The sequence below is a fragment of the Onychomys torridus genome, chromosome 14 (assembly GCF_903995425.1).
Source record: "Onychomys torridus chromosome 14, mOncTor1.1, whole genome shotgun sequence".
Taxonomy (NCBI): domain Eukaryota; kingdom Metazoa; phylum Chordata; class Mammalia; order Rodentia; family Cricetidae; genus Onychomys; species Onychomys torridus.
In genome coordinates, this window is record NC_050456.1 from 34,799,853 (window position 1) to 34,871,941 (window position 72,089).

Genomic DNA, 72,089 nt, shown 5'->3' on the forward strand with positions numbered 1-72,089 from the left:
ATTCTGTCCATATGGAGATTAAAGTCAAATCAATGATGTAATGTGTGACATACATGATAGCAGTGGGAATGTTCCATGAGTGGGGTGCTTTTCAAATAGGGGTTCTTCACCAGCTGCTTTGTATTAAATCTCTGACCCTATCCAAAAGAGACTAGATCTTCTTTTTAAAAAATTTAGAAATGCCTTTATTAATGAGTGCAGTACTGAAAAAAAATAAAGATGTTTCTACATATCTTTTAGACTTAGAAATAACAGAATTTGATCACTCCGGGTGGCAAGATATGAAGCAAGACACAGCTTTCTTTCCTTGTGCGCATTCTGTACTGTGAGGAATGTGGCCAAAAGCAGCAAGACACTAAACAACCAGGCATAAGTTCTTGGATATGTGCAAACTGATGGTGCAGGTGTCTTACCCATTTCTGTTTTCATGGAATGGTGATACAGACAGAAGCTGGAAGAAATGTTCTCCATTTCTCCACATGTTTCCTTTCTCAGACAGAAGCTCTGAATTCTAAGTTCAGCTTAGAAATAGACAAACTGTTTTCCTACTATAAAAGTTAACAGCAAGTATCTAAGAGATGGACTAGAATGAGTTCTGTAAATCCCATTGTGACAATTCTAGAGTTCTAAGATGTCAGGAAAATGTACAAAGAGAAGCTTTTTAAACCAACAATAAATTATTAAGGCAAGTAAGTAGATTCAATTCATTTTAGACACAGGACATCTTAAGAATTCTGATCATTCACACACCTTTCCAAATTAATTACCTGCAAATATCACATATCACAGTAAACAGTATATAGAGAAAAGAAAATGATTTAGAATACAGTGTATTCTTACTAAAAGTCTAGTTAAAAAAAAATCAATCTCCAGAACCAGTTAGTGAATAATTTGATCTTTCTTCAATCTCATTATTATTAATGATCATCATTGAGAAATTGTGTAAGTTACTTTTCTGTTACTGTGATTTTAAAAAAAAAAAAAAAATCCAGCAAACAAAGAACATGGCCACAAGCAACTTGTGGAAGAAAGGCGTTATTTGGCTTATACATGCAGGTCACACTCCATCACTGAGCACAAGAACTAAAAGCAGAGTCCTGGTGCAGAAACCATGGAGTGTGCTGTTTACTGTCTAACTCCCTCTGAATCATGCTCAGGCAGCTTTCTTATACAACCCAAGGCTTCCTACCCAAATGTGTCACTGCCAATAGTGGACTAGGCCTGCCCATATCAATACATTATCAAAACAATTACCCACAGATAGGACCATAGGCCAATCTGATATGGACAATCCCTTACCTGAGATTCCCTCTTTCCAGGTAACTCTTGATGTAACATATTGACAATAAAAACTAACTAAGAAAAAATGGTTGTGAACATTTATTGCCTATTTACTATATTCAAGGCATAGTTTTTCATATGCTAATCCATTAAACACATGCTTTCCTATGAAGGAAGTACAGTTGAATGTAATTCCCAAATACATTTTCTTTTTCAATTCTTATCTCAGACTCTTCTTTTAAAGGAACTGAAGCTGAGCCGGGCGTTGGTGGCATGCCTTTAATCCCAGCACTCAGGAGGCAGAGGCAGGCAGATCTCTATGAGTTCGAGGCCAGCCTGGTCTACAGAGTGAGTTCCAGAAAAGGCACTAAACTACACAGAGAAACCCTGTCTCCAAAAAACAAAAAACAAAAAGGAACTGAAGCTAACATGCCTGCTCGTAAGCAATCAATTTTTCCTGAACATTCATTTTTTTTCTTACTTCCTCTCTGAGTTAACATTGTCATTTTTTTAAAGCAGTACTGGCTCCACTCAGTCTTTAAGCTTTGGTACAACTATCATTCATGCTCTGCCTATGACTGTTAGTTATTTCATGCAGTCTGGGTCTTTAAAAATTCATCTGTACCTTGGCAGATACAAAATCACATTTCCACTGTAAACTTGTTTCTTGTAGCCCATTCATCCTTTCCGAATTAGTTACATAGTATAATATGTAACTCCCTAAATACAAGGAGAAGGGGGGGTACTGGAGAGATGGCTCAGAGGTTAAGAGCACTGGCTGCTCTTCCAGAGATCCTGAGTTCAATTCCCAGCAACCACATGGTGGCTCACAACCATCTGTAAAGAGATCTGGTGCCCTCTTCTGGCCGGCAGTCATACATGCTGTATACATAATAAATAAATAAATCTTTAAAAAAAGACAAGGAGAAGGGGAAAATTAGAAACAGTACATTTCTGCTACAGGTCTAATGAATAAAAGTTTTTAACTCAAATCTCTTTTGAAATCCCCTAGAGGTTTAATAGACACCATGTCCAAAGAAAACCTCACAGTGCCCTTCCCAAATCTGTCTTGTCATTTTCTAGCAAACTCCAGCAGTTCAGCAGCTGATCCTTCAAAGCTGGTGCCATCACAGGGATATTTTTCCCATTCCACATCTGATCAGTCAACAAAGTTCCAAAATATATTCAAGATCCAACCATATTTTATCACCTTCACATCTACCAATCCAGACAATTCTATCAGTATGCTAGCTGACCTCCAACCTTAAGCCTTGAATTTCTTTCTATTTATTTATTTACTTAAATTTATTTATTATGTTTTATTTTCTTGAGACAGAATCTCACTCTGTAGCCAGAGTCAACCTACAACCCCCAGAGCAACTCAGGCTGGCCTTTAAATTACAACAGTTGTTTTGTTTTTTTGTTTTTTGTTTTTTCCTTCAACCTCTAAAGTACTGGGATCGTAAGCCATAATGCTGGAATTAGGCCAGTGCTTTATTTCTTTTTCACTATTTAAGAAAATTTTATTAAAGCAAGAATTTTATAAGCCAAATTACAGAACCTCGACCAGTTGTTACATAAAACCAAACTGACATCCCAGTACAATTTTCACAATTTTAAGTTTTTCTATGTTCAGATGTATTTTTCCCTCAATGAAGCACAAGGTTCTTATCTTGGTCCCTGATCAATCTGAAACAATTAGAACACAAGAGGTACTGCTCAGTGCTTTCTAGGCTGCCTCTTCAGCTTGGAGGATTTATAGTATGGTTACAGGTTTATCAACTTTTGACCAGAATCTCTGGAGACTCAAGTATGTGAAATAATTTTGTGTTATCAGTCTTCAACAACATGCCAGTGATTTTACTAGCAAGATTAGAGTGCATGGGTACTTTTTATAAACAACACAGGAGATTAAACCCAGAGCCTTTCACATGAAAGGCAAGTACACTGTCACTGAGCTGTATCCCTGATGCCCACCTTTGTACTTGTGAAGTGTCTTTCCCAAACACCACTTCAAACCATCATTAGAAATACACACTAAATATTAACACTGCTGCTCAATGCTCTCCCTCAGAGTGTGACTGACTGTACTCAGAGGAAAAGCCCAGCTGTGGAATTATAATCAGAAGCTCTATGGTTTACAACTATTAGCTGCTTCATCTAGCCATACTGATCTCATAAGGAAGGTATTGTGCCCCAGCAATAGATACTGTTTAAGCCTTCACTTTATACTAGTCATCACTCAAATCATTTTTCAAGAGATCTTTCTTTAACATCGTGTGTGACCATCTCTCCTAATCCTTTAGTCTCACTGTATTTACTAGCATATAACATGTACATTCACGCATTTGTTTATTTTTCTTTCTATTATCCCAAAATGAAGACTGTATGAGTAGAAGTTTAAAGTTCAAGTTCTACACCAGGAGCCTCCCATGTGCTACCTTTCTACTTATCTGTCCAGTGAGTAAGTGCAGACAAGAGGAAGTTTTACTAACATCGAAGCATGAGTACAGGCAGCCAGTTGAATGCATTAAGACCAGATCATTGTCTCAAACTAAGATCATTGTCTCAAACTAAAGTGCGCGGCAATCCGCTGCTCTTCCCAGAAGAAAGCTGAAAATACAAATTTATAATTTTTGTGACATACTTATATCTCCACCCACAGTTCAAAATGCCAATGACAGAAAAATGAGCCTTGTGGAAGCAGGCTCTAAATTTTGCCTGAAAATGGGGGTGTTTTGCTCTGGGCTTGAATAAACAGAGCAGCACAATGAAGAGCATTCTCAAAAATAGAATTATAGTAAAAGAACAATATTTTATGTATTGAGTGTGCCTGTAGGTGTACACATAGCAGGAATGTGATGTTTTCATGTAATTTATTTCTGATAGATTTTGAAGAATTTTTTATAACTCTACTCCTTGTAATTCATTGGAATTAAAAATTGATCATTGATAGTAAGATATTAAAGAGAAAACTCAGTGTCTAATGACAATTAAATGTGCTGAAGAACCTACTATAACTCCAAAAAAATGTAATTTAAAAATAAATCTTCTTTTTATACTATCTCTATATCCTCTACATCAAAATGTTATAATCAACCCATCGGATCATTATAAAAACTGAATTAAAATCCATCCATCTTTTTTATTACAGTTCTGCAGTGTTTCTCAAATAAGGGAAAATTTAATAAATCTTCGAAGGACTTAATAAAAGAACAGAAGATTTATATATCTAATAAAAAATTCATTTATTTCTGGTGGTTTTATTTAATTTGTTTCTCTATGTCTTCTTATAAGCTATTAGGTATCATTTTGTTTCTTAAAATACAAAGAATAGAAATCACTTATATAATAATCTTCATAAGAAAAGAAGTTTAGACTACTCAAGTAGTCCATGTGTCTGTCCTTTAAAATGTGGATTTGAGAGTAGACTGCACTGCCACAGAGCACTGGGGAAAGGTCTTCTTGGCAACTAAACTTCAGATCCAATTGTGTCATCTTAATGGTTTTATTCATCATTCACATAAATTTTCTCCAGAGGGTCACAGAGGACAGAGGAAACTTTCAATTAAATATCTCACAATGCATTTAAAATTCATTGACTTCTTTTTGTTTTTGGTGGAAAAGAAGTGATTTTGCTGATGAATTTTTCATGGTATGTCAAATTGTGTTGTAATCCTTCTTTTCTCAAGGAGGGAAAAAAATGTATGTCTGGTTTGAAAGCTCTTTATAGTACATCAATTAAGAATTAAGACCAATTAAGAAGCAATCAGTAAGATTCACCCTTTGTTGATGGCTGAAGCATGACTGTGCTGATTACAAGCATTTTTGTATTTGGATAATAGAATGGCTTTGTTCCTAAAGATAGCATTTGATAATTAGACAGTAGTAATATGAATTTCTCCCCTACTAAGCTTGCCCTTTATCTGAAGACCAGAGATGGGTTTTAAAAATGACATGGAAAACAAAACAAATGAGAACTCAACAGTAGTCCTGGGCCACATGAGACTGTGTGTCAGCACAGTACCAGGTGAGAGAACAGTTTTTTCCATTTCACCAGTTACGTCATTGGACAAACCTTGTTGAGTCCAATTTTCTTTGTGTTGTTGTTTTGTTAAAAACCAAGGGCTTTCAGTATGAAATTCTATTCAATTGTAAAAATTCCATCAGTTTCATACATGATGAATGAAATTCTATTTGTTCTGTTTTGCCTTCTTTTGTTGCTTTGAGACATGAACTTAAGTATTCCATACTAACCTCAAACTCTAGGTATCCAAAGATGACCTTGAACTTTGTATCCTCTGTCACTCTACAAAGAGTGTTTGGATTCCAGACCTTTGAAACTATATCTAGTTTATGAAAGGCTGAGGGGTCAAACCCAGGGCTTCTTGCATATTAGGCAAGTACTCCAACAACTAATCTACATCAACAGCCATGTTTCATAAATGTAAGGGCATGATGTTTATCTATAAAAACCCAATATCTGAAATGCATATTAAATGGATACTGTGGTTAGCATGAGTTTTCTACATGTTATTTCTGTGTGTGTTCATGTGTAATCTTGGCTAATCTTGGACATCTTCCTCAGTAGCCACATACTTTGTTTTATTGGATATCATCTCTCATTGACCTGGAACTTGCTGGAGAGAGTCCCAGGAATTTACTATTTGCAACTCTTCAGTGTAGGGATTACCACCACATACTACCATGCTTGGGTTTTTGTTTGTTTGTTTTGATTTGTTTTTCCTTTTATATTTTCATTTTTTTTTTTTGACAAGCAGAAATCAAACATTAATTCAATGTGGTCACATTGGAACAAAATAAGCAGATACAGTTAGATCTTCTCAAGTCCATCTTCAGGGTCTTAAGATAAGCTTTAGAGAGGAGAGGTGATGTTTTTAGCATAAATTAACTATATAATGGACTTCCCTATGATATTTTCATATATATAATATATTTCAATGACAAATCTGTTTCAATTGTATTCATCCCTACAGCCTTCTTTACCTCTCTTGTCCCTCTACTACCTATCACTATTAATTCCCTTCTTCTCAACCGCAGCCATAATGTTTTCATGTCTTGTCTTTTGCTCTGTGGTGTGTGTGTGTATGTGTGTGTGTGTGTGTGTGTGTGTGTGTGTGTGTGTGTGTGTGTATACAAGTCTCATTGATGTTATTTACAAGGGCATGGGTGTCAAATAACTTACAGAATCATGTGTGCCTTACCACTGGACACAACACTGAAGAAAATGTCTCCCCTCCCATCAGCCATTAACTTCTCCATCAATCCTCAGGGAGTGGTGGGGCCCTAAGAGACCTTTCTCCTTCCACAGCAACATATTGATGGCCCTAATCTTGTGTGTATCTTGTACAGTTAGTCATGGCCACTGTTAGTTCACCATGCCAAGCTGCTGTTCCTGTCCCACTTCCTTTGACTCTTAAATTCTATCTGATCCTCCTTCCACAGTGTTCCCTGAGCACTGGAAGGTGTGATATAGATATGCCTTTTATGGCTGGCCAATCGACAACTATTTATTCTCTGTTCTTTGAACAGTTATAATTTTCTACAGCCACTACTGGCCACAGCACAAAAAAGCATTACTCACGAAAAGTAGACAATAACCCTAACCTATGGGAGTAAACATCATTATTCAGAAGATAAGCTGATCAATACTCCTGAAGAACTGTGTAACCACTTCCAGCATTATAAGGTCTAGACAACAGGAAGACATTTCCCAGGTCCAGTTTGATTCCTCTGGGCCCTGAAACAAAGGTATGCTACTTCTTTAGCAGTAAGAGTTTTACATTTTCATCTTGGAGGGCAACCAACAACAGTGAGAATTTCCTATATTGGGGGGCGGGATATTGGAAGACTCCCAGTCCAAAAAGTCATAGAGAAGTAGTTCAACCCTGGAACTGGGATTTTTATTTAATGATCTATGCATCTACTTTTATTGTGTGGGTACCAGGAATCAAATTAAGGGCCTCAAGCTTGCACAATAATCTCTTCACCAACTCAACCATCATTTCAGTCCATTTTCCACATGCACCAATGTCAAATTTTCACATACATTATTGAATAAATTGCTAAATTTCTTTCACACTTGTGAAAGGATTTCACATCAATTCCTTAAGTGAAGAAAGCAAAAGGCAGTCTGAAATGGGCTATCTGCTTCTGTGGTTCCTGATAATAGTTGGGGTCTTTTTTTTTATTGAAAACAATACAGCTTTTGACTCAGATATATCTTCAAAAAAATCATTTGAGGTTAGATATGATTTTCCTCTAATAATTATTATCCATCTTTTTTTCCAAAGTGAGGCTTAAGTGAGTTTGTATACTCATTTTACAGCAAACCACATTTTCTACAGCCCACAGATGCAGCACATTCATATGAAACTATGTTAAGATTTGCTTTAAATAGTTCAGCTAATAAAGTCTTTTGACATATATAAAATAATTATAATTACATTGTCACTGTACTCAATCAGCGGCTGTTACAAAAGTGTAAGTAATAAACAAATGATATGATTGAACATTCGTTGGATATATGCCCAAGAGTGGTATCATTGGGTCTTCAGGTATATTGATTCCCAACTTTCTGAGAAATTGCCATACTGATTTCCAAAGTGGCTGTACAAGTTTGCATTCACATCAACAATGGTGGAATATTCCCCTTGCTCCACATCCTCTCCAACATAAGCTGTCTGCAGTGTTTTTGATCTTAGCCATTCTGAAAAGTGTAAGATGGTATCTCAGGGTAATTTAGATTTGCATTTCCCTGATGATTAAGACTGTTGACAAATTCCTTAAATGTCTTTTGGCCATTTGAGATTTTTCTGTTGAGGATTCTCTGTTTAGTTCTGTATCCCATATTTTTTTTTTTATTGGATTGTTTGGTGTTTTGATGTCTGGTTGCTTGAGTTCTTTATATATTTTGGAGATCAGCCCCCAGTTGGATGAGGGGTTGGTGAAGATCTTTTCCCATTCTGTAAGCTGTTGTTTTATCTTATTTACCATGTCCTCTGCCTTATAGAAGCTTCTCAGTCTCAGGAGGTACCATTTATTAATTGTTGCTCTCAGTGTCTGTGCTACTGGTGTTATATTTAGGATGTGGCCTCCTATGCCAATTTGTTCAAGGCTACTTCCTACTTTCTCTTCTATCTGGTTAGTTTAACTGGATTTATGTAGAGGTCTCAACTATGTTAACAACATTATTTGTAATAGCCAATGTGGTGGTGTTGTGTTCCCCAAAATATTGTGCATCCTAACAAACTTATCTGGGGTCAGAGAACAGAACAGCCACTGATACAAAGGCCAGAAAACAGTGGCACAGGTGCCTTTAATCTTAGCATTCCAGAGGCAGAGATCCACTTGGATCTCTGTGAGTTCAAGGTCACACTGGAAACAGCCAGGCATGGTGATTCACATCTTTAATCCCAGAAAGTGAGCCTTTAATCCCAGGAAGTGATGGCAGAAATGTATATAAGACTTGAGGACCAGGAACTAGAGCTGGTTAAGCTTTTATGCTTTGAGCAGCACTGTTCAGCTAAGACCCATTCTGCATGAGAACTCAGAGGATTCCAGTCTGAGGAAACAGGATCAGCTGAGGAACTGGCAAGGTGAAGTGGCTGTGGCTTGTTCTGCTTCTCTGATCTTCCAGCATTCACCCCAAAACCTGGCCCTGGGTTTGGTTTTATTAATAAGACTGTCTAAGTTTCATGCTACAAGCCAGAACCTAGAAACAACCTAGATGCTCCTCAACCAAAGAATGGATGAAGAAAATATGGTACATATACACAAAGGAGTACTACTCAGCAGTAAAAAACAACATCATGAAATTTGCATGCAAATGGATGGAATTAGAAAATATCATCCTGAGTGAGGTAACCCCGATTCAGAAAGACAAACATGGTAGGTACTCATAAGTGGGTACTAGATGTAAAGCAAAGAATAACCAGACTACAACCCACAGCTAGAGAGAAGCTAGCTTACAAGGAGGACCCTAAGGGGGATGCATGGATCTCCCTGGAAAGGGAAAATAGATGAGATCTCCATGACTAAACTAGGGATCAGGAAGGTTATAGAAGGGAGGGGAAGGGGGCATGAGCACATAAGGGAACAGGATGGTCAAGCTGGAACAGGGACGGAGTGATAGAGCAATGAAAGAGGTATCATGATAGAGGCAAACATCATGGAGATAGGGAGATACCTGGTGCTAGGGAAGTTCCCAGAAGTCCACAAGGATAAGCCCAGCTTAGACTACTAGCAATAGCAGAGAGGATGCCTGAGCTGGCTTACCCTGGTAATCAGATTGGTGAATATCCTAAATGTCATCATAGAACCTTCATCCAGTAACTGAGGGAAATAGATGAAGAGATCTACAGCCAAGCATCTGGCCGAGCTCCAGAAATCCAGTTGAAAAGAGGGAAGAGGGATTCTATGAGCAAAGGGCATCAAGATCATGAAGGGGAAACTTACAGATACAACCAAACCAAGCTAGTGGGAACTCATGAACTTTAGACCAACAGCTGTGGAGCCTGCATTGGACTGGACTAAGCCCTCTCTCTACACAAGCAAGACAGTTATGTAGCTTGCTCTCTTTAAGGGGCCCCTGGCAGTGGGATCAGGGTCTAGCCCTTGTGCATGAGCAAGATTTTTTTGGAGTCCATTACCTATGGTGGGATACCTTGCAAAGCCTTGATACAGGGGGAGGGGCTTGGACCTGCCTCAACTGAATGTACCAGGCTTTGCTGACTCCTCATAGTTGGCCTTACCTTGTCAGAGGAGGGAATGGGATGTGAGCTGGGGAGGAGTGGGAGGAGGGATGAGAGGGGGACCTGTGATTGGTATGTAAAATAAATTAAAAAATTCTTAATAAATAAAACAAATGATATCCTAATGAAAGGAGACTCACCCATCATTTAAATACAGTTTGAGTTCTTGGTATAATAGAAGACAAATGCCTCTGAGAAAAATAGGTAGAGCAATGGTTTGAAAGGAATTTAAAGGTAAGACATGCCAACTGATCTTCAATGGTGTTTATGTAAGCCTAATTTTGGAATGTTATCAATTAGTGAAATCTATTATTTAAAGTCAGTCTTAATAAAAACAGGTTAGAGAGTGTAAGAGCTGGCATGGGGAGGCTCCAGGGCTTTTTATTATTCCAATTGGATATCTGGATATACCTTTTAAATCATTAGTCTTATTACTTAATACCTTTCTACAACAAAATTATTTTCCTTAGATGGTGTCTCCTACTAGAATTCATATACTAGAATTGGGATCTTATTCCTGTCTTCAAAAGAAACAGCTCTTGTTCCAAAGAAAGGAAAGGCATACTTAATTCTGGGACATATATGAGTGACAATAGCCCAGGAACATTCAGTTCTCCCCAAATATAATGTTCTAACACAGAAACAGTTTCATGAAGTTTTGTAATTTTGCAGAATAATAAAGTTATGAATCAAGACAAACTTAAAATACATTGGTAGGTACATCAAGAGGTGCTTACAGCAAGATGGGGGACACTTTTCTGTGGGTCTCAGATGTTACCTGATGACATTCTTAAAGCTTTGGGGTTGGCGAAAGTTATGATAACAGGTTCTAAAAGAATTTTTTTTTTATCCATTAGTCACATGATGTTAGTCCTGACGGAGGTAGGCAAAAAATAGCTATTCGGGGAGCCTAAACTAGCACAAGATAAGGTAACTGGGCTCTGGACCTGAAAGTTTCCAATCACTCCACAGTCCTGCATTTTGAAACAGTAAGTTAATGTCTGCAGATGCATTGTCTTCCCAGAGGGTCTGATTCACATTCTCATTCAGCAGAAGGGATTGTTTCCAGATTTTTTTGTTTTAATGGCAGTGACTAAGACAGAGGAGATAGTCCCATCTGTATGGCATGTATAGTCCAAAGGAAGGCTAAGCAACAATAAAAGATGAGGTCATTGACTTCTTACTTTGAGGCTTCTGATCACCTTTTTCTCAGATACTTACAGACTCCAGATGGCCTAAGAAGAGAATTCTCTACACTACTTTTCTTGGAGCATTTACTTTAGAAAACTTGAAAGTGTAAATTCTTTCTCTTCCTCTTAGAAATATAAATCTTCTCATAGCCTCTTGACTGTTTTACAGCATAGGACTGTCTTGCTTTGAAATGTAATTTTTTTCATATTTTGAAATACAGTTGTGAAGAAAGATAGTACCCCTGCCTCCAGGTTTCTGTGGGAAGGTAGGACCTGGCTTGGATGGCTAATGTTATAAAACTCCCTAGCATGAAGATTTAAGGGACTGTACTTTTCTTTAGGGTAAGACCAATTTGTATACAAAGCTGGCCTAGGATCCTTCCTACTTCAGCTCTTAAAACTCTCTAGGCTTTTGGTTCAGTAAAATAGAATTTAGCAATGCAATAATGTCCTTTCTAGTTATTCAATTTTGTCCAGTACAACATTTGTTCTATCAAAGCTAAATATATCTTGGGCAGTAAAAACAAAACAGTGTTAGCACTTACTAGGAGGGGGATGTCTTCAAGTCTTAGTGGAGTGGTCCATATAAATTCAGGAAAAGAGTAACAAAGCAAACACCTGACAAGGAATGGTAGGTGAATAACAGTCCTTCAAGGCAAAGAGTCCATCAAAGTTATGCATGACAACCTGAAACGTGGCCAATGTGGTGGTCACAATAAAGTGACCACATGAAATACAACAGAAACCACAAATGCCAAAGGCTCCTGTGTCTCACTGACTATTGTAAGGTCTGGTGCTTTCACTCCAGTATAAAGACGAGAGTTTTTACCAGAGACCATTGAGTAGAAAAAGGGCATGTTCTGAGTTATCTTATAGAATAATCATGACTGCACTGGAAATCAAAAACATTTGCAGACAAGAGTATAAGCAAGTAATTAATTAAGAGCAGAAGGCTAGTAATTAATTTCAATAAGTTAAGAGAGAGCCAGTCAAATAATGGCTCTAGAACCAAAGTAGAGTGGAGATGTTGAGACCTGCTTAGATTCCAATGTTCCCAGGCAGAGTCTACTACAATTTCTTAGTAGACTGAATTACATGACTGACATTGTTAGTGAACTAAACAAAGAGACTGTAGAGTGCTAGATCCAGAGGGAACATCTATATCACACCCTCTCTTTCCAGAGGTCAGGATCATCCGGAAAGAGGAGATTGTGAGAACCAGAGATAGTGGATGGCTACAGCAAAACAGTGGTTTCTAGATAGATTAGGTCAGCTGCATATATGAACTGGCAGTATCTATGGCAGCATGCACATGACTTACACAAGTCCGAGACACATAAAATCCCAGCATGGAGGGGAAAGGTAGTCATAAACTCTCACCTCTATCTGAGGATTCACAATTGATATCAGGTAGGAGAAGAAAAGTTCATCTTCTTTGGGGATGTGGGCCTGGAGATGTTACCCATGCTTCAGTAGATGGCCCAACACTGGTGCACATACTATACTGGCAGCATTAAGTGGCCTTGGTGGACTGGAAAATAAAAGCAAGAGAGAGGGAGAGAGATGAAACTGGAAGAGAGTAGTGGTGGCTGATCTTGGAGAGGAACTGGATGAGAGGTGTGAGGAGTCAAAGTGATTAAAATACGTTATATGTATGAAATTCTTGAACAATAACAAAAGTAAAACATTTTTTAGAAAATGAACTGGAGTGTTTTTTAAGTTCTTGGTTTGTCAATTGGTTTTGATATTTTCTTTTTGTTTATTTCTTCTTAAAGCTCTATGTTCTCAACTAAGATGCTCAGTCTGGGGAAGTCTAGGAGACTGGTTTCAACATGATAAGTTAAAAGATCCAATATATTAGTATTGAGAGTCATCAGCTTAACTGAGTAATAAAACCATGAATTTTAAAGATTTACATGTAAAAAATTGAGAGGGTACACATAAAAAAAATCCTTAGGTCTGTGCATATTATATAATGAGGATATTAAATATAAGTATATCATCATGAATATACATCTAAACCTTGACCATATCAAATGCCAAACTGCCTTAAACAGCTCTAAAATGAAATTTATAAGTAATGTAATTCTGTATCTATTATTAAAAGCATGAAGCCACAACTGTCTTTAAGAATTAATCTCAAGAAATAATCTCATCATAGATGTTTCATAATAGCACTAAAGAAATTAAAACTAGCCAGGCTTGGTGTCACATGCCCTTAATCCCAGCACTCAGAAACTGGAACAGGAAGATCTCTGTGAGTTTAAGGCCAGTCCGGTCAATACAGCAAGTTTGAGGCCAACCAAGGATTCATAGTGAGAACATGTCTCAAAAAAATTTTTTGTCTAGTCTTGAAATAATGTTAACAAATTTTTTTTGAGCTGAGGACCAAACCTAAGGCCTTGCGCTTGCTAAGCAAGTGCTCTACCACTGAGCTAAATCCCCAACCCAACAATTTTTTATTAAGAAAAAGTTTTTAATTCAATTTACATACCAATCAAAGACCCCCCTCTTCCTTCCTCTCACCCCTCAAGCCTCCTCATCCCAATCCTCCCCCCATATTATCCTACAAGAAGATAAGATCTCCCATGGGGAGGTACATTTTGTAGAGGCAGGTCCAAGCCCTTCCACCTGCCTCAAGGCTATGCAAGGTGTCCCATCATAGGTAGTGGACTGCAAGAAGCTTGCTCATGCACCAGGGCCCCACTGCAGGGGGACCCTTAAGCAGATCAAGCTATACAACTGTCTTGCTATGCAGAAGGCCTAGTCCAGTCCAATGCAGGCTCCACAGCTGTTGGTCTAAAGTTCATGAGTTCCCATTAGTTTGGTTTGGTTATCTCTGCAGGTTTCCCCATCATGATCTTGATGTCCTTGCTCATAGAATCTCTCTTCTCTCTCTTTGACTGGACTCCAGGAGCTCGGCCTTGTGTTTGGCTGTGGATCTCTGCATCTGCTTCCAGCAGTTACTAGAGAAAGGCTCTAATGATGACAGTTACTCTAACTGTCATAATGTTAACATTTTTAAGGATGTTTATTAACAAAACCCAAATCTGTGTTTTATGTGTGCCTTATTATTGTTAGTTAAAAAAATATGATTGTGGGGTTGGTGATTTAGCTCAGTGGTAGAGCACTTGCCCAGCAAGCGCAAGGCCCTGGGTTGGATCCTCTGCTCCAAAAAAAAAAAAAAAAAAAAAAATCTTATTGTAAGTCTAAGTTTGTTAAAAGGTATTCACTTCATGAATACTTTCAATAAACCTTATTGAATATTGCAGTAATTGTGCTAAGAGATTATAGTACTCTATTTTTTCTCTAGTTGACACTATAATACATACAATAAATGGTGTATTGAGGCTAATAAATTGTTCAGTAACTTTGAGAAAATGTGCTCTCTAATTTTAAGCTTTCCCTGAGCTTAAGTTTTCTTCCTCATAAAAGAGTTCTTTAGTCTTAGAGCGTTATGAGGCTTATTGAAGTTAGATATTACTGATCTATATTTATAGTGGACTTAATGGGGCATGATGTTGGACAGAAGACTGGTCTCTGGTACACAAGAGTGAAAGATTAGCAATTTTACCTCATTTCTCTGGCCTTAAATACAACATGGACTGACACTTTAACCCTCCCTGTTATCATTTTTCCCTTAAACACCCCTACCACCACCACCACAAGAATTTGCAAACTAAATTTCTCAAAAGTTTCTTGCCAAAGAACACATCCACACTTCCACACTTGGCAGGTCATATCAGAGGAAGGCCCCAGCAGAGAGTGTCTGGGAGGCTGCCAGACAGAAGACTGTATGTTTGTGTTTTCAAGACCCAATCAGTGTCACTCACTAGGGAGTGTAAAGCAGTCTTAGTTAGTTCCTTCAGAAGTGGCTAAGTCAACAGTCTTCTCTGTGGACACTCAGAATACTTGCTCACCCATGTTTTGTCTGCCAGTGGGAATCATCTTCACAGAGCCTCTTCTGAGTCGTATCTCCTTCTCAGATGTCTGGGCAAAAGCTGTGTAGTAACTGTGTGGTCTTCTCTCCAAACAGTGTCTCTGCCAGTCCTATCAAATTCTGCATCCTGGCCATCCATTTCTTCCCTTTGTTGACCTGCATGTAGTGAACATAGATATCCTACGTATACGCCAGGGGAATTCAGCTTCCTTTCTGACTTTTTCAGACTCCTAACATGTCTATAACATGAAACGATCTTTCACAGGCAGCTGCTCGCTGGACGTAGTGTTAGTTTCCTAGAGACAATTGAAATACATCCTATACTGTTCCTCTATTATCCCCCTCTCATTCTCTTTTCAATTTCCCCCCACTTTTCTTCTTCTTTCTGGTCTCTTCCCTTCTCTAGTCTCCCTTCTGCTCAGACACACAAAGATTAATTTTCACGTCTTTTCTTCTAGAACTTATTAGCTGATTGTATTTTTCCGCAAGCCTTGCTCTCCATTCCAGGATCTACACTGCCACTTCAGCTCACAGTCCTTGGAACAAAGGATGAACACAGAAATATAGGATTCCAGTACTTTAGTTTCTCTGTTTGTAACCTGGAAAGAACAATTTTGGGTGAACTTCTTATCAATACAAAATATTATTGTTGCTCTCTGAATGTATTGGCATCATATTTCAATTAAAAGGAAGTTCTTTCAGGGAGAATATCTGTTGCTAGGACAAGGCAAAGCGAACCAGGAAAAGCTGGTTAAATTCCAAAGAGAAAAGTTGAATAAATAACTAGTGTTCCAGATTCATTACTAAATTTATGCCAGGATTTTTCACATTTTATAACAATTTTAATTTATGGTTACCCCATTTTATTGATATGAAGTGGAAGCCCATGAGGTCACTCTGTGTGGAACAGTAAATGTGGCAAATATCAAACAGTTAATGCCATGATATTTTTGTTATGACTCTCAGGTGCTTATAGAATTTATTGTTGTATCTAAAGAGCTCAGTTTATCTAAATCATCACTCACCAATACTGCCATAGATGACTCTGCTTTCAATGTGAAATTTAAAAGGCTGCAAGTTACATATTCTAGACTATACACAGGCTCTTTGTAAAAGGCATTATAGTTTGCATATTACAGAGGACTAGCATAAATGAACAGATACTCAACAATGATGGGCTATCAGAAGTTCTTAGACCACATGACATCATATGTTCTTCCTTCATAAAATGAATAACTAAAATCTCTAATAAAAATATACATACTAGGATCAGCAATATCATTTACATGTAAAAGTTTTGTGTAATTATGTTCATTAAAATTTCACAGGAATTGAAAAATAGCTTGGTATTACTAATTACAATTATTAATAACAAAATACTTTTTTAACAAATTCTCTCTCACTCTCCCTTGTAAGCACCTGTGTTTGACAACTGTGCTATACTGCCTCTTCTTATATGTAGGTAAACATACAGATTTATAGGTTATCTAAAATCAAATAATAATTCCATGCCTAATCAAATTATTTAGGTATAAAATTCAATTTGGAGTGATAATTATCCTTTTATAATTACTAAATTACTTTATCTATTAAACAAAAGCCAACCCTATGTAAGTCAACATCTAATTTCACATTTTCATTACTGATGATTACTTTTTAAAGAACAAAGTAAATTCCATTTTGGAATTTTTCATCAGTTCTCTCTACTTATTGTAAGTTCTTTCAAAATCATAAAGAGAATAAGAACTTTTATTGTCATCCAACTTGAAATGCTGCACTAGGTACAATTTCAAAGGAATATGCTCAGAAGTGTATTACATACTCACTCACAATACCCCTGCATCTTTTATTTTGATTAAATTGTATATTTAATTATATAATAAGAAAGCACTGGTTAAATAGTGCTGCAGTTTCAAGGACTGGTAGGTATATGATGGCACTAAAAAGCTCTCATGCCCTTAGACAGTCACTATTTGTAGTTACAGTCCACAGTTAAAGACAAAGAAGCAGAAGTTTAGGGTAACGTAAATAGTAAGCATTGGGCTAAAGGAAATCAAATCATGGTACGTCATGTGTATCATGATTAGTGGTATGCTTAAATGTGAGAAACTCTTGATCATCTTTGAACCCCAAAGATGAGTTGAGATGTAAAGAGCATTTGAAGATATAGAAAGCAGGGCAGATAGATATGATTTTCCTGCTTAGTTCATTTTTCTAACTGTCCAAAGCTTTGCCTTTCCTTGTGTCTAATATGGAGATGACAATTTGTTATTAATACTTCCTTCTTAAAATTCTACTCTGACTGCCTTCATACTTCTCAGGACCCCCTGTGATAAAAGGAACTTTGCTTTATGTGCACTTTATTTCTCGCATAAAATTTGGTTTAGTCAGGTTCCATTAGCCCTTTCTCCTTCCCATTCCAAACATTATTACTGCAAAATCATATTGATGGGGCTTCACTAGCTAACATTCAAATCAACAGTAGCAGTGTGTGTCTCTCTCTCTTTCTGGGACCAATATAAAGTTGGAATTGCATATATATCTTTCTGTATTTCAAAGATTAATTTGACCTCACTGTGTAAGTAGCTCACAGTTTCCCCAACATTTTGCCAATTTTTAATAATCTCATACCATTGAATTATTTTGTCAATTTGTGTGTTCGTGATCTCATTTTTATTGTCAGTCTGTACACTACATAGGGTTGGATGTCTACTTGATTCATCAGTGTGTCACAGTGTCCTTCAACACACCAGATAGATCACTGACATTTACTAATGTCTATTAACCAATTGTTGAGTTGTACAGTCTGCACATATCAGCCTGAATGTTCCCAAAGCTCCTGAAACTGAAGTCTGGGAAATATTGTTATATACCTGTTTCTGTCTGTACACACTCGCATGAACACACTACACCTATAACTGTTGCGGTACAAAATTTCCCTTGCAATTTTTCCATGTTTTTAATTAGTATGAATAATAGATTTTAGAGTATGCTTAGTTCCCAATAGGTTACTGCATAAAGTATTGATAGTGCTGGACTTTGGTTCCTGTGTAGTCTGAGACTTTGGAATTCTACATCATTTCTGAGATAGTAATCGTTACTTTATAATAGCAGATTATTTCATGAAAGAAGTATATGTTTAAATTTTTAACATCTAACAGAGAACTGCACTAAGAAAAGTCTGCTTTTCAGAAAAATATGGTGGCAATGAAAACAAACTTCTGATTGAAGCAGCACTGTGAGCTTCTAAACCGCCCTGACTTCTGAGGCCATTCTATGTAGGCTGCGGATCACTCTCCTGCTGACTGGAAGAGAGAGGAAGCCATTGGTCACCTATCAACAATGCTCAACATCTGCAGAAAAACACCAGCTATGAGTTAGGTCCTCCCTTTTCTCTCACTGCCAAATATGAGATGCCATGCTCTTACCTGAACTACTATGTTTGCCCACTGCTATAACATGTACTTCATCATGACCTTTATGGTTATGTATATTTTTACTTGCTGTAACTCTTTATATATTATTGAAGAAACATCCATTTCTAAAATGTATACATGTCCTTCACAGAGAATTTTCATTTTTATGATCACTGTCATCATCTTTGTCTAAGGGAAAAGCAATTTCTTTTGAGTGTTTTCCCTTTATGCATTCAAAGATGCAAAGTATATTTTTCTAAGCTTATGTTACCTCACTCAACATAATTTTCCCTGGTTCCATCTATTTACTTGCAAATGTTATAATTTTATTTTTATTTACGGCTGAGTAATATCCCATTGTGTGTAAACATCGATCACATCTGTTCATGATCTGTTCTTGATCATCTAAGTTAATTCCATTCCCTAGATACTGTGAATCAAACAATGAACATCAACATACAAGTGTCTCTGTATTAGGATACAAAGTTCAGTGGGTGTATGCCCAGGAGTAGCATAGCTGAGACATACAGCAATTTGATTTTTAGAAACTTTCAGAGTGCTTTTCTAAGTGGTACCATAACTTTACAGCCTAACTATCAGTGTATAAAACTTTATTTTTTGCTGCATGCCTGCCAGCATTTGTTTTCATTTGTATTTCTGAAGACCATTCTGACTAGAGTGAGAGAGACTTTTAAAGTACTTCTAATCTATATTTCCCTGGTAACTAAAAAAATGTTTGCACTTTGTAAAGTGTTTTCCTAGTCATTTGCATTTCTTCTTTTGAGCATTTTCTGTTCAGTTCCATAGCCCAATTTTAATTGGGTTATTTATTTTCTTCATGTTTGGGTATTTTTTGTATCTTTGAATATTCTAAACACTAGTTACATGCCAGATGAATAGCGAGCAAAGATTTTCTCCCATTCTGTGGCTGCCAGTCTATTTGCTTCACAGCTTCCATTGCTGTGCAGAGTTTTTGAGTTTCATGAAACCTCATCTGGTGGTTGTTGGTGTGATTTCCTGTGCTACCAGAGTTTTACTCAGAAAGTTCTTAGCTGTATTTATAAGTTGACACCTGTGTCTACTTTGTCCTCTAGCAATTTTAGGGCATCATATCTCATGTTGAGGTCCTTTCTCTATTTGGTGTTGAGTTTTATGCACAGTGAAAGACAACCCTCTAGCTTCTTCCTTTCTCTTCTTCCTTTCCTTCCTTCCCTTCCTTTTCTTTTCTTCCTTCCTTCCTTCCTTCCTTCCTTCCTTTCTTTATTTCTTTTCCTTTCTTTCTTTCTTTCTTTCTTTCTTCCTTTCTTCCTTCCTTCCTTCCTTCCTTCCTTCCTTCCTTCCTTCCTTCCTTGCCTGTTTGCTTTCATTCATTCTTTGTCATTTTTTCTTGCATGTTGAAATTCCAATTTTCTCAAATCCCTTCTATTTTCTCTCATGTGTGGATATTAGCTTCCAATCTGTTGTGTTGTGTGTGTTTAACCTGGAGCTCAAGTGGAAGTCAGGAAATCAAAAAGGAGTCTTTTGGGGTAGGAATACGTTAGGGGAGGTGAGAGAGTACATTGCAGGTAACATAAAGACAGTGAAGTGGAATACTGGGGTAGAAGGGCTTTAATCAGGGAAGGACATAGGAGAATGGGGGAAATCAGAAGGCGAAGGGGAGAGTTAATTTAAGGTAAGAGGTATGAAAAATCATATGGAAGTATATAATATCACAAACTTACAGAAAGAAAAGGTAAGTGGAAGGAGAGCAGGACATATGTGAAATGGAAGAGGAGGGGAGAATACTGAGAGTAAAGAATAAGTGTGGATAGACACCAGAGGGCATATTGGGAGGGTTAACCCAAACTAAGAATTTATTTTCAAAAATACCTTATGGAAACTTAGTAGATAGTTAGCTAATGTCAAAGTACAACTTTAAAAAGAGCTTGGGTGAAATTACCTCACATGGGTGGACAAGATCACTCCCAAAAAATTAAAAAAAAAAAAAGGACTACTAAATGAAAAATGCAGAACAAGGCATGAGTTGCCTTCCTACAAATTATCAGTCACTCAGATCCCAGAGGACTCTCAACCAACAAAGGTCATTGTCATAATTACCTGGTGAGACTTTATGGCTGAAGATACCACATACTTTGGCTACAGGACATAGAGAAATCAATCTTCAACTGACAAGGAAGCATCCCTTCCTGTGGCTGTCTTCCATACGGTTGAAAGATGCTATGTAGGCTGCTAAGTGAAAAAAGACATCATTGGTCTTCTACAACTCTGGAACGTGAACAGTACAACGTAGACCTACCAGCATGAGGTGCCCAATAGTACAACAGTGGCATGATTGTCATAAGGTAACCAACCACTTTCTGACAGGATTGAGGCCTTCTGCACAGGAAGGAATTCTATGCCTGGTACTATGGTCTTGTTCAAAAGCTGATGGCTGTGGAGGTCAGAAGCCCCAGAACAGAATCTGCTACAAACAGAATCTACTACCATTACATGGCTAAATTACCATGCAGTAAAATTGTCTTCTAGATATTTATATTTATACACATAAACTTGAGCTGCTCTCGACCTGGAGAGAAGCTTTTATTGCAGCGAGAAGCAGTTGATAGAGAAGCATAACTGTTCCAACGTGTTCTGAATAATATACTGAGTGAGCACTCCACCATCAGTGCTAAGGGAACATCACCAAAGAGGAAACTTGTAGCATGAATCTTAAAATGTCTTGTTAATAAAAACAAACCTAGAGCCAGGTTTTGGGGTGAATGCTGGAAGATTAGAGAAGCAGAAAAAGCCACAGCCACCTCACTTCGCCAATTCCTCATCTGATCCTGTTTCCTCAGACTGGAAGTCTCTGTGTCCTCATCCAAAATGAATCTCAGCTGAACTGTTGCTCAAAAGCCTAAAAGCTTAACCAGGCCAAAAGCTTCTAGTTCCTGGTACTCACACCTTATATACCTTTCTGTTTTCTGCCATCACTTCCTGGGATTAAAGGTGTGTGTCACCATGCCTGACTATTTCCAGTGTGGCCTTGAACTCAGAGATCCAGATGGATTTCTGCCTCTGGAATGATAGGATTAAAGGCTTTGAGTGCCACCATTTTCTAGCCTCTGTATCTAGTGGTTGTTCTGTTCTCTGACCCCAGATTAGTTTATTAGGGTGCACAATATTTTGGGGAACACAATACCACCACAGAAACTCAAAAAACATTAAGAATTAAAGGATAGGCTCCTCAAGTATATCAAGCTACACAACTGTCTCCCTTATGCAGAGGGCCTAGTTAAGTACCACAGAGGCTCCACAGCTGTTGGTGCCCTGGCAGTGAGATTGGGATCCATCCTTGGTACATGAACTGGCTTTTTGGAGCCCACTAACTATAGTGGCACACTTTGCACAGCCTTGATGCAGTGGGAAGGGCTTGGACCTGCCTCTGCTGAATGAACCAGGCTCTGCTGACTCCCCATGGGAGGTCATACCTGGTTGGAGGAGGGAATGGGGGATATTTTGGGGGAGAAGACTTAAGGGATGGGAGGAGGGAAGGCAGGGGGATCTGTGGTTGGTATCTAAAATGAATAAAAAGTTTCTTAATTAAAAAAGAGAATTAAAGGATAGGAAGGAATACTATAAAATGCGATCTTCTGCACATGACAGGGCTCCCACACTCATGAACTCACAGTAACTGTGGTTACCTGCACAGCACTAGCACAAAATTAACATAGCCCAAATCTTGTCAGAGATGAATAGATGATCTCCAGGGGCCACCCCTGACTGAGGAATCATTGGCAGTTGACAGCTGCTGAGGAAGGGCAATCATTCAGTTTTGAGGATGCGACCACTGTGGGTTTCCCATGCTCCTGTGGATGGCCCCCCAAATCATGAACACATTGGCAGTGCTAATGAGACTATTAATAAAAATGAGAATGTGAATCTGATAGTCAAATATACTGGGAGTGAGACATAGGAGAAGGTGGAGGGGAGAAATTGGAGGTAGATATGATATTTCATTATGCATATATGAAATTCTCAAAAATAACAAAAATAAATAAAAATTAAAAATGCAAAATATATATTGTTCTTGCCACTAAAGGTAGTGTGCTATTTTCACTGCAGGATTGACCCTAATATAGCAAACGTACAGAATGTCCATGTTCCAAGCTACATATGGAGCAAATGCCAATAATACATAAATCATCCATCCCACAGCCCAGTGGGAAGTCAGTTCATTCTAAAATGTATCATATATTGTAATTATAGAAAGTGTTTTGTGCCCCAATAATCGAACAAGCCAACATCAAAATGAGGAAGAAAGTGTTCAATCATAGTGACGCTTAATTTGGGAGACATACTCAAGGAGCAGAGATCAAATAAAATCTTCATTTAGCTGTTGTTAATTGGGAAGTTCAGATATGCAAAATTCAAGCAACATATTTGCAACAGAATGTGAAGAGAAACAACCCAGAAGTTGGGCTGTAAATTTCATAGAGAAAATGGCTTGCTACTGTACTGCTTCATAATTACTTGTGGCTTGTTTGAGTTTCTATACCTAAGTAAAAATATGGTCAGTGCTCATTTATTTACTTCAGGATACATGCCTGGTGCTTGCTGTGATATCCCCTTCATCTTTTTTTTTAAGTTGAAATGCATTTTTTTTTTTTAAGGAAAAAAAAGAAAGTTGGGTTAATTTGTTTCCTACATGCTATTTCAAATTTTGGGGATTAGAGTGAGATGAACTTAAAAGTTTTTGTATTTCCATTGATTGCTTTTAAATTTCCCCATGAAAGCCCAGCCCTGTATTCCTTCACTCAGCCTGGCCTCTCTCAGGCCTCTCATTACTGCCAAGATCAGCATGTTTTTTATGCTATTAGCTAGCAAAGCTAAGGCATTTGGGATTACTGGAAAATAAAAATGGGTTTGAACTTGTTCCTAGTCACCTGCTGTTCTTGAGATGAAAACACTCAGCAAAGCAATTTGAAATAGCCTAATTTTTTTTTTAATTTAAGGAAATTATATTGTATTTAATGAAAGTATGTCAGCCCAATTTTGTACCAGAGAGTGAGCCACTAAGCCATTGACAATTGTGTTCTTGAATAAACCCTAAACCTTTTTATACTTCAATTTTTTACTTACCAGTCTTTTGTAAGCTTAATTTAAGGTGAAAAAAAGAACACTATTAAGGAGAAAAATGGTGTATGCAATCTACTTTTACTCTCCAGAGACTTTCTAAACTTTTACTGGGTAGTTTCTGGGAATTGTGACCTAATTCCAGTTCTATTGTGACCCTTGTCTCCTTCAGAGTCCTAGGGCATATGTATTGAAGAGATGAAAATGATTACAGAGACACCTATGAACCCAAAAGACTTTTAACCACCACCAGGGATTAAATGCCCTCTTGCTGGAGCTCTCTTTATTTTCATTTGGAATTTATTTGGAATTGCTGCTAGAAGTTCACTAGAAACTTCCATGTAATCTGTGAGTCTTCCACTGAGAAAGTTCTGAATTTACCTCCAGGTTCTGCTTCTCGGAATTGTGCTAGTAGAGAACCATTCCTCTATATAACTTAAAAGTCTTAACTCGTAAAATGGAGATGATAACAAATGTATTGTAGGACAATTATGAAGATTGAATTATCAACTTGAGAAGCACCTGGCATATTTTAGGTGCAAAATGAACATTTCTCCGTTTTCTCAACTTTTTTTTTGGATATGGATTTCTACATACTCTGTTGTAAGAGTCATAATCTCAACTATATGTATTTCAACATTTTTTAAAGTCTTTTGAAGTGGGCACTTGACTCCTTCATTCCCCGTCACCATCTGCTAAGGTTTAATGTGTATTGGCTGCACATATGAGTGTGACTCAGTGTTATATGTGCACACATGCATACAGAGCACATTGATGGACTCCCACCGCCCTTGACCACATCCGCCCCACACCAAATTGTCTTATCTATTTTATCTGCTTCTTTTAACAGAAAAAAATAGGTCTGGGGACAGGTGTTTAGGTGCTGGATTTGGGGGACTATGATGATCACATAATTCAAATTTTTAGATGGACAAAAGACCACAAAAGCATATTTCAAAAAACTGTAACACACAGAAAAACACTGAACATGAGGTAAATTCAAATCACAACTACATTGACATATCACATCATCCAAGTTCATAGACATCCTAAAGAAGAAAAAAAGATAACTGGTGCTGGTGAAGGTATGAAAAAAGAGAACTCCTGCATATTCTCTGCATTGGTTAAACTATGAATAGCTCATTACAGAAAATGGTTCCTCAAAAAAATAATAAAACTATGACACAATAATTCCTATATTGTATACATGCCCAGAAAAAATAAAATTGTCCTTTTATGGAGATACCTGCTTTTCTATGTTCATCAGATTGTTTCAGCATTATTCGTAACAGCCAAGATAAACAATCATGTGTCCACTGATGGATGAGTTGAAATACAATTTGATATATATGTTGCTAAACATGCACATACATGTGTGTATATATATGTGTGTGTGTGTGTGTGTTTCATTTATATAAGCATGTATAAATATTATTTGACTTGAAAAAGGAGATATTAGCATTTACAATAAAGTGAATAAACCTAGAAGACACTATGTTAAAAAAATAGGTGTAAAAAGAAAAAATATTTCTTGATCTCACTTATATGTGGAATTTTAAAAGTCAAATATGCACAGAAAATAGAAATGTAATTACTAGATATGGAAAAGAGAAGAAAACAAAAATAATTAGGTCAAAGACTATGAACTTGCAATTAAGTAGTTTGACTAAGTAGAGAGATGTAGTATACTGCAAGCACAAGATCTACAGCTAATAATTGTGTAATGAAAAGTTTCTAAGAGAGTAGATATGAAATCCATACATATGCACGCACACATAGAGATAAATTCAGAAGGTGATGAATCCATTACTTTTATTAACTATAGTAATTATTTCCAGTCTCTATGTGGATATCAAAACAATATAAGACGTGTGTATATAAATATAGGGGAAGGATCAAACAAGTCACCTCCTCCTAATGAATAAAGTGAACAATGGGCAGGACATCTTAATTCTCTATCCTCTCTCAGTTTAGTTCCAGACTTCACATTATAAATCTGTCTTAACTCACGAATCACTGATCCCAAACAGTTTTCTTACTAGCTCTTTCCACCATCTTTGGCCACACAAAGTAGTCATTTTGTTGGAATGAGCAACTGAGAAACTGATTCACAAATTTATAGGGACTTTACTGATAAAACAAACCTGACAAGATTTGATTCCTTATTTTACAGTAAAGACATAAATATCAAATCCCTTAGGTTTATATTTGGAATTGTATCACTATCTACTTTCAGACAAAAATTTCCTGTGAGTTAATAACATTTCTTTCTTCTCTTGTACCAAATTATAAAGATGTACTTACTACAATACAGTGCATAGATCTTCAAAACAGCTGTGTCCTTCAGTTTCTGAATCTGTCTCAGAAACACAAAACCACACAGATCTGCACCATCCTGTTGGTTATGTGAAAGGGAAAGAGGCGTCCTCCTTAAATTTCAACATGTATGGTGGGGTTTCACAGCATCTTCCAAATTTAAAAATAAAATAAAGACAATAAAAAGAAAAAAGCTCATGAAGATGTTCTTCAAACAAAATTTTTGGAGAAAAGTGAGTACAGAGATTGATTGAACACTGGAATTTTTCTTACTGAAAGAGGAAGGTCTTCACCATCTGGAAGCATTCTTAGACCTTGAATTACCTAAACTCCAGGACTTGAGAACACATGTCAAACTCTCAAGATTCCTACAAGCAACCCTTTAGGCTTACCACACAGGAAGAGATTTTCCAGATGGAAGAGACTTTTTTCTGAGTCCTTCACGCCACTTGTTCTCATGCCTGGTCTAGAATTCAGCATCTCTGTCCTATGGAGACTGACTGCAATTCTCCAGAGAGTGTCACTCATTTTGACCCAGGGTCTAATGCCTTGAAACAGATCCCATTTTGGATTTAGTACTTAAGCCACATGTAAGGCACACCTTTAAGAGCAGCTGGGCACGTCGCTTATTGGCTTGCCACTAATCAATACATGTACCTGTTGGGAGTGATGCTCTCAAGTCACAGGCCTTCTCTTTATTTTTTCCTTTCTAGACTGGATCTTGATACATATTTTACAAACAGTAGCGTGTTACTTAACCACCAGAAAGCTTTGCAGTTCATGTAGAGGCCTTCATATAAGACTCAAGGCAAAGAGGTGAGAAAATTCAGCTTAAAACTTCTTGAAATTCTTATCCACATACCATCCAGGCAAATAGATATATAGTAGTTAATTATGTATTTCAGCTTGACACATTGCATCTTCTATGCAGTTTGGTCAGGTAATAGTCAGAGGTTTTTCAATTTTTCTTATCTTTAAGAGAAAATGGTCTTGTATCTCATATTACTGTATAATCCTTCACACATTTTTGGCTTCTTAAGTAAACTTCTATTAAAGTTTAGAATACGCAGAAATTCTGTCAAGAAAATAAAGTCCTGGGCTAGATAGATGGATGGTTCAGCTGGTAAAGGCTGCTGCTGACCCAAGGAGGGGACTGCCTCCCACAAGCTGTTCTCTGACTACCACAAACATACAGTGTCATGTGTATGCACACACCCATAAATAAACAAGTGAATACGTAAATAAGTATAAAATGTAAAAAAAAAAAAAATCCGTTTTACTTTTCTTATAAAAAGTATATGTAAAATATATACAAAATATATTAAATACTATGCAGAGTACTCACCCACACAATTGAAAAGCATTTTCATACTGGAAACTATGCAGCCAATATTTATATACATGTAAATACTGAGTTGATGCAATCATTTGATGAACACAACTTTAAAATACTTGAATTATTCACATTTAATAATATGAGTAATTGTATTCTTAATTTTATTTTACTCTCATCTGTGATATTTTTTATTTAATACAGATGAAATATTGGCACATTCTGTTTGGAATACCCGACAACTATCCACTCCTAGTTAATAAGGACATTTTTTTTCACCTGAATTTTTGGTCATAGAAGTTTCTTGTTCATAATTTAAATAGCTTTATCACATCTGCCTGGTGATAAAAATAAATGGCTGTGCATAATAGGGTAAGAGCAAAATTTTCCTCAAATTTACATGGAGGTTTGCCTTTACCTGCCAGGCTTGTTTTTACTTTCTATTTCATAATAGAATATTAAATTCATCTAGTTGACTTACAGGAGCCTACCAAGTTTTGATGATTTTCAGACATTACTAAGAAGTTGAATACAGTTTTATTTTCCCCTTATAATTTACATTTTTAAACGTTTTTAACAACTTATTAGTCTAGGTTTCCCTTTGGACTTATGACTTTGATAGCAGGCTTGGTAAGACCTTTTTTTCTATGAAAACTATAACAAAATTATAACATATGCACATTTTCTTTGAAAAATCTCATTCCAGGTTCATTTAAGAAAAGTCATATTTAACAATTATGCTTTATCTTTTCAACAATTGCTATAAGGTGTGTTGACTTTTTATGTGAAGTATAATCCTAAGAATTTAGGTCATGGTTGATACTACACAATCCTATTTATAAACAAGGATGGTCTAGCCGGGCGGTGGTGGCACACACCTTTAATCCCAGCACTTGGTAGGCAGAGTCAGGTGGACCTCACAGAGGTTTGAGCCCAGCCTGGTCTACAGGACGAGATCTAGGACAGGCACCATAACTCCACAGAGAAACCCTGTCTCAGGGGGGAAAAATGGTCTAAAAATCACACCATTCTTGAATTAAATGAATAAGGGTCTTTCCATGTAAATGCAATAGAAGCTTTGGCCACAGCAGGTAGGGTATTTGCTCATGCTCCCCAGCTGGGCTCACTGACTCCTGCATTTGTCTTCTATGCTGGGAGAGTGCATGCCAGAGCCTGCAGAGGACAGCACCACTGCAAAGAGAGAGTTTCCAAAGACAAGCAAACTTGAAACCAGTCCTGCCAGAAGTAGTAGAGGCAAACATTCCATCTACATTTAAAGAGTGATGGCAAATGTAATTTCGCCTTCTCTAACTGAAAGCAGAAGTTATGTTGTCTTTGTGTATGGACATAGTATCTTAGGAGAGCTGGTGCCTCTGTGTAGAGGTGTGGACATGGGAAATGGCACCGGAAGAAGAGTGTAAGGAAGGGCCTGCTGCCTCCTGCTCCCCTTTCCTTCTGCCTGCCTTGAACCTGGGACCCTGGGTGCTGTTGGTTTAAACACAGGGAAGGTAATTTCAAAGACTGGGGGAAAATACCAGCTTTTTGTTTTTCTACTTCATTTTAATTTTCGTGTGAAAAGAGCTTCTATTATTCAAACTGTTTGGAAGCCTTTACCACAGTCTGAGGCACCTTAGTGATATTATTTGAATATTAGAAAGTGTATAATCCTCTTCAACAATCTGAAACAAAGAGTCGAAATATGAGATAAGTAGCTTTTGCTGTTGCTGTTGTTTGTTTTGTTTTGTTTTTCAAGACAGGATTTCTCCATGTAGTCTTGGTGCCTGTCCTGGATCTCACTCTATAGACCAGGATGTCCTCGAACTCAGAGATCTGCCTGGCTCTGTCTCCCCAGTGCTGGGATTAAAGGCGTGTGCCACTGCCAACCCACCCAAGATAAGTAACTTTTTAACAATATCACACTAGTGCTTTTGATTTAGAAATTTGCCTTTTCTATTGTATTTGCATCCATTCCTTGGAGTTGCAACCAGCCTATAAGCTCTCCCAGTCCATCAGCAGGTATTGGAGTCCCTGACCGCCTATAATTATGGTAATTTTGTTTTAATATATAATAATGTATAGCCACAAATGCTTCAAAAGTAACAGAGTGGCTTCAATAATGTATCACAACAGAATGTAAATGTGATGCAAAAAGGAAATGAATTAAACTTGCTTGATTCAGCTAGAAAAATATGAAAGGAAAAGAGTATTTAAAAGTGATATAGAGACTGGTAAATATACTACTCACCTATTTCAGAAAGAATTTTCAAGAACCATTTTTCTGATATTATCAATATACAAAATATAATTCAATACATTTTAGCTAGTTGACATAAAATACAGAAACTTTTGATTTTCATGATAACAATACATTCTTCAACACCTTAAACTGGACAGACTTTTGTCAACTACAGTTTGTATTTATTCATCTTTATAAGATGTGCAATAAAAAACAGAAATTAAAATAAGAAGTGGTTTTGAGGAAACAATTTCATTCTAATGAATCCTTGGAACTTTCTGACATCAGTGAGTGGTGTATTAATGTAACTCATTATGTATTACATTCTAAGCTCATTGTTCTGATGTAGACAGGCAAATGAAAAATAAAAGGAACCAAAAGCTGTTATTGGCATTGTGGGTAGTGGTTTATGTAATGAAGCAGCCATAATGAGCAGAAACCCTATATACATGTGCAATACATTGTATATTAATTATACATGTAATGTATATACACACACATGAATAGAGACAGACAGACAGAAATCAGTGCTTAATTAGGACAAATTTGAAGACATATCCACAACAGCAAGTAAGGAGGTAGAATAAGGTAAAATATCAAAATAAGGGCCAAAACTAGAGCCTGAAGGTAATAAATCAAAGAGTAATCAAAATTTTATGGTCATAGTATGGAGACAAGGAAAAAAGATCTAAGTATGAATGTGAAATAGAAAAATGTTATTTAGCTGAAAAGGAAAATGCAAAGAACACATGATTTCTATATGAAACAAGATGCTGAATAGACAGATGTTAGATAAATAGGCGATACATAGATGATGATGATGATGATAGATAGATAGATAGATAGATGATAGATAGATAGATGATAGATAGATAGATAGATAGATAGATGATAGATAAATAGATAGATAGATAGATGATAGATAGATAGATGATAGATAGATAGATAGATAGATAGATTAGATAGACAGACAAATAGAAAGATAGATATAGGTACATAGCTATATGGATCTATATATTAGTCATGGAGATAACAAAGTTAAGTATGAAAGATTACTTCCACTAGTAACATTTTGACTCTTGATAAGACTTGAAAAAGCACATTAGTAGTTTTTTAAAAATTGAGAAGGGGAAATAATAAGAGTAATTCCTTCTCAGTTCTTATTATACAGAAATACAGAAGACGTCTCCTTAGATAGGAAAAGGAAAAAGCATATGGTGTAAAAAGAGAACAATCATCAGACTTTGAAACCCTAAAACTACAAAAGAATGTTTAGAGAAATGTTGACTTAAGGAAACTGCTGTGGATATCGCTCTGTGTAAATAAAGTTCTGATTGGCCAGTGGCCAGGCAGGAAGTATAGGCGGGACAAGAGAGAAGAGAATTCTGGGAAGTAGAAGGCTAGGCAGACACCACCAGCCGCCGCCATGAGAAGCAACATGTAAAGACACTGGTAAGCCACAAGCCATGTGGCAAAGTATAGACTAACAGAAATGGGTTAATTTAAGATAGAAGAAGTAGATAACAAGAAGCCTGCCACAGCCATACAGTTTCTAAACAATGTAAGTTTCTGTGTGCTTTCTTGGTTGGGTCTGAGCAACTGTGGGACTGGCGGGTAAGAGAGATTTCTCCTGACTGGGCCAGGCAGGAAAACTCCAACTACAAATGGCGTCCAACGTGTTGGCAAGAGTTTCCACCTAAAACCTGAGAAAAAAGATTCTAAACCGGAGCTAAAAACAGCTTCCTAGTTGTCTTTCTCAAGGTAGCGGCAGCCTGCCGGTTTGAGCTACTATGGCGGGTTCCTTGCGTGTGCGTCTGACCTGCAGTGTGGCGGGAATGAGAAATCTACAAGCAGCACTTTGCTCTGCTGCATGGTGGATTTAGCCTTTGCCAGTTAAAAGAAAAGATTTCTAGGCTATGCACTGCTTTGATAGAACTGTTTCTGGTAGTTGATGGTACACATGGCTCCAGACCCAGAGCTGGTGGTAAACTGTACCACAGCCATGTTGGAAAGCTGAGGTGGGCGGAGCCAGCAGTCACAGCAGCGTTTCAGTCTTACAAAGATGGATATTACACAGAGAATCTGGTTTGTGTTATCTTTGGGATTTTTAACTACAAAAAAAGATTTGATCGTAAAAGCTGAGTTAAACAAGTATGTAAATTTTAAAGGTACCTTGACTTTAAAATTTGGATATAAGGATATGTTGCTTTGGAAAGGAGTCTCTGCTTTTGTTTCCACAGAAAGCCAGAGGCTGTGGATTTGTTCCATATTAAGATACATCAGGTTTGATCAGCCAAGACCACCTGAAAGGTCTCCAATGACACCATGGCCCAGATGCTCCAACATCCAGAATGGTTTCAAGGCAACTGGCTCAGAGGTTCACCCTAATGGACTACTCCATAATCCTAAAATTTTCTTTATGTCCCCATAAGATGCAGCGCCCCCCTCCAGCATGAAGTAGTAAGAGAAACTACGCCCACATTCCCAAAATTATCAAGCTGGCTTTGGAGATGGAATTGGCTCACTCCTTCTCTAAACCCAGACATATTGCTAAAAGGTTAAGAGATTCTTCTGTCCCCAAATCAGAAGAGCCCTCTGGTGTGGGACAGAGAAAAACCAATATTTTTCTTTAAAGTAGATTGATTATAAACACGATCTCTTTCTAAAGAAGAAAAGGGGATATGATATAGATATAATAGGATAAAAGGGTAGTTTAAGGAACTTACTTCTAAAGAGCAACAACTTGTTTAAAATGTTTTACATTGGTATAGACTTTAGTCTATTGATACAAACTTAAAGTTAATTTTGTTATACTGTGTGTATATTTCTACTCTTATTTAAGGTATTATGTTTATATAGCTCATTTTAAATTGTAATGGATAATTAAAAATAGATTGATAATTAGTCATCTATGATAATCATACTCATAGCCATATTAGTTAAGTCTTCTAGGTATACATAGAGATATTTCAGACAGATAGGTAATCTTCAAATACTTCAAAGACCTACAGAATATGGCATTTAAAATACTTTTAAAATTTAGACTTTCTGGACAGTGAGACATGTCTGCTCCTGGCAGCACCAATTTACTTCAGAGAGGAGGATGGGGACTGAAGACACTTCATATCTTATCTTCACCTTTGCAAAAATAGCCATTTGGGCAAGAAACTGTTCTTGCCTGGACTGCTTGATCGACTGGACATGCAGGACCCATAGAAAGGTGACCACTAAACTTTGCTTGACAAAATGGTCCTTCAGGTTCCTGCTTCACAGAGGAAACTGCCACACATTCTACAGGACACGGAGAGAAGTGATCGAGAGACTCTAGCCCTGTGGGCTGAAGACAAATGCCCCAACTTTACAAAGGAACATTAGGTGACTGTCCAGGCTGCCAGCTGTCTCTGTCTACTCTTGGAAGACTCCTGAATAATGCTTACATCCTTCTCCCGGTTCTCAGGTAATATTATATCCTTCTGAGGTCTTTGATGTGGTTGAAGACTAGATAGTTATAATTTCCTCAATTATGATAAAAGATAAGTTAGATATAAAACCTTAGACTCACAAATATAAGATAGGATATCTTCTTTAATATTGTAACTGTAATTCTTGCTTGATAATTGTTTTGTTATATGTAATTGTACTATGTAAAAGTTAAAACCTTTCTTAAAAAAAAAAAGAAAAGGGGAAGTGCTGTGGATATCGCTCTGTGTAAATAAAGTTCTGATTGGCCAGTGGCCAGGCAGGAAGTATAGGCGGGACAAGAGAGAAGAGAATTCTGGGAAGTAGAAGGCTAGGCAGACACCACCAGCCGCCGCCATGAGAAGCAACATGTAAAGACACTGGGAAACACCCTGTACAAAGTTTGTCTTATGAGACTTCAGGTAAAGACAGAATAACAAACTAAAGAGCTGTCATGAGGATTCTAAATGGGGCTGTGCCCATTAGGATGGCCGAGGAAGGAAACGGCAAGGGAATAGGAGAGACCTGATTTGGAAAGCCACCTGAGGGCAAGAATAGGGAACTTATAATAAACAAAAACTGAATGAAATGGGCATAACAAATGACATCAAGATTTAAAAGCAGTGGGCACACTTGTACATTTCAGGAACATGCTGTGTGGACATCTAACTTGGTTACAGTTGATTTCCAATGTTCTGTCTCAATAACATGAGCAGCGGTGATCAGAATACACACTTCCTTCGGAATATTTTCAAGAGGCAAGGTAAAGTAATATTCCTGAAGATGTTTGCATCTGTGTCTGAGCTGTCCCTGCCTGCTGCATGGCCTTGAGCTATGGCATGACAGTAAATAACATGGGAGAAAAAAAAGCCCAGGGGATGTGGCACAGAAAATATCAGGCCCATGTACGCTTGGAAGGAAAAGGTAACACAACACGAGCCAGCAGTTTTGTATCCCAGCCGCTAAGTATTGGCTAAGACCTTCCATTGAAATTCCGCCCCGCGCCACTTTCCTTCCGAGCAAGGCCATTCATCAGTTCTTTCATGCTGGTTCAATTAATGCTATAGTGCTCTGAGGCAATGTAGCATCAGCACTGGTGAAGAATTTCAATTCTGTAAACAGGCCTGTAAATATGCCGCAGTGGATAAATTGGCCATCAGGGTGATAGAGAGTAGCAAAGGAAAATGTGTGATTACGGAGAGTTTTAGCAAGCTGGGAAGCTGCTGAGCCATTACTGTGAGCAAGAACAATGGTTCTGCCTTCTCTGCTTAGCCAGCGTTTTTTGCTCCTTCCGTTTTAGCTATTTCCAGCAAATGCTCTTGTCTGATTTTTATTTCCCCCTTAGTCACTTTTGGAATAACCCTGATCCAGATTTTTGGTAGAAACCAAAACCTGACAACTTGCCCATGTTAAGTGTCTGTTCTTAATTGGGTCACCTTTTTACCATCATAATTCACCCTTCCTTGCCCTCCAAGCAGAAAGCTCAAGGATGGCTTGCTAGGGTTTTTTGTTATTGTTGTTTTCATCCTTAACACATTGTTTTTTAAAGTGGAAGATTCTCACTCACCTGCTTCCCTAACTCTTTACATTTTTACTTCCTTGTTTCTTCATAATACTTTAAAAACATATTTTACATTGCCAAGAAGAAAAGGTGATCTAAAGATGGGAAGCATTTGAGGGGAAGTGATGAAATTCTATTTTAACTAAAATATATTTTAAAATACATGTTTTCTAATAAAAATCACATCATTATCATTTGTGAAAATATCTTAGCTGCAATGGACTATAGAGAGAATCCAAATGTGTCTTTAAACCAGATGCCTTTTTATAAACTCATGTTCTGAGTTGGAAATATGGTCAGGAGTTAAGAGTGTATACCACTCTTACAGAGGACCCGAGTCTAATTCTTGGCACCCAAGACAGGCAGATCATAACCTCTTCTTAACTCCAACTTGCGACTCTTCTGGCCTGTGTGGGCACAGTAATAACTTACAACTACTCATAAATAGAAGTATGCACATACTCAGACACATAGTTTTAAAATAAAAATAAATCCTTAAAATATTTACAGGGAAAACTTATTTCATGCTATGAAAATCTCTTTCCTTTGATATGATAGTTTTCTCCATAACCTCCAGAGGTTATATTTCAGGTATTAGCAAAGGAAATAACCTGGTTCTTCTTTAGATGTATCAAATATTATGTAAACTGTTTTGTGTTATAGATATATAAATCACATAAATCTTTGTGTTTGATAAAATGAATACTATTGTGAAACCTTTAAGAGTTTTCAAATAGGAGTTAAAGAGATGGCTACAGGGTTAAGAATGTGTACTGATCTCATTGAACCAGAATTCAGTTTCCAGCAACCATGTTGGATGGCTCACCACTGCTATGACCTGTGACCTCCAAAGGCACCTATGATACATATATAATTTGTGTGTGTGTGTGTGTGTGTGTGTGTGTGTGTGTATCCACATATGGATTACCCAGGGTCCAGGGATTTCGCTACGTCTGGCATGGGATATCTGAGGGGGAAAAAAAAATCTATGCACACCATGCTCTTATGTCTGTTAACTTTACTCCTCTAAGACAAAATTCTATCAATACAGCTACAGCTCCATCGGGCTTTCAGGGAAGGAACAACTCTAGATACACCAAGCTCTTTGCCTGTCTTCTTTGTTTCTCTGGGATGAAATCCTGTCTACATAGCTTCAGTTCTGTCCACTGCCCTCCCATAGTCCTGCTAAGGACTAAGCTCTTATGCTTCCAGCCTCATCTTTGTCCTCTGTTTCTTCTTCCTCCATCTCTGCTTGCTTTCTATTTCTGGCTCTGATGAACTCTACAAGAGTTCATTTTAAGAACTTGAGAATAAGAACAATGTAGGACCTATGACCTCTCCTCTTCCGCCCCTAAACTGAGAACGGTATCCTCCGACCACCAGGAAGAAACTGCCGGTCTATAAAAGTTTTATTTTTAAGGTGTGTGTGATGTACAGGCTGTAGTGCCCGTTATCAGACACAGGGTGGAGTCTGGCATTTCCTGTCAAGACATTAAGTTTTCAATGTCAGGCTAAACCCGGGCATTTCTGCAACAGCTCACTGACCCTCTGGATACATGACCATTCCAAGGACATTCTGAGGCTATGGCAGAAGAATTCTTCCTTCACGGTACAGTCTTGATTTTTTTTTTCCCTTGTGAGAGAAATATGGTATGTGTTTACAAGACTCTTTTCTGGACTTGTAGATTTCAGTACTGTTGGCTAGCATCTACTCCAGCACACAAGTCTGGTCTATAAAGTTCTCTCCTTCGCTGCCCATCAGTCGAGTTACCTCCCAGAAGCACAAAAGTGAAGGCGCTGCTGTGAGCTGAGCAGGGGCTCTTAGAGATAGGTTCTTGACGCGCAGACTTGCCCCAGGAAATTCCCTGCAGCTTCCTCTCCACCTTCCACTTTACCTCCAGATAAACCCAGATCCTTTCACAGCACTTTCTAGCATAACCCAGATGCTTCTCCCTGCAGGTGGTAAAACCAAGAGAACAAACACTACCACCTGAACTTAGGATCTTTTGTGTCACTTTCGAAGCTAGTAGTGATAGGTAAGAGAATTGGCTGCTGAGCCCCCGGAGACAGGAGTCTCCTTAACGGTGGGAAACAGACTTAGGACATGGCTCCTTTGGGGTCAGCTCCCCACTCTGACAGGCTAACCCTGGGTGAACATGGGTAGCCATCCTCAGCAGGTGAGATGAACAGTACCTTCAGTGGCTTCATTTCCTGTCTTGTTGACAGAGACCCTCGGGTACCACTGTGCTGCTAATAGGTTGAGGGTCTGTTCCCAGACGACCTCGCCTTTGTACAGAACCCAGTCCATGCACCCAGCACCTAGCACCTCTGGGCTCTGAACTGCTTTTTCTCGACAAGCATGCTGGCATTCTAGACAGAATTCTAGACTTTTGGCCGATGTGGAAGTGTTTTAAGATCTTGTTTCAATGTCTTGGATTGGAAGGAGTTGTCAGTTCTGAGCTCCTGAGACACAGGACAAGTGACCATGGAATGAATGTGTGACCAGAATGTGGCTTTGACACCTTTCACTGCCCGTGCCTTTTGTCATTGGCTTCTGAGTCGACCAGATCTAATGGAGCATGCGCATTTTTGTTGATCCTTCCTTGGTAGGAAAGCAGTGTGTATCCCCCATGGTTAGGTAGACACGAACTTGCCCAGTACAACGCTCTGCTCTTAAAGATAGCCCACTAAGACTGGAAAAAGCATGGCGGTGCGTGCTTTAGAATGTTGTTGTTGTTTTTTTTTTTTTCTTTAAGAAGTGCAGGAGAAAGTTTTCTGTGTAACTCGATCTTCTGTCTAGTAAGTCTAATAGGGTATCCAGTGCCGAGAGCTTGTAGTGATGACTACCAAAGATATGCATAGTAAAACTTGTATTTCCAAATTATTAAAGAGCCAGCCATTGATGCTGCTCCGTGGTTTCCTTTTCAGGAGCCATTGTGAGAGACTAAAAGATTCGTAGGGTTTTTTTTGTTGTTGTTGTTGTTGTTAAGTTTTAGTTCCTCTCTTTTCTTTTTTAATTTTTGATTTTAAAAAAAAATGTGTTAGCCTACCATTTTGGGGAGCATTTCCCAGAATGCTCAGCAGTTGTGATTACTGGCCACACCCAGATCGCCTCTCCTTGAGTGATAAACGGGATCCTCTGTGCGTGCTAGCATGGGTGCTGTGTGTGTGCACGTGTGCGTGTGTGCATTCATGCCTTAACTTGGGTTACTGCTCAGCTTCACTGTTTGACTTGGTCCTCACCATCGTCAGATTGTATTGTGCATCTTGACCTGAACTTCATCCTGGAAAAAAAGCACAACAAGGTTGCAGGCACCACAGGTTGGAATGCATTCCTTCAGAAGACTGTCCAGTCAGACGCACCCCGAGTTGTCTCCGAGGACTTGATTTGGGAAGAAAGCAGATGTCGACAAGGAAGAGAGGAAAGCCAAATGCTAGCATGCCCTCTGCCTCTGCATACCAGTGTGCTCTGTGTGTTGTTCTGATAGCTTGTCTATGGCTTCACTAGCTTGGAGTTCAGGTAATGGTGGCAATCCTGACATTCTCTGTTAGAGTTTAGAGAGATGTAAGATGTCTAGTTCATGTCTTATTTACTTTTATGTTGATCAGTCTTTAATACATGTGCTGAATCAGAAAAACCTAAATAAAGATAATTTTTTAAAACATAAAAAAAAAAAAGAGTTCTGCCTTAACCATCTACCTTACCTCTGTGTTCTTCTCTTCTCCCTGCTCATGCCATTCTCTCTGTTCTACAGAAGATGCATGTTTCTTCTTCCCCTGGCCATTGGGTTCTCTGCCTCCTCAGGAATATTCCTCCACCTTACCTTCCACCTTGATATATAAAAACCTCTTTTGTTCTCAGTCAGTTGCTCTGGAGAGCCACTAGGCCTCAAGGCAAGGGGGATGGTCTTAGCTTCATTTGCATAAGAAACAAAGCTGTGGGTCTCTAGCCAGTTTGTCTCCTATACTCCAAGGTGGGGATGGGGTGGGGGGAGTGTCAGTTACCTAGAAGTTCAGCAGGTCTGAGTAGCTGAACTGTTTGCCAAATGGTCTGGGAGTACTTGGGCATGCAAGAATTTCATAACAGAAGACAGCTGATATATTAAAAGCTAGATAACATCAAATATTCATAATAAATGGCTTGCCTTTTGACAGACCCTTGGCCGGTCAAAGTATAGCTTTAATACACAGCTGAATCTCTATAATACATTCTTGTGGCCCACCACACACATACCCATGTAATACACAAACACATAACTTAATATAAGGTAAATCATGAGGCAGAAAGAGATGGGTTAGTGTTGGAGAGACAGGCTGCTCTTCCAAAGAATCCAGGTTTGTTTCTCAGAACCCACATGACAACTCATGATTGCTTATAGTGGTATTTGCTCCAGTCCCAGAGAGTGGTAGTCGCTCCAGCCCTAGAGGACCCAACACCTTCTGGCCTCCAAGGGCACCAAGCATGCACAGTGCATAGACACATATACAAGTAAAACATACACATATATAAACAAGATTTTAATTAAAATTAAAATATTTAAAAATAGAAAAGCTAATAAATGCAACTATGCCATTATTTTAATAATTCTACTGACAAGATACTGCAGTCTTTATTTCAAGTATTGTTTCCTAACCCAAAATACATGGGAAAGCATAGTGTGTGCTGAAGAGCATAGAGAGTAGCCAAAAAGCAGATTTGCCCTGTCATTTCCACACACTCACGAGTCAGCAGCTTCTCTTGCTGCCAGTCTCTTCCGGGTTAGAAATCAGCCCTACCTATCTAAAATGCAGCACACTTCTCTGTATTATCCATGCAGTCATAAGTAGAGTAATCAACTTCCCTGATTCACCTGTAAACAGCTTATTTGGGCAGAATTAAGTTAATGCTGTCCTTAAATCTAAAAATCACACCTTTTAATTATAAGTCTCATTTTAAAATATAAGTACAATTAAAGTGTGTTTGGGGTGCACTGCACACTGACTTCTCAGGGAAATATTTGGAAGAGTTAAGAAATATAGAATGTTATGCCCAGATCATGACCCCAAAGAGACCACCGAAGACCGTGGATATCCAGAATGCAACAGCAAGGTTTATTATTTAAGTTTACAAGTCTAGACAGGGAACTCCTACACCCAATACAGTGAGGCAGGGAGGAGTTGCTCTTTCTTTGTGTGGCTAGCTATTTAAAGGCTAAAACTGCAAGCCCTTCAGGACAGTTGGGTTGGCTTGGGTACTACTGGGATTGGTTTATTTTTATCTCTGTTCTCTTTTATTTGGGTGAGGGTATGTACCTTTGAATTTATTGGTTGGGGGTCACATTTATCATTTTGGGGGCTATCTGGGACAAGTCCCAGTCTCTGTTCTTGAGCTGCCATTGACATAGTGAGTGCTCCCAGACAGTAAACACCTGGCTGAACGTTGAGCAGTCAGAGTACGTGCAAAAAAGGGAGCTACTGCAAGGACTATGTCTTTTGTTCAAGGCCCTCCCAGAAACTGCTTGCTCAAGTCTCAGGAAACTGAAATTGAGGCCTGATCTCTGAGAGAAGACTGAGCAGCCTGTTATGGCTTCTGCTTGGTCCTTTCATAGAAATGCCTTCATTTTTAACAAAAGGGATAAGTAGAAAAATGTTTCACGGCTTAGAGCTTGAAATGGCAAACTCTACTTGAAATGTAACAAATGGCAAGATGGGTGAAGACATGCTCCCTCTCATATAGTAACAGGTAATAGGTGTCTACAATTTTAATATATATACTTATTAGACCTGTGGATAGGATGTTGGTGGTGGTGGTGGTGGTGGTGGTGCTGGTGCTGGTGGTGGTGATGGTGGTGGTGGTATGTGTCTGCAGCATATGTGTGTTCCTACATTTTGAAATGGGGTCTTGTTATGTAGCCCAGGCTGGTATTAAACTCATGATCCCACTTCAGTCTTTCTGGTTCTCCAACTACAGGGATATGTCACCAGGCTTGATTTATACCTGCATGTTTTTTACTCCGAGTGGAAAAAAATGCATTTTTACTTTCATATAGAATAGAAGTACTGATGGTATGACTAGGTCCATTTTGAAATATCCCTCATTTTGGTATGGGGTTACAGGAACTAGGGATTAGTAATTTTAAAAATGAAATCTTGCATTTATTACTAAGACAAGATTTGAATTCCTATATTTTGTTTTGCATTCTCAGAAATACTAGTTCTTAGCAATAACATGACACATGTGCAATGCTATCACAAACTGAAGCAGGTAATAGAGTGACTGAGATTAGAAGATTTGGGTTAAAGCTCCTTTTTCTTTTTTTTTTTTTTCTTTTTTTTTTTTTTTTTTAGCTGAGGATAGATCCCAGGGCCTTGTGCTTGCTAGGCAAGGACTCTACCACTGAGCTAAATCCCCAACCCCTAAAGCTCCAATTCTGGTACTAACTAGCAGTGAAGAATCTAATTCGGCAATTAATAAAGGATTAGTTAAGTAGATTTACATCCCCCCCCACACCCTAGCTACCTCCAACATTTCAGTTAGTTTGGAAAATTAAGAATGATGGTACCAGGTAAACTTGGGAAGCTCGGGCAAGATCAAGCAAGAAAGAGCTCATGAAAAACCTCAGTGTTTTAAAAACGTCATGAATCTTAGCCCCATGACCAATGTATTACATCTTCAACCCACTGACTTACCTTGCCTTTTATATCGTAATCAAGTTTGACATCTCCTGTTAAAATAAATGCTTTTCCTAAGAACTAATAGTATTTAATAAAAAATGACGTTTTAAGTCAGTCATGGGGGCACATGCCTTTAATCCCAGCACTCTATAGACCGAGGAAAGCAAATCGCTGTGAGTTCAAGGCTAGCATGGTCTACATTTTGAGTAGTTTTAGACCAGCCAGAGCTACAGAGTGAAGCCCTATTTCAAAAGGAAAAGTGGTAAAATTTTTTCAAAAAGAAAGAAAATTTCAAATAAATTCAGCGAGAGTCTCCTGCACATCGCTCAGTGGATGGGTTTGCAATTTGATTTCTTTTTTTTTTTTTTAAAGATTTATTTATTTGTGTATTTATTTATTTATTATGTATACAGCATGTATGACTACAGGCCAGAAAAGGGCACCAGATCTCATTACAGATGGTTGTGAGCCACCATGTGGGTGCTGGGAATTGAACTCAGGACCTCTGGAAGAGCAGTTAGTGCCCTTAACCTCTGAGCCATCTCTCCCAGCCCTGCAATTTGATATCTTAACTAGACCTCTGTTGGAACATAACCTGCCTATTTTTTTCATATTTCCTACCTCTGCTTTCCCATTTCAAAAACAGAATGAAGAACCTGAACCTGCAACACAGACAACACCGCTCTTCCAGCCTAGAATATTTGTCATGCTGAAGATTCTGCCAATCCCTTAACTATAACATTATTTAAGCCCAGTGCCTTTATCAGAATTTTGGTTTCCTCAAAGTTTTGTTGTTGGTAGATTCCCTTTGTCTGAAGGGAATCAAGGAATTTGCATACAACATTCTAAATACAGAACCTGTATCTTCTCTGCACCTCCAAATCTGATATCTTTCCCCAGTCTTTTCCTCATCAGTCAGCTGCCTAAGATGAGTTTGGACTCAGTTTTCGCAAGCCCACATTATGTTACCCACCAAGATGTTTCATAAAACCTCATACCAAATGCGTGGTCCTCCATATGTACCTTCTCTTATTCTCAAGTCGTGTGTTACTACTGAAAAGTCAACACACACAGTGGCAGCACAAACCTACTGTCTTCCAGTTCTGAGGTTAAATTCAGAATGTGGTTCTAACTGGCTAAAATTATAGTGTCAACAGCCGGGGTCAACGTGGGAGGTGTTAGGAAAGAGTCCTTTTTCTTGACTTTTCCAGCCTCTAAGCAGCCCTTGCTTCTTGAAACCTGAGTCTGACAACTGAGTCTTGGTCATGAATGAACCTCCTTTCTGATTCTGACTTCCTGCCTCTCTTATAACATGAAAGGTGTTTTAAGAATCCTAGACAATCCAAAACAATTTCCTAATCTTTAAATCAGATTATAAGAAATTTACATTGTACCTGCAAACTTTAACTCACATTTGCTATTTACTATAATATGTTAACAAGGTGTGGGTGTCTGCCATGATGGAGAAATATTGTTCTTCCATTGAATTTAAGAATCTAATAATCTGTTGAGGCAGAAACTTAGGCTCAATGCTAACTTCCATGTTTGCTTCTGTATTCCCTCCTCATCCAACCTGTCCACTGATGCTTTCACATGCATCTCCCTAGCTAAAACCTATTTTCAACTTTTCACTTTGTGTAGAGAAAGACCAAAGTTCTAAAATGAGCTCTTGAAAGCGGTGTGTAGTGTGGCTCTGGTTTCTCCAGTATCATCATCCACCCATTGTCGTTTGGGATCACTATGTCCCAGACAGAGTCTGAAGTGATGTTTCCCTGCCTGATTAAATGCTACTTTCATACTAGTGAACTTCCTTCTTTTTCCAAGTCTTCTTGTGGTTGACTTGTCAATTTTACCTTAGTTTAAAGGCCGTTTCTTAAAGAGTCTTTCCCCCCTGACCAAACTCAGACTTCCCTCCAGGAGTCACCCTCCATCAGTTCAAATGCCTTTACAAAGAACTTACTTTATTTGCTCTTACTGTTACTCATTTATAAATTCATTCTTTGCCCTTATATATCAGAGTTTAAGAACCAAACCTTCATCTATCTTGTTGAGAGTGTCATGCCCACTGTGGAATAAAATGGGGAACAGATATTCAGCTAGCATAAGATGAGCAAAACAAGGTAACAGTGAAATGCTGACAATGATTATGGTAATGTACTGCATCACTGGAGACCTCATTTTAAAAACAAATTGAATAACCGGTGTGATAGATTTTAGTGAGAACAGTCTCCTTCATTGGCAGCTTCACCTTCCAGTTTCAGGTGTCTGCAGTCATCAATCATGAGAAAATATTAAATCCAAAATTCCAGACACTAATTAATTATTTAAGTTTTCTGTCCTAACCTTATGCTCCATTCCTGCTGGAACATGAATCATCTTTTTTATCAATGAAGTTCCTGCTGTGCACATCATCCACTCACATGTCACTTCGTCTTGATTATCAGATCTGCTGGCATAGTACTATAGGGGTGTGTCCAAGTAACACTTACTTCACCTAATAATGGCCCAGTCTGGCAGAGTAGTGATACAACCATTTCCATGTGCCAAACAGAACCCATAAAGTGCTTCCTTTAAGTAAAAGGTGAAAATTCTTAACTGAAGAAGGAAAGAATACATTGTAGTATGAGAATGCTGAGAAATTTGTAAAGATATGAGAGAGAAAGCATTCATATAACTATGCAATTATAATTGTTCTACTTCATTACTAATTATTATTAATCTCTTCTATAATTGATTTACAAGTTAAAGTTTATCATAGGTATATGTATAAGAGAAATATATATATATATATATATGACACTCATTACCATTTCCTATTTTGGGAATCCACTGAAGTTTGCAGAGTGTATACTCCATGGATAAAGAGGCAATATTGTAATGAATTCCTAATAAATATTAGCTAGAATTCTCATCATTATTACTTTCCTCAGTAGTATTAGCTCTCTAATTTTATATTCAGTGATCTCAAAGAACCCAAGAGTAAAGCTACAGGGTCAGTGTAGAATTTAACAAGTGTTTTATGATCAGCATAGTAAGTACTTTACAGAGATTATTTAATTTAAGCTCTATCTTTAATTTTATATAAGAAGAAGCTAGGACTTCAAGTATTTAAGCAAATAATAACTGACGAATATGAAGAAAAATCTGTAAAGATCATAAGTTCTGTGCAAATGCATACAGATGCCACCACCCCAGAAAGAAGAAAAGGACACAGATAGATATCGAGTGATTAAGACAAAAAGCAGAGAAACAAAACCAGCTGAAAGCAACGCAATGCACTCAAGTAGAAGACTGTGAGACGGATGCCAATTAGGAGGTAAAACCCTTGTCTGCATATCAGTCAGCCCCTATACCTGGGTCTTGCCATAACTATGAAGAACAAATTAGTAAAATGTGTTTTTACTTAATACTGACTTAAATTAAAATTCTGAAATGGACTATAATTGCCTGAACCAAAGCCTTTTCCACGAACTAAATTAAAATGTCTTCATCTATAAAAGGAACTTTCAAACAACAAATAGTCGAGAGCAATCCTGAAGCAGAAGCTGTGAGTGTAGCGGCATGGGGCTACCACTGTTAAAAACACAGCCTCAGACACCCAAGATTACACAGCACAGAGCAATCATGGATATGCTCTTGAAACGCATCTATTGTCCAGCAAAGAAAGATTCTCTTTGTTTCTCCAGCCCAGTGCTTTGGAAGCATTACAACCTCTTCACTTGGGCAAGGAACCTTCACAGTTAATAGATGGATGAAAAGGGGAAATAAAATCAGGCTGGACATGGTGCACACTGAGTGGAACATAAAAGTACAACCGTAAAAGACTAATGTGGGCATTGTAATTGTTTGAAAAGAGAGAACAAACTGGGAAAATGATAACAATGCAATGTTCCTCTTACATGTGCAATCATAATAAATATGACATTATTGATAGTCTAAGTGAAGATGACTAAAAGATGGAGGAAAAATTATTCTTACCATAAAAGAAAATCATACATTGTGCCTAGCACAGCCTTCAGCTTTATATGCAACTTGCTTTTCTGGGAGCTATTGTACAGACTTATAAATTGCATATGACTTATGAGAAAACTAAAAAGTTTTTCCATTAAATATACAAATTACCTTGCAAATAGTCATTCCACTGTCATCCCTTCTCCACTGTGAATGAAGTCAATTTAGTTTCCCTTTATGCATTCATTTTAATGTTCCTGATGTATTAATGTGTTCTTCTTGAATCTATTACAATCTATTTTTCATTTCTTCATTATGAATGAATATTTATGCAAGTATAAGAGTCATACATTAGAATAATCTAATTCTGATTTTATAAATAAGTATAGAAAGCTGTCATTGGTTTACATTGATCTATTTTCTTTCATATCAACACATTTCTGTCTCTCTGTCTCTGTCTCTCTGTATTTCTGTCTCTCTCTGTATGTGTGTGTGTGTATGTGTGTGTTGTGGTAAAAGACAAGAATACATTGAGATGGTTTTATTCAGGATACTACAAGATGGAAAAGAAAGAAAGAGAATTGTTTTTCTTTGATGAGATTCTTCAAGCGCCTACACAATGTCTCATTTGCTTCCTAAGTAATGTTTGGAAAATCTTGACTCACTCTAGTCTGGTAGTTTTTTTAGCAATGATCATCAAAACTGTGTACAACTCTTTTTCATGGGACTCATATTGCCCTTTGCTGCAGACTCAGCACTCAAGAATGCAACTGATTCCATGATCTCTCACAGAACATCATTCTAAAGCAGCATAGTCATCAAACACAGACTTAACATCCCAAAAATATTATGAAATATGTAGGCAGAAGTTTCTGTCCCACCAGCAACTCCCAAATACCCAGCAGCTATTTCCCAAATTATCTCACAGAGGCTTATATTAGTTATAAATGATTGGCCTGTAGCTCAGGTTTGTTACTAACATAAGTCTTACCTATGTTTAGCCACATGGCTTGATATCTTTTCTCGGTATGGCATTTTCCTCTTGTTTCCTCTGCTTCTAGCTGGTGACTCCTGACTTTGCCCTTCCTTTTCCAAGTATTCTTAGTTTGGTCACCCTGCCTATACTTCCTGCCTGGCTAGTGGCCAATCAGTGTTTTATTAAACCAATTCGAGTGACAAATCTTTTTTTTTTGAGCTGAGGATAGAACCCAGGGCCTTGTGCTTGCTAAGGTTTATTATTCCACAGCAGAAATATCTATAAACATAATTGATATTATACCATATTATAAACAAATGATCATAAACTTTACAAAGAGAAATCTTTAGTATTGAATAGTTAAAGCATTTTTACTATTTTATATTATATTATATCAGTCATATATTTTGATTGTGCCAGAAAAAATATCAGTACTGTGTAGTAAATGGATTTGGAAGTTTGGAGTAAGACCTAAGTGTCTTTGTAACAGTAGACACCCACAAGAAAGTATCTTAGTTTGCTAAGTATGTCTAACAAACCATCACAGACAGGGAAACTTGAACAACAGAAATCTGTTTATATCCAAGTTCTAGAAGCTAGAAGTCTGAGATCAAGTGATTAGAACACTGATTCCTTCTGAGGGCCATTAGGAAAGTATGTGCTCTAGGTACCTCTCCTTAGATTAATGATGGTCCTCTTCTATCCACATACTTCAGCTTTCCTCTGCATCTGTCCCTGTTCAATCTGATTTATTTTTTATTTATTTTTTATTTTATTTTATTTTTTTTCCAGAGCTGAGGACCGAACTCAGAGCCTTGTGCTTGCTAGGCAAACACTCTACCACTGAGCTAAATCCCCAATCCCTGATTTATTTTTTTATTAAGGGCATCAGTCCTATATACAAAGGTCCACCTAATAACTCACTCTAAATTACTTCTTTAAAGACAATCACTCCAAATATAATGATATTATGGGATCCTTGAAGCTTAAAGTTTCAACATATAAATTTTAGAAGGGATTAAAAGTTCAGCCCACATAGTAAGTGATACAAACTTCACAGCATTGACTTTGAATACTCTAGGTTCATACATTGTGCTGGTTTGAAAGAAAATGGCCCCCAGGAGTGCACTATTAGGAGGTGTGGCTTGTTGGAATAGGTATGGGATTGTTGGAGGAAGTATGTCACTGTAAGGTAGGCTTTGAGGTCTCATATATGCTCAAGATACCACCTAGTGTCACAGAACATTTCCTTTTGCCTGCAAAATGTAGGACCCCCAGCTGCTTCTCTACCACTAAGTCTAACTGCATTCTGCCATGCTTTCTGTCATGATAATGGACTGAACCTCTGAACTGTAAGTGAGCTACCCCAGTTAAATATTTTCCCTTATAGGAGTTGCTATGTGGGGCGGTGGTGGCTCAAGCCAGCACTCAGGAGGCAGAGGCAGGCGGATCTCTGTGAGTGCAAGGCCAGCCTGGGCACAGAGTGAGTTCCAGGAAAGGTGCAAAGCTACACAGAGAAACCCTGTCTCAAAAAACCAAAAATTAAAAATTAAAAAATTAAAAAAAAAAGAGTTGCTATGGTCATTGTGTCTCTTCACAGCAATAGAAACCCTAAGGCAGATGTCAAGATAATCTAGTAAACATTTTAGAAAATATCTAAAATTATGAATGATAACTGCATAGTGTTGTCAACTAACCAGCCAGAGGACTGGTATAAATGGAAGCATCCTGGGAAGTGAGATCACAAGCAAATTGGTAAAAACTTTTCATATTTTATATAATTTGATGAGTATTTTTGTTAGTAAATTTTAATCATAACCTTAACTTATGCAAAGCTAATCAAATCTTCTAATTAAAAGACATTTCCATGCAACTAATCAAAAGTAACATCAAATAAGTGCAGATTTTTCCAGCTCCTCCCCTTACCTGATGTGGAAGTCCAATTACCCTGGTGCTTCTTGGGAGGGAGCCCTGCATAAAATCTCAATGACAGTTGTAGACACAAGAGCTACAGATGAAGGTGGTTATGGGAAGTCAAACAACTAAACATTATTTGCAGTTTTGAGTACCTGATAAAGATGGAACCATGAGTAATTGAGAAAAGTATTTTGCTACATACATAAGCAAAATGACCATAAAGAGTTGAAAGGTAAGTACAGCTAGTGGTATAAGCATATCAAAGCTTTTCAAAATGTAAAATACATTTTTAAACAATCAAGGATATGATAAACTTACATGGTGACAAAAACTTACTGTGTTAAGAGCTGGGGTCCTGTGTACTATGTATATTATTCAAAAGGAAAAGAAAAGCCTTTTGTAAGCTGCTATTTAAAACAAGTCAATACAATTCACACAAACAACACATTTAGTACAGATGCATCCCACTGAGTCTCATTCACGTACATTTATCATGTTGATATTTATTTTGGTACTTTTCTGAGGTAAAGGCAGGCCCACCAAAGTTTACTGTACTGTCTTGTTGACATTACTCACATAATAGTCATTCTTCATCAAATTCTATCTTAGCAAGAGAACTTTACTTAAAAAAGTTGTATCTAGGGGCTGGAGAGATGGCTCAAAGGTTAAAAGCACTGACTGCTCTTCCAGATGTCCTGAGTTCAATTCCCAACAACCACATTGGCTCACAACCATCTGTAATGAGATCTGGTGCCCTCTTCTGGCCTGCAGTCATACATGCTGTACATATAATAATAAATAAATAAATCTTAAAAAAATAAAAAAAAAGTTGTATCTAATAATTCTTAGGGTGAATATAAAAGTAAATGTTGATTGTAGTCCATACATTTAAAGACACTATATAGATGGTGGATGTTGGGTTACAAGGAATGTATGGTTTTCTTTTCCTCTCTGTTGGTTAATAACTGTCCACTACTTCTTAGACATAATCTTATATACACTGTTATTTGGAAGTTATTTATTAATGAATGTTAGTCATTGAAAGGAGAGTGACAGGAGGCAAATAAATAAATTCTCCTTTCTCTTTTTCTCCTGGAAAATATTCAAGCATAGAGAACTCCTCTTTTTCTGTAAAAGTACCACTTGCTAAACTCACATACCCAATGTGCAATCTGCTAGGTATCTTTATGGCTCCTTGTAACATCAAATTTTGTTGATTATCCCTATGGCTCTCTTGACTGTTTTTGTCTATGACTCTTGCCTTTATTAACTTGACTTCACTAAAACATTAGCATCACAAACTCTACTTTTTCAAGGACCTCTTTTTCCTCTCTCCACTTCTGTCTAAAACATTGAAGGTCTTCATAGACACACTAAGATAGATTCTATGTAATTATAATCTAAATTCCTTCATAATGCTTTCAAAACTAACCAGCTGATCCTCAATTAAATATGGAAGTCCAGGCGGAGCTCCAGGAGTCCAATCCATGAGAGGGAGTGTGGGATGACTCATCCCTACCAGGCTTGAGGCCCAGCCAAGTAAAAAAGGTACTTTCTGAGAGCCAGCTTGGGTCTGCCTAAGGGCCTTAGCAACAGCAGGATGATCTGGAGATGACCTGGACCAATGAGAGACAGCGATGTCACAACAGCTGATGCATATTCATCAGACCTCCCCCCAGGGTAGGGTGGAGGGTATATAAGGCTTGCCTCTTCCTGAATAAACTAAACTTGTTTCTCGACATTCTCCCAGAGTCTGTGTGCCATTGACTCTGCACCTACTTGGCCCCCACCCAAAAAGAGAACAACACCAAGGACGCTGCTATAAGGGAGGAGGGATTATATGAACAAGAGATATGAGACTGGAAAAAGTACAGAGACAGCTAGCCAAACTAGTGGAAACACATGAACTGTGTGTGAACCAATAGCTGAGAAGCCCCCATAGTAGTAGACTAGGCCCTCTGGAAAAGTGAGACAGTTGTTTAGCTTGAACTGTTTAGGGGGCCCCCAAGCAGTGAGACTGGGACCTGTCCTTAGTGCATGAGCCTGCTTTTTGGAACCTAGTGCCTATGCTGAGACACCTTGCTCAACCTTGGTGCAGGGAGGAGGGGCTTGGGCCTGCCTCAACTGAATATACCAGGCTCTGCTAACTCCCCAGGGGAGACCTTGCCTTGGAGGAGGTGGGAATGGGAGTGGTTGAGGGGGGAAGGCTAGGAGGAGGGAGGAGAGGGGAATCTGTGGTTGATATGTAAAATGAATAGAAAAATCACTTAATAAAAAATATGGAAGTCTAAACAAGTAGAAGGAAAATAAAAATATGACGGGAACAAGTCTTCAGTCTCAAGTATAAGTGTGAAAAGTGTGCGTATAAGTGCACATTTATGGGTATGTGAAAGTTATGTGTTAAAGAGCCAGAGCAATAGAGTTAGAAACAAAGAGATGTGAAATGTTTATATGTCAGAATCTAGCGCAAATACTTAGTGCAATTATGTATGAATTTGCTGTATTAGTGGCATTAACTCCATAGTGAAAAATAATACCTAATTCAAAATATTTATGACCTCACAAATATACACCTTGATTTTACTTACAAATTTAATCTATGTAAAATCAGTCAAATCTTCTAATTAGAAGAAATTTTCCATATAACCCATCAAAAGTAACTTAGTAAGTCCACACATTTTAGCTCCTCCCCTCCTCGGTTAACTCTTTTTTTTTTTTTTTAAGATTTTTATTTATTATTTATACAGTGTTCTGCATGAATGTATGCCTGCAGGCCAGAAGAGGGCACCAGATCTCATTACAGATGGTTGTGAGCCACCATGTGGTTGCTGGGAATTGAACTCAGGACCTCTGAAAGAGCAGTTAGTGCTCTTAACTGCTGAGCCATCTCTCCAGCCCCTCAGTTAACTCTTAAATTTAACATTTATCTTAAAACGCATTGTGATAAATTTAAAATATCTTATTTAATTAATATTTAACTGATTCATAACTTTTCACAGTTCATTAAGAAAAAATGACATATACAAGTATACTGCTGTAACTTATTATTTGACATGTTTTAAATTTATACAAAAATAGTTACTTTAAAACATTCCTGCCGGGTGGTGGTGGTGGCGGCGGCCAACGCCTGTAATCCCAGCACTCGGGAGGCAGAGTCAGGTAGATCTCTGTGAGTTTGAGGCCAGCCTCATCTATAGAGCAAGAGTTTCAGGACAGCCGTCAAAGCTACAGAGAAACCCTGTCTCAACAACCAAAAACAAAAACAAAAACAAAAACAAAAACTTTTGGTTCTGAAGATATAACTGTATGTATAATGTTTGTCTGGCATGTATAAGGCTTTGCATTTAATCCCTTCTACCAGAAAATAAAATATTTCTTTTCATGGCACATAATCACTTATATAATTAAAATTCAAATGCCAATGCTTTAAATGTACATTAAAGGTAGTTAAACATAAACATGTGGCATAACTGTGATAGTTATTTCACAAAAAAGTGTCATCTCTAGAAAATCATAATCTACCAAAGAATAGTGAGCACAATGGCTACTAAGCCTTCCTACACTCATGCAAATGGTTCACCGCTGTTTACTTGGAGAAGAATATATTTAATAGCTATCTTAAACATGAATTTCAAAAGTAACATAAAGTTAAAGTGAAATTTAGATTTCAGTTTATTGCCAGTATAATGATAATAATAAGCATAGCTGATACTACTTGTGGATATATGTCCAAAGTAAGCTACATCCTCCTGCATAGATAATTGCTCATCTGTGTCTATCACCATTCTATTCATAATAGCCAGAAATTGGAAACAATCTATATGCTCATCAACTGATGAACAGATAAAGAACACATACATTGACACAATGGAATATTATTCCACTCCTAGAAAAGTGAAACTGTGAAATTTGCAAGTAAATAGATAGAACTAGAAAAAATATTCCCAGTGGGGTAACCTAGACCCAAATAGACAAATACTATTTGTTTTCACTTATGTGTGGATGTCAGATTTTAAGCTTTTCATATATGTGGTACAATTAGTATAACCACAGACGTTAGGTTCCTAGTAAGTAACCAGCATGGAGGAGAACATTTATCAAGGAAGAGGAATGAGAATATAATGTTGTGGATAGACAAAGGGGAAACTTTAAAGAGGATAAAATAGGAAGGGAGCTGGGAGAGAAGGGTAAAGGAGGGAATATGAGGAGGAACAATTAACACTAAAGGCTACTTGAAAAATTATATGAAAACCTACTACTATAGAAGCTTCCTAAAATACATATATATATGTATGTATGTATATATAAGAAATCTAAATGGAGTCACCAAGTAATAGGAAAGACAATGGTCCAACTAGATACTTTATGCTACCATGTCACCAAGTAAAACCTCCAGTGCTAGGAATGGGTTGAACCATTGACCAAAGGGGTCTCATGGGACCCCCCCAAACAACAAAAGCTATTGTCACAGTTATTGGTTACTCTCTATAATCTATTGTTAAGATCCTTTTGCTTAAATAAACACCTACTTATGCCATCTAACCTGGAGAAATCAAGCTGGTGCCTAACTGGAAATTTCACCCTTGTTAATTAGCATTCAAGATTTCAAGATATTGGCAAGTACTCCGCATGCTTCTGGAGGAGAAAGGTAATCATCTGTATCACCCAGCTACAAATGTTGCAACCCATAACAGTGACCTACCTACAAGATATACTGATGCAATAGTGGCACAAATGTTATGAGAGTAACCAGCCACTTTCTGGCTAGATTTAAGACCCTTTCTATGAGATGGAACTCATACCTGACACGGCTAAAGTGGCTAAGAAGCTGTGACTAGATGATAGGTCATGGGCTTATGGGAAACCCTAATACTAAATAAAATGACTCCTGGTGACATATTGTTACACCCATAGATCAGCACCTCACTCAGCTCTCATCAGAGAAGCTTCTTGCAGTAAATGGAAATGAACAGAGACCCACAACTGGACAATGTGCAGAGAGTAAGAGACTTTGGAGCACTGGGTCCTAAGTGGGATGTCTTCATCACGCCCTTTTCCTCGAGGCTCAGGGTTCTATATGGAAGAGGAGGCAGAAAGATTTCATAAGCCAGAGGGGATGGATGACTCCAGAGAAATAGTGTCTTCCATATACAACAGGACAGGTGCACATATAGACTCACAGAGACTATGGAAGGATGGACAATGGCTGCATAGGTTCAATCCATATGGGGTCTCAGCACTGAGAGGGAGAAGTGGACATAGGGTATCACCTTTAGCCAAGAAGCTATTTATAACTGATACCTGATGGCAGAGAGAAAGTTTATTTCCTCCAGTGAAGCATCACCCACACTCCAGGGCAGGCCCAATGCATGCTCAGGAGTTCTTGCCTACTATAAAACAAACTCTATGATTTTTGTTGTTGTTGCTTTGGTTTGGTTTTGAGTTTTATTTTGAGTGTATGTGTGTGTGTGTTTTGTTTCATTTTGGCATTTTTTTTTTTTTTACTAGTTTTTATTTGTTTCTTCTGATTTTTGGTTCTGTGGTTTTGTGGATATTTTTCGTTTTTGGTTTTTCCTTTGTTGTTTTGTTTTTCTGTTGTTAAGAGTGAGAGAGAACATAAAATTGGAAGAAAAAGGAGGTAGGAAGGTTCTGGGAGTTCTTGGGGGAGGGGAAAACATGACCAAAATATATTGTAAAAAATTAAATATATATATATATGTAAGTAAATGTAATAAAAACCAACGTTTTGTTAAAAAAAAAAAAGGCTTAACTAGTACACACACCAATCACTTCAGAATAGATAACAATAGCAATAAAAAAAATAAACAACATTCAGATAGCCATCGTGGAACATATCACAAAAGTTCTACTAAGATTGTGTCTTCATTGTAAGCATTGCAGCTCAGATGGAAAGGTATCCTGGCAGCTGGAAGCCAAGGAATACCACAAAATCACACCTCACAACAAACTTCACATAAGAGATTTATTGGGAGGGTGGCTGCCTCTCCTTGAGGAAGAAACAGCAGCAAACTGAACAGAATAGAGAGTTTACACAGAGTTTCTCAGGAAGGGGGTGGAATTTTTCAAGGTAGAGATTAGTAGGATTTTGTGTTCAGAGATTGGGATATTTACTCTGTGGGATGGGGCCAGAGTCTAGGATTAGGGAAGTTAGAGTATTCTGTGGGTGGAACCTGGCAGTTAGGGATCCTCAGAGGAGGGGCCAGTTACTCATGTGGCTCAAGGGGCTTATACTCATTTTGACTATTATAATCCTCACTTTACCCCTGGGACTGTTAAAGTTTAGACAACTGAAACAGTGCACTTTTGTTGGAATGAGGATTCTGCTGCTACTTCCCCCTTCCTCTTGAGCAATTTATCAACTATCAAATAACTATTGTGTGTTTTCTTATTGTACTATTTCTTAAGTATCAACTTACCACAAATTAAAATTATCCAAGAAGGGAGCCTTGGTTGAGGAATTATCTACATTACTTTGGACTATGGACCTGTTTGTGGTGAATTGTTCGGTTAATTGAGGTCAGAGGGTCAAGCACAATACTGGCAGCAACATCCATAGTCAGTTGGTACTGAAATGTATATGAAAGTTTTTTTTTTCTTTTTATGAACAGGATGCATTTTTTTTTTCTTTGAATGCCAAATGTCATTTATTGAAGGAGGGAGGAGGTCTTAAATACAGGCTTACAACACAGTGAGAGAACCCCTGAGGGCAGAAGTTCCCTACAGATGTTTTACAATCTTGCATCTTAAACTGTTAATGCCCAATATGCAGGATAAACAGACAAGGAACTTCCCTTAAGCATTCAGGAGGGTGGAACCCAGCAGGGAATTAGCATAGGGAGGATATCAAGGTCAAGATCAGCAAGTAAGGCAACAGTTACCCTACAGATCCCCCCTTTTACTAAAAAAATGAGCTTCTGACTTAGGTTGCGTGGGACATCAGTAGGTTACCTTACCCATCATGGAGACACCTGTCTAGGCCACACAGGCACTCTGTCTTAGGCCAACTGAGCATAAGCCTGCCTGCTAGCCAGCCAGCAAGCAGCACACTCCACCATTCCCACCATTTCTTTGGCTGTATGGTAAGACTTTGTAGCCTACTTTCAAGTTCCTGCCTTGACTTCCACCAGTGATGGGTCATTCCCTGTAATTATAAACTGAATAAACCCTTTCCTCCTCTGAATTGTTTTTGGTCAGGGTTTTATCACAACAGAAGAAATGAAACCAGAACATAGACAGACTATTTTTTTCCTGATTTTAATGATCTTTCCTGTATAATTTACAGTCTGCTCAGATAAGCAGAAATACTGATGCATAATAGATTTATTATTATTCTGAAAAATGAGGGAGCCTGGGAGGAAGTGTCCTAAAGGAGATAATGAGGAATCAGATTAAAAGTGACAGAAGTCACTTACCAAGAACAATAAAATCTACTAAACAAGGTGGGTTCTGTTCTGTGAGCCAGAAGTGACTAAGTAAATAAACTGGATTGAGGGTAGTGGACACAGTATTGAATGCAAAATGAAGTCAAGTGTGAATAAACTAGATCTCACAGGGAAAATGGAACGCACAAGCATAATCCACAATCCAGGTCTGTCAGGGAACCTTCAATTAACATAAGACCTTGCCTCTTAATGCAGAAATGTACATATACATATATAGATGTAGATATTCATTAAAAACAATATGCAATACAGAGGAAGTAGTTATTTTAAAACAAAAGGCACATTCCTTCTGAAAGTGAAAAACTGAATAGATTGAGAAAGGCGGAAAGATTGAGGTGCAGACACTAGTCACGTGACTAGAAACAGAGCTGGGAACTGTGGACGAAAATTGAGATCCACAGTGAGCACAGCAATCCCCAGCATCTGAGTTCCGGAGGGAGCAGCAGAGCTGGGAGATCAAGTAGACCTCTGAAGGTGACCACTGTGAGCAAAGTCTCCACACACAGATACAGGAGAAGATACAGCGATCAGAATAACAAAGAGAAAATAAACATACAGGACCTAAAATATGAGAGTAGATCAAAAGAAGATAAAAAATAAAGAGAATTTTTCAGAACATTCCTATCAACAACATAAGAAAAACCTCAGGGGCTAGAGAGATGGCTCAGAGGTTAAGAGCACTGAATGCTTTTCCAGAGGTCCTGAGTTCAATTCCCAGCAACTACATAGTGGCTCACAACCATCTATAATGAGATCTGGTGCCCTCTTCTGGTGTGCAGGCATACATGCAGATAGAATACTCTCTATATAATAAATAAATAAATAAACAAACAAACAAACAAACAAATAAATCTTAAAAAAAAAAAGAAAAACCACAAACATACACAGATACCACACATAAGCTTTAATATAATTAGTATGTGCATATTGCACATGTATTAAAAAACATAGGAAGTCTGTATATTTCCACAATCACTAAGATGTTAGTACTTAAAAATCTTCATGCAGACACAAATTCATACTAACACACACACACACACACACACACACAGAAGACAAAAGACTCAAGTATTTTAAAAGAAAATCCAACAAACCTGACAAGGCAGAATATTTTTAATGTAATTTTTTTTCTATAGTAGGAAAGAGTAAAAATCTTTCTAAATCAATTTTTGAGCGGGGAATATCCTACTAACCATTATAAAAACAGCATTCAAATTACTAACTTTTCTCAGCAAGTCTCAAAATTTATACAATAATCAAACTTGATTTATATTTTTCCCAGAAACCCAATGATGCTTTATTATAACAAAAATGTATTTATATAATACATATTATTTATTTATTACTGCAGAGAAAAACTAAAGCTAACCCCATGTGTTCTTAAGAAAAAAATTGATGAATTCAATTCCACTTATTCATTTAAAGGAAATATAAATAAACCTATCCTTTGGCAAAATTGAAAACAATTTAAACTTCTATTATCCCTAAGAAGAGTTTCCATTATAAAGACTAGAAATATCTGTACAGATAAGAAGTGAGATGCAATTTCTTTAAATTCAGGATTAATATAAGATTATTTTTTGCTACTACTGTTTCTATTTAAATTGTATTAAGTTCTTATTATATTAAGAACAGTAAAAATAGGTAAAAATAAATATAAGTAGTAGAAAGAAAAAGATAAAATAATTAATGGAGAGAAAATGATTGTTTATGCCAAAAAGGTAAGAGAAGTGGAAGAAAGATTTACTAGAGTTGATCAAAGGCCATATTAAAATGAATTGTTTTTGAGATAGGTCTTCCTATGTTGGTAAGTAGGTCTTCCTATGTAGATAAATAGATCTTTCTATATAGACAGCTCTTTCTATGTCTGCCTCTGCACTCATTATACTCTGATTTACCCTCTAATTGCTGAAATTGTATGCATATGCCATGATGCCTGGTGCTTAAAATGGTTTTTTAGTCTCATCTTTTCGTAACCAACAACAACAAAAAAATGGACATAGCTAAGAGCAAATCTTTATAGAGAGATGCAAAACAAATATGAAAAAGTTATTAAAACTCTCTAAAGGAGACCTAGTGAACGTAGAGAGCTCTACTTTGTAAGAAGACTGTCAGTCAACTCAAAGTGGTCTTCTGCTTACAAACTTACATAACATAAAAACCATGCCAGCATTTTAAAGAGTACCTGAAAACTGAACTTTGACAATCTGTTGCATTAACTTTTCCTGGGAAGAGATGAACAGACATCTAATCATGCTGGATGGCCACCAATGACAAGATCAAAGTATGATTTCATCAAAGTCTAACTTGATGAAGTTGGTGAGTTTACTGGGCTTTAGCACAAGGCTCAGGTGAAAAGAAACATACAGGCATACGGGAGATCTTCCAAACACCTGCACCATCATCAATTCTCATCCACTTGTGAATGGCAATCTAGTAGAAGCTGCATCCTGGAGCTCTGCTTGTAATTACCTTTTACTTCATTTCAAATCTTTTACATTTGATATACTCTAACATGGTGGTTCTCAAACTGTGGGTCAAGACCCCCTTGGGGGTTATATATTAGATATCCTGCATATCAGATATTTACTATGATTCATAACAGTAGCAAAATTATAGTTATGAAGTAGCAACAAAATAATTTTATGGTTGGAGTCACTACAACATGAGGACTATATTAAGGGGTCCTTGCAGCATTGGGGAGTTTGAGAACTACTGCTCTAGCATCTCCCAAGATCCCTTGCAGCTGGAGGAAGAGATAACAGCTCAACTCCCTGGAAGGTCATCTGACTCTCCCAGAGTGTGCCAATAGCTCCATTACTATTACTAACAACTGCCTGCTGCAGTTTCTCTCTGGTTGCCATGTCTACCAAGGACAAAGCCCAGTACAGAGGAAAAAGCAGCATACAATACAATATGATTCCGTGATTCTAACCCTATGGAAGCAAAAAGTCCCAAGAATAGCCCACATACACTGAAGAAATGTGAGTGGAAAGGACTTGCCTTAAAAGACAAAATGTTCTAAGGTGCCTTCCACAGACAATCCATGTCCTCTATCTGCCATGATATTCACCCATGAAGCCAGCATGGATTTGTGAATACAATTACCTCTAGGCTTGTTTACTGCACATTTATTTATACATCCATGTAGATGAACAGTCTTATTAAATAAGAAACACAGAGCCAATTGCAGAGTTAAAAGCCCAAGAGGTCAGAGCAATAGCTAAGAGCTAAAAACCCTTTCTTATCCTTCACTGCTGCTGCTGTCCTTCCCCTCAGAAAGAGGCCTACTTCCTGTGTGTCTGTCCTTTTACTGACTTTCTATTCTGCCTTCTCATTGGTTGTAAACCCAGCCACATGACCTCCTCATCACTGCCTGTCTATACAGACCTCCAGGTCTTCTAAGGTTGGTATTGAGATTAAAGGTGTGTGTCTCCATGCTGGCTGTATCCTTGAACACACAGAGATCCGCCTAGTTCTGCCTCCCAAGTGCTGGAATTAAAGGTATGCACTACCACCACCCAGCTTCTGCTATGGCTTGCTATTGGCTCTGACCCCTAGGCAACTTTATTTATTAACATACAAATAAGATCACATTTCAGTACAAATAAAATATCACCATATTTTTGAAAAAAAGAAAAGGGAAAGTTTTGTGGGATGTTCTGTATGCTATATGTATTGCTCTGATTGGTTAATAAATAAAACACTGATTGGCCAGTAGCCCAGCAGGAAGTATAGGTGGGACAAAAAGAGAATTCTGGGAAGTGGAAGGCTGAGGCAGAGAGACACTGCCAGCTGCTGTGATGAGAAGCAATATGTTAAGATACTGGTAAGCCATGAGCTATGTGGCAACTTATAGATTAATAGAAATGGGTTAATTTAAGATATAGAACAGTGAGCAAGAAGCCTGTCATGGCCATACAGTTCGTAAGCAAGATAAGTCTCTGTGTGTTTGCTTGGTTGGGTCTGAGTGGCTGTGGGACTGTCAGTGAGAGAGATTTGTCCTGACTGTGGGCCAGGCAGGAAAACTCTAGCTACACATCCAAACTATTTCTTCTAGTTTGTTAAGATCTTTGGAGAAAAGTATTATACTCTTTAAGGTCTTCTTTTTTTCTATTCAGCATTTTCTTTCTGAAGTCTATCCATGATTTTGGCAACTAGAGTTTATCACATCTTCCACATGGACATTACATCCAGATATATTTATTATTGAGACTAAAGAAATCCAGAATTTTCACATATAATTTGCTCCTCTGCACAATATTAGAATATTTTCTAGAATCATTATCCAAAATAAGTATTAAAATATTTTTTTAATTTTATGTGTTTGAGTGTTTTGCTTGTATGTACATATATACATATGTGTACTATATGTATGTAATAGCTGAGGAGGCCATAAGAGGACATCAGATTCTCTGGAATTATAGAAGATTTATGGCATTATGTGGGTGCTGGAAACCGAAGCTGGGTGCTTTGAAAAAGCAGCAAGTTCCCTTATCCATTGAGTCATCTCTCCAGCTCCCAAAGTAGTATTTTTGGCTCTAGGACAAAGTCCTCTTCAAATTGAATATGTAATATCAAAGTATCCTTCTCAGTTTGAAATGTATACAGATCTCAAATTCACTATCTGTTATTCCTGGATCTATTTGTTGCAAATACATCATTAGCTATAGTTAAAGATAATGTTTCTAAAATGCCAAGGTATCCTAAGGGGATTTGAATCATGTATACTGTGATTCTGATGACTTTATATTTAAATTTGAGAAGTAAAAAATTGGGAAAATAACATTTTATTAGTAACAAGTTTAGGCAATTTTGTCTCAAATTTTGTTTTGAAGCTGAAGAATAATGGTATAAATGTGAACATTCCATGTACCAGTCAAATGCCTACAAATTAAATGGAAGATTATTTGACTTGTCACGGTCAATTTTGTCAATTTGATCAGATTTAGAATCATACTAGACAGTAATGAGGCACACATGTGGGTGTGTCTGTGAAGGTGATGCTTGGAGAATCACCTGAAGATGGAAGACGTGAGCTAAATTTGGGAAGAGTCATCTCAGGAGTTGAGAGCCCTGGTTGAATATCGTTGAGAAAATGGAGAAAGTGAGCAGAACACCGCCCTCTCTCTTCTCCTGCTTCTCTGACCACCAGGATGTACGCTGTTCTATCATACAAGTCTTTCCCTTAGTGGTTTAGAACAAAACAAATAATGAAACACAATGCTTTTTGACTATACTCCATAATATTGTATTTAGACTGGCATCTATATTTGTGTACACACATAAAGTTTGACTAGAGCTATACGGATATGGATTTTGGTGATGAGAATCTGAAATTTGCCCAGACTTAATGCATTTATATGAGTAGAGTAGAAGAGGCTGGATTTGCTTCAAAAAAGCTGTTAAAAGGTTTCTTTGTGTTGAATTAAATTTTGTTTTTCTAAAAGTTCAATATGCTTCCAAATTTTAATAATTTGGATATTTGCTGATGGCATGTGAAAGATATTCATCAAAATAATTATGTAACAAGCTTGAAAGCAGAAATTGACATGAAATTTTTATTTTTCTGGAATAATTCTATTGAAATTCTGTTGTTGTTGTTTTCAGTATATTTCCTTTATAAGTACCTAACCCATGGCCCATAACTTTTTAGTCACTATCAATTATCAAAATTGTTATCCAGTCCACTCGAGTCTGTTGTATGTTCCATTAGTATAATCCACACTCATGGTTTTGGCTACTTAGATTTAAAAAAAAATGGGAAAATTATCCTATAATTTTCTGTTTTTTTCCTTCATCCCTTGACTTAGGTTATTGACCACATGATACAAGTGCTGACAATATTCAATTTCCTTTTCACATGTAACTCATCTTTATGGGCTATCACTTGGCTCCCATGCACTTGTAGCCAAATGCTGACTCTCAGGGTTATATTTGCCATCTCCTTAGTCGGTACTAGAGTTATCTTTGCTCTCTCTGAAGCCATTATAGAAAGAATAGTCAAGTGGTGCTTCCATTCTTGGCCATCATCTGGAATCAAAGAGGAAATGCCCCAGACAATATCTTCCTGCCATGTCCCTCTGTTCCAGTACTCAGTGCTCTAAGGAAATAGTGATTAGAATTTAGTGTGTCATTAGCTGAAACACAATAACCTTGACCATACTGATGAATCATTTAAAATTCAACATTAAAATGTGAAAAACTGAGCCTGTGCCATCCAGAGAAACAGGTAGATCTTCAGATTGTTATCCTTCCTCCTCTTCTCTATATCCAGTCCCCAAGTCTCATCCCCACTACTGGCTGTGACCTCTCCTCCCTCTCTGCCCCCATTCCCAGGGGTCTAAGGAGATCCTGTTGGTGCATCTTGCTTTTGTTCCCCTGTGGACTCTGTGAGCTTCCCCATTTCTATACCTAATTGTCAACTCCCAATACCAAGAAACATATTCTAAATGGAAAGCCCAAAGACCACATCTGCCAGGATCTCAGAAGCATTCACTACCAGGAAACCCACAACCACCACACTCTAAGAATCAGAACGGGCAACTGAAAACAATGAAAGGAACACATACCCAGCAAAGACAAGACCAGATATCAGCCCCTAAAAGTACAATCATCCCAAACTCAGATGCCTAGTCACAACACATTTAATAACAGCCAGGACAATATGTGTTCTCTAAAGGCCAACAACCCTACTCTGGTGGGCCCTGGGACATGCAATATAGCTGAAGCACCAGACAAGGACTTCAAAATGGCATTTATGAATATGTTAGAGGCCTTCAAAGAGGAAATGAGTAAATCCATTAAAGAAATCTCTGAAAACACAAACAGTGGAAGGAAATGAATAAAAGAGTTTAAGACTTGCAAGTAGAAACAGAATCAACAAAGAAAACCCCAACCGTCAGAAAACAAAAACAAACAAACAAACAAATTTAGGAACTTGAACAAAACTGCCAAGGCAAGCCTCAACAACAGAATATACAAGATGGAAGAAAGTTTTCAATCATTCAGGACAAAACAGAAGAAATGGATACCTCTGGCAAAAAAAATTAAACCTAAAAATACTCTTGACACAAAACATCTAGGAAATCTGGGACACTGTGAAAAGACTAAATCTAGGAATAATAGGAATAGAGGATGGAGAAGATATCCAAGTCAAGGCAAATAAAATATTTCCAACAAAATCATGGAAGAAAGTTTATCAACCTAAAGAAGGAGGTGCCTGTCAAGGTACAAGAAGCATGCAGAACAACAAATAGACTGGACCAGAAAAGAAATTCCCCATCCACACAATAACCAAAATATTAAAGGTACAGAAGAAAAAAAATTAAGTGCTGAAATTTAATATTTTATTAAAAAATTAAATAATATTTAAAACTAACATATGAAGGCAGACCATTTAGAATAACACTTGATTTCTCAGTTGAACCAGAAGGTCATGGACTGATATGCTACAAACTCTAAGAAAACACAGATGTCAGACCTGACTCCTATACCCGGCAAAAATTTCTAATAGATGGAGAAATAAAGAAATTCTATGATAAAACCAAATTTAATCAATATCTATCTACAAGTCCAGCCCTGTAGAAGGGTAAAATTTCAGCCAGAAGAGGCTAAACATCACACCCAAGAAAATACAAGTAGAGTAAAAAAATAAAATCAGATCACCAAATTAGAAGTGGTGGGGAGGAAAAAAATACACCTCAAAAATAAAATGATGAGAATCAATAAACAATGCCCATTGAGAACTTTCAACATCAATTGTCTCAACTCCCTCAATAAAAAGATACAGACTAATAGAATGGATTAAAAAACAGGATCCATCCTTCTGCTGAATTCAGGAAACACATCTTAACATCAAGAACAGATATCACCTCAAAACAATGGGATGAAAAAATGATAGACCAAGCAAACAGACCTAAGAAGGAAGTCAGTGTAGCCATTTTAATATCCGATAAAAGACATCAAACCAAAAATAATCATAAGAGATAGGGAAAGTCACCAGAAACTCATCATAGGAAAAATCCACCAAAAGGGTGGTGCAATTCTTTTTTTAAGGTGGCAAAGAATGTCAAAAATATGTATATGTATACATATATATGCATACATATTATATATTTAATTTATTTTACAGCCTGGCTGCAGTTTTCTATCCCTTTCCTCCTCCCAGTCTCTGCCCCCATCCCACCTTCTCTGTCCCCACCCCCCAATCCAATCCTCCATTGTTTCTGTTCAGAAAATGTCACGTTTCCCATGGATGTCAACAAAATATGGTTTATCACGTTGCAGTAAGACTAAGCACCTCCAAGAAGCAACTAAGCTGGGCTCATAGAGGCTCACAGAGACTGAACCGACAACCAGGGAGCCTGCATGGGACTGATCTAGGCACTCTGCATATGTTACAGTTGTATAGCTTGGTCCTCTTGTAGGACTCCTAACAGTGGGAGCAGGGGCTGTCTCTGACACTTTTACTAGTTTTGGGGACCCTGCTCCTCATACTGGTTCACCTTGCCCAACCTTATGTCATAGAGAAGGGTGCAATTCTTAACATCTACGCACCAAACAGAAGGATACCCAAGTTCATAAAAGAAACACTAGTAGAGTTTAAATCACATATCAGCCCCCACACAGTGATTGATAGTGAGTGACATCAATATCCCACTCTCACAAATAGCAAAGTCATTCAGACAAAAACTAAACAGAGAAATGTTGGAGATAATTGAGTTAGTAAACCAGATGAATCTAACATATTTACAGAACATTTCACCAAAACACGAAAGAATATACTTTCTTCTTGGTACCTCCTGGAACTTTCTCCAAAATTGACCCCATACTTGGGCACAAAACAAATCTCAACAGATACAAGAAAATTGAAATAACATCCTGCATCCCATCTGATCACCACAGATTAATGCTGAATATCAAAAACAAAGGAAACAACAGAAACTTATAAACTCATGGAGCCTTAACAACTCTCTACTGAATGAAAAGTGAATCAACACAAATTAAGAAATTAAAAACTTTTAAGAATTGAATGAAAATGAATGTATAACATATTGTAGGACACAAGGAGGAGGTTTTAAGAGAAGTTCATAGCACTAAGTACTCTATTTAAAAAACAAACTGGAGAGATATGATATTAATAACTTAGTAACCACACATCTAAAATCTCTAAAACAAAAAGACAAGAGACACCCAAATGAGTAGATGGCAAGAAAAAAATCAAACTCAGTGTTGAAATCGATACAACAAGCAAAAGCAGAACAATGCGAAGAATCAGTGAAACAAAGAGCTGGGAATCAATAAGATTGACAAACCCTCAGCCAAATTAACTCAAAGGAGGAGAGGACATTTCCAAATTAACAAAATTAGAGATAAAAAGGGCACACAAGTAAATACAGAAAAAGTAACGGTGTTTACTTTAAAAACTTGTATTTCACCAAGTTAGAAAATCTAAAAGAAATAGATAATTTTCTCAAGTTATACTACCTATCAAAAATAGAATCAAGATCAGATAAGCAATTTAAAAGATATTTAACCTTAAGTGAAATAGGAGCAATAACAAAATCTCTCCCCCCACCAAAAAAAGGTAAACAAACAAACAAACAAACAAATGAACAAACAAAAATCTCCAGAGCCAGATGGTTTTTATCACAGAATTCTACCAGACTTTCAAGAATTAACCCCAATACTCCTTAAATAATTCCACAAAATATAAACAAAAGGCATATTGCCCAACTCTTTTTTACAAGGCCACAGATAACTCTTGTTTTTGTTTTGTTTTTCGAGACAGTGCTTCTCTGTATAGTTTTGGTACCTGGCCTGGATCTCACTCTGTAGACTAGGCTGGCCTCGAACTCACAGAGATCTGCCTGCCTCCAAGTGCTGGGATTAAAGGCATTCGCCACCACCACCTGACTCACAGATAACTCTGATACCAGATACCCAAGAAAATGACAGAGATTTACAGACCAATTTCCATCATAAATGTAGATGCAAAAGTTCTCAATAAAATACTTGTAAACTGAATCCAAGAACACATGAAACACTTCACCCACTGTAACCAAGTAGGGTTCATCCAAGAGATGCATGGATGGTTCAACATATGAAAATCTGTCAATGTAATCTACCATATAAATAGACTGGAAAACCAAAAATACAAATGACCATCTTATTAGATGCAGAAAAACCTTTAACAAAATCCAGCATCCTTTTATAATAAAAGTCCTGGAGAGATTAGGTGTACATGAGACATACCTCAATATAACAAAGGCAGTTTGCAGCAAGCCTATAGCCAACATCAAATTAAATGAAGATAAACCCAAGCCCAAAACTAAAATCAGGAAAATGACGAAGTTTCCACTCTCTCCATATATATTCAATATAGTACTTGAAATCTTTGCTAGACAACAAATAGAAATCAGGAGTATAGAAACTGGAAAGGAAGAAGTCAAGGTAGCTTAATATGCAGATGATCTAATAGTATACATAAATGATCATACAAATTCCACCAGAAAAATTTGACAGTTCATAAAAATTTCAGCAATGCAGCCAGATACAAAATTAACACACAAAAATCAATAGCCCTCCAATACACAAATGACAAATGGACTGGGAAAGAAATCAGGGAAACAACATCTTTCAAAATAGTCTTGGGGAAACTACACTCGGGATGTAATGTATGAGAGAAGAATAAAAGTTAAAAAACAAAAAACAACTTTAAGATATTGAAGAAAACAATTGATAAAGGTATCAGAAGATGGAAAGATCTCCCATGCTCATGCATTGTTAGGGTTACTCTAGTAAAATGGACACCCTACCGAGAAAGACAATTTTCAGCTTCATATGGAAACACACACACACACACACACACACACACACACACACACACACACCACATTAGAACTACTGGAGATGTCACAATAGCCACCTCAGATTGTACTGCAGAGCTATAGTAATAAAAGCAGCACAGTATTAGCACAAACACAGACATGTAAATCAATGGAATAGAATTGAAGATCCCCAAATAAGTTCACACACCTAAAGACAACTTTTTTTCCATAAAGAAACCAGAAATACACACTGGAAAAAAAGAGAGCATCTTCAACAAATGGTGCTGATCAAACTGGATATTTACATGTAGAATGCAAATAGATTATATGTGTCAACCTGAACAAAACTCAACTCCAAATGCATCAAAGATAGCAACATGAGGCCAGATACACCAAACCTGATAGATGTGAATTTAGGCAATAGTCTTGAACTCATTGGTCTAAGAAAAGACTTTTTGAAAAGAATATTCATAGCACTGACACTAAGGACAATTAATAAATAGACCTCATGAAACTGAATAGCTTCTGAATGGCAAAGGACTCCATCATCCACACAAAGCAGCAGATTACAGAATCAGAAGATATTTTTACCAATTACAAATCTGACAGATAGCTATATAAAAAAACTAAAAAAGAAAGAAAGAAAGAAAGAAAGAAAGAAAGAAAGAAAGAAAGAAAGAAAGAAAGAAAGAAAGAAAAACTGGGCATCAAGACAACAACTAACCAATTGAAAAATGGGGTAAAGATTTAAACAGAGAATTCACCAAAAACATGGAAAATTAAATGGCTAAGAAGCACTTGAAGAAATATTCACCATCCATAGTCATCATCAAAATGCAAATCAAAATTACTTTGAGATTTCTCTTACACCAATCAGAATGGCCAAGATCAATAAAACAAATGACAGGTCAAGTAGGAAGGATGTGGAGTAAGAGGAACACCCATCCATTGTTAGCAGGACTGCAAACATGCACAGCCACTATGAAAATCAGTGTAGTGTTTTTTTGGGAAAATGGGACTCTATCTACCTCAAGATCCAGCTATACCACTCTTGAGCATATAAACAAAGGATACTTCTACTACAACAACACTTGCTCAACCATGTTCACTATTGCTCTATTTATAGTAGCCAGAAAGTAGAAACAACCTAGATGTCCATCAATGGATGAGTGGATAAAGAAAATGTGGAATATTTGTACAATGGAATGTTACTCAGATATTAAAAAATTGAAATAATAAAATTTGCAGGTAAATGGATAGAACAAAAAAACCAATCACCCTGAGAGAGGTAACTTAGACCCAGAAGACAAATATGGTATATGTTTACTTATATGTGAATATTAGCTGCTAAGTCATACATAAGCAAGCTTTAATCCATAGAACCAGAGGTTATGTAGAGAGTGGGAGACTTGGGTGGTGGTGGTGGGAGCTCCATAGGATGTAGATATAGAATAGATAGTTATGAATGGAGGGGGTATGCTGAAATGGGAGGACCACACAGGAAAGGAAAGGGAAGACCAAGGTGAGAGTGAGGCTATGTGGAGACAGAGAAAACTAAGGCACTTTGAGGTCATATGGAAACCTCATTCAGAAGAAACTTCCTATAATATATACATATGTAAAGATTATATAAATGATATTGCAAAATAATGGGGAGACATAACCCTAATTAGCCATCTCTTGTTACCAAGTGAAGTTTCTAGTACTAGGAATGGGTTATATCTAAGCCAGGGTCTTATGTAAACCCTCAAACAACTCAGGCCATTGCCAAGGCTATTGGTAGCTCTCTACAAACTGATGATAAACCCTATTATTGAAGATAACACCTACACAAACTCACTTAACACAGAGAAATCAAACTGGTACCTTCCTAGAACCTTCACTCCTATGGACTAGTATTCATGGTACTGGGAGGTTCTCTGTATGCTACCAAAGAAGAAAGGCGAACACTAACCCAGCTACAAACCTTTTGATATAATAACCTGCATGTAAGATATGTGGATGGAATTGCACAAGCTTGTGGGAGTTACCAACCAGTGTCTGATTTAAGGCTCACTTCACAAGATGGAAGCCATACCCAAGGCTGCTGGGGTGACCAAGAACATGATACTCATCCAAGGACCTAGGGTAAACCAAATACTGCTGCTCTACTAAAAGAATATTGCCATAAAATTACTCCTAATGATGTTCTACTATAGATCAGTGTCTGGCTCAGCCATCATCAGAGAAGCTTCCTTCTGCAGCAAATGGGAACAAATATAGAAACCCACAGCCAGACAATAGGCAGCGAGTGAGAGATTTTGGAACATTCATCCCTAAATGGGATGCCTCCATCAAATCCCTCCCTTTAGAGCTCAGGAGCTCTTTGAAAGAGGAGGCAAAAAGTAAGAACCAGAGGAGGGGCCTGGAGAGATGGTTCAGAGGTTAAGAGCATCAACTGCTCTTCCGGAGGTCTTTAGTTCAATTCCCAGCATCCACGTGGTGGCTCACCACCATCTGTAATGAGATCTGACATCCTCTCCTGTATATGTAATGAATAAATAAATCTTAAAAAAAGAACCAGAGGAGATGGAAAACACTTGGGAAACAAGGCCTTCTAAATCAACAGGATAAATGAACACAGGAATTCACAGAGACTGAGGCAGTATGCCCAGGACCTTCACCAGTCTGCAGAAAATTGGGTCCTAGAGCTGAAAGGAGAAGTGGACACATGCCTACATACATCCCTAACTGAGACACTATCTCAAACTTGTATGTGAAAAATTCATTTTCTCCAAGGAAGTCTCAATGGGGAAACAAACCACTTTTAAGGGTAGGCTTACCCAGCAGTACATGGCTAACACAAAACAAATTCAATGGTACCCCTGGAGGTTTTCTGTCTCCTAATGTTAAGTCAGGCCATTTTGGTTTTTCTCCTACTTTACAAGTATTTTGCATATTTATTATGGTTTTCAGTTTGGAATTGTCATGGAATTCTTGAGTGTGCAAATGTGTCTCTACATCTTCATGCATTTCTTTGGCACTTTTTTTTTGGTTTGGTTGTTTTATCATATACCAAATTGTATGTTTTTGTTCCATCTTACTGTATTTCATTTTATTATCATTCCATATGGGAAAATGAAGAAAGAAAACTGCTGACCAACAAAATCTCAATTCTGCCATCTTTTCTGACCTCCACCAGCCACCAAGTCCCGTTGTTGATTTGATTTGGTTTGGTTTCACTGCAGTGATTCAAACTTCCAGATAAAATAAAATTTCTGACAGTCTGTGTCCTGTCTGTCCCACCAGAGATGGAAAGAGGAATTGCTCCTGTTAGAACCAAACCTCTGTGTAAAAGATGCTGTGCAATCCACAACCAAGTATAAGAAATATACCACGTCAGGAGTGTGGACTACACATCTGAGCTGGTTGGGTATTAGTATAGGATATCCAACGACATAGTAAGGAGTCAAGACCTGGCATCCATCAGACTGTGTCCCTTAGCCATTCTTTCATTCCCAGGATATTGTAAAGTAGATGGAGTGCATTATTCAGTCCTTGAACTCTAGCCCTCAGAGAGAAGACTAAATGGAAAATGACAAACACCCCATGAAAGAGTAACTAGACTTATTCTCAACCTTTCAGATGGAACCGGTCTGTAAAAAAACAGTCTATAAGAAGCCTAAAAGTAATGTTTTAAATGGTTAGCTAATCATACTTTTGTAAAGAAAATGAAAAACAAACATATAGTGATATTTTATTTGTATTGAAATGTGATTTTATTTGTATGTCAATAAAGTTGCCTTGAGGTCAGAGCAAGCCAGAGCAGAAGCCGAGCAATAGTGGGGCACGCCCTTAATCCCAGCACTTGGGAGGCAGAGCTAGGCGGATCTCTGTGTGTTCAAGGACACAGCCAGCATAGCAGACACACGCCTTTAATTTCAATACCAACCATAAAGACCTGGAGGTCTGTACAAACAAACAAATAAATGGTATATGAGAGTTCACATCTGGGCAGGATAAGGCAAATCCCCATAATGAGTCATGTATAAAATATGTAATAAAAATAGACTAATTTTTCTCAAAAAGAACTCATAATGGAGATAATAAAACAAAATTAAACAGACATGAAAATTACAAAATTGGCTGGCGAGTGGAGGTGCACTCCTTTAACCCCAGCACCGGGGAGACCGAGGCAAATGGATCTCTCTGAGTTTGAGGCCAGCCTGATCTACAGAGTGAGTTTCAGGATAGCCAGGGCTACACAGAGAAACCGTATCTCAAAAAGAAAAAAAGGAAACAGAAAAGAGAGTATACTGAAATACAGAACATTAAAGTCACAACATCATTTTTAAATATCTGGGAGCTGAGTGGCACTGAGACAGGAACAGATATAAACTTAATACCAGTGTCAACTATTAAAAACTGGCATCAATTTTATGCCTTACCATGTGATTACTTCCTTTTTTAACCAGCTTTTGATGTGTTCAGTTATAGAATACATTTGTTTTAAACAAATTCCAAAACTCATCTTTACTCCATGATCTTGTGAACACACACCTCCAACTCCACCCCACCATTAGTGTTATTTATGAATGATACAATCATCTAGCTGTGTCTTCCCAGTAGTTTACAACTTAGCTATAAAAATAGTGGCTCTTGGTGGTAACAATAAATTCTCCTTTAATTCATTTTTACTAATTTTTAAGTTTTTTCGTATGCATACAAAAGTCTTTGATCATCTTCATCTTCAACCCTCCCCTTAACTCCGTGCAGATCACTCCTTCCCCTCAACTTTCCCCTCCAACCTCATTTTCTTTTTAATTTTTACCATTGAACCGATGAAAAGTTGTGATGTTTATGTACTGCTGGATACGAAGCCATACTGTTATTTTTAAAAATTGTTTTCAGATGTATTTTATGAGTTTGGGGCCTGCATGTATGTATGTGCACACCGCATGTGTGCCTGGTGCCCATGGAGGTCAGAAGAGGGTGTCGTATTACCTGAAACTGAAATTACAGATGGTTGTGGGTGCTGGAAACCAATCCTGGGTCCTCGGTGAGAGTCAAGCTCTTTTAACTGCGTAAAGCCATCTTTCAAGGCCTTAAGGTTTATTTTTTTTTTTAAGATTTATTTTTAATAATACGTATGTGTGTAGGTATATGACATGAGCTTTTGTGCCTTCAGAAGCTAGAAGGCAGGTTCCCTGGGGTTGGCTATGAGCTGCATGCTTCTGGCTGGTGCTTGAAATAAACTTGGGTCCTTGGGAAGAACACCATAAGCTCTCAACCACTACATCATCACTCTGCTCTTAATTTCTTAAATGTATTAATTACCTCATTCAATCTTAAAATAACAACCTGGTTTCTTAAACTCATTTCACAGATATACAAATAAAGGAACGGCAGTTTTAATTTATTCCAGTAAGGGAGTAAACGTAGATTAAAAATCCAGTCTTTTACAGCAGTCTTTCTATCTACTATTTTTTTTGGGGGGTGGGGGTTCTTCGAGACAGGGTTTCTCTGTGTAGCTTTGCACCTTTCCTGGATCTCACTCTGTAGCTCAGGCTGGCCTTGAACTCACAGAGATCCGCCTGCCTCTGCCTCCCGAGTGCTGGGATTAAAGGCGTGTGCTACCACTGCCCAGCTTCTATCTACTATTAAATGTGACAATTTTTCAAATTTATAATTGACAG